A 53,147-nucleotide genomic window follows, 5' to 3' on the forward strand; every position below is an offset into this window, starting at 1 on the left:
GCTGTGTGAGTGAAGCCCCCCCACACGTGAGATGCAGACTCCGTACGAGGGCGGACAAGGCCTCTGTATATGGATAGCAACTGCGCGGGGGAAAAGAACTGGCGGAGACGATACAGAACGCCCAACCTCGAGGAAGCTGATTTAGCGAGAGAGGAGATATGGAGTTTCCAGTTGAGATTTTGAGTTAAGGATAGACCGAGGATGTTTAGTGTTGAAGAAGGTGACAGCTGAGTGTTGTCGCAGAATAGGGGATAGTTGTTTGGAAGATTGTGTCGAGTTGATAGGTGGAGAAATTGAGTTTTTGAGGGATTGAAGGACACAAGGTTCCTTCTGCCCCAATCGGAAATGATAGCAAGGTCTGAGGTTAAGCGTTCTGCAGCCTCCAGTCTGGAGTCGTGTACTTCCTGTTGTGATGGTCTTCAGTTGAAAGAAGTTGAATAACGCAGAGTGGAGTCGTCGGCGTATGAGTGGACAGGACAGTTTGTTATGGAAAGAAGATCATTGATGAATAACAGGAAGAGAGTGGGTGATAGGACAGAGCCCTGTGGAACCCCACTGTTGATAGGTTTAGGGGAAGAGCAGTGACCGTCTACCACCGCAGAGATGAACGGTCGGAAAGGAAACAGGAGATAAAGGAACAGAGAGAGGGATAGAATCCGAAAGAGGGCAATTTAGAAAGCAAAGACTGGTGCCAGACTCTATCGAAGGCTTTCGATATGTCTAGCGCAACAGAGAAAATTTCACCGAAACGGCCAAGTTAATTTGGAATGTATATGGTACTACTACTTTTGCTACTTTCACTATTGCTATTATCACTACTACTACTACTACTACTACTAATACTGCTACTGCTACTGCTACTACTGCTACTGCTACTACTGCTATTACTACTCGATTACTACTACTACTACCACTACTACTACTACTACTACTACTACTACTACTACTACTACTACTACTACTACTACTACTACTACTACTACTACTACTACTACTACTACTACTACTACTACTACTACTACTACTACTACTACTATTACTACTACTACTACTACTACTACTACTACTACTACTACTACTACTACTACTACTACTACATAAATGATACCTCCTCCCATGTTTATTTTCCCGACACATAATCATGAAGGGCTCCATAGCTTGGGGGTCATTAGCCCCAACTCTGTTCACTAATGAGTGTGGCATCCAACCATATCGCTAATACTACTTAGCACTAAATCTATACATAACACCCTATCATCTATTGCGTCTAGATATCCCTTTCCTTCCCCACTCATGTCACTCCTGACCCACCCTAATGTCACTCTCCACCACTGTCGCCTCATAGTCCATATTGGAGGTATTGGTGGCTTTTGAGCCAGAGTGTCTGGTGCCCCTGAGACATAGGGTGGCCGACCTGAGCAGGGAGAACGAGAGGCGACACCTCATCCAGGCTACAACGTGGCTCCTCCCCTATCATCTATTGCGTCTAGATCCCCCTTTCCTGCCCAACTCATGTCACTCCCGACACACCCTAATGTCACTCTCCACTACTGTGGCCTCATAGTCCATATTGGAGATGTTGGTGGCTTTTGGGTCAGAGTGTCTTGTGCCCATGAGATATAGGATGACCGACCAGAGCAGGGAGAACGAGAGGCGACACCTCATCCAGGCTACAACGTGGCTCCTTGGCTGATGCTTCTTTTCTGAGATCAGTTCCGCGAGTCGTGCGTAGAAGCATCGGGCTCTGGGTCCCACCCCGCCCGATGTGATGAAGACTAGGGGGGTGAAGCTGCCCTGATTCACATGCTGGAGTCTTTCACCGTATGCCCTTGTCTTCTCCTGCTCGTTCCTGTGGTGGGCGGCTTCCAGAGGCAGCTCACGGTGACGAATATGCGGATGTCCATGAACGCCCGCTGTCCGCGCACCCAGAATCCGCGGGCACTTACATCAACCCGTGCCTCATGTGAGGTATTGGCCGTCCTGTACCGAAGGTGTTCGCCGTCCAGGGGAAGCAGTGCCGGCTCGGTAGTGACGTCTTGGCATACCTCCCCGAGCATGCTGGCTGTCAGATCCCTCACTTCATCGTGTCGAATACAGACGAAGCCTCCCTTTTTACATGTCATGGTGTGGGTGACATCATTTGGTGATCCACATGCACAGAGATCAGGCAGCCCCTCAATCGGCCAGCCATATCTCAGAGCAACGGCGTCGACAAATTCTTGCTTGTTGAGGCTGAAGCCTTTTGCTCCGATTGATAGTGACGTTAGGCAGTTAGAGGCGCCGTGAGCCTGCCTCCTGTGTTGTGTGGATTTTTCTACCCATTTCAGTGGACAGGTGGTGTGTTGGACGGTCCAGCTCGTCTTTTTGGGCCTGTTGTGTTTCTTCTGAGATTCTTTTTTCTGATTTAACTTATTTCTGTTTTTTTTTTTTTTTTTTTTTTTTTTTTTTTTTTTTTTACAGCAAAGGAGACAGCTCAAGGGCACAAAAAAGTAAACATTAATAAAAAAAAAGCCCGCTACTCGCTGCTCCTAAAAAGAATCCAAAGAGGTGGCCGAAAGATAGGTCAGTTTCGGGAGGAGAGGTGTCCTGATACCCTCCTCTTGAAAGAGTTCAAGTCGTAGGCAGGAGGAAATACAGATGAAGGAAGATTGTTCTAGAGTTTACCAGCGTGAGGGATGAAAGAGTGAAGATGCTGGTTAACTCTTGCATAAGGGGTTTGGACAGTATAGGGATGAGCATGAGTAGAAAGTCGAGTGCAGCGGGGCCGCGGGAGGGGGGGAGGCATGCAGTTAGCAAGTTCAGAAGAGCAGTCAGCGTGGAAATATCGATAGAAAGAGAGGCAACATTGCGGCGGAATTTAAGAGGTAGAAGACTATCAGTATGAGGAGGAGAGCTGATGAGACGAAGAGCCTTTGCCTCCACTCTGTCCAGAAGAGCTGTGGTGGAGCCCCCACACATGAGATGCATACTCCATACGAGGGCGGACAAGGCCCTGTATATGGACAGCAACTGTGCAGGGGAGAAGAACTGGCGGAGACGGTACAGAACGCCCAGCCTCGAGGAAGCTGATTTAGTAAGAGATGAGATATGAAGTTTCCAGTTGAGATTTTGAGTTAAGGATAGACCGAGGATGTTTAGTGTTGAGGAAGGTGATAGCTGGGTGTTGTCAAAGAATAGGGGATAGTTGTTTGGAAGATTGTGTCGAGTGGATAGGTGGAGAAACTGTGTTTTTGAGGCGTTGAAGGACACCAGGTTCTTCTTGCCCCAATCGGAAATAATAGTAAGGTCTGAGGCTAAGCGTTCTGCAGCCTCCAGCCTTGAGTCGTTAAGTTCCTGTAGGGTGGGTCTTCTATTAAAGAAGTTGAATAATGCAGAGTGGAATCATCGGCGTAGGAATGGATAGGACAGTTCGTTTTGGAAAGAAGATCATCAATGAACAACAGAAAAAGAGTGGGAGATAGGACAGAACCCTGTGGGACACCATTGTTAATAGATTTAGGGGAAGAACAGTGACCGTCTACCACGGCAGAAATAGAACGGTCAGAAAGGAAACTGGAGATAAAGGTACAGAGAAGGATAGAAACCGTAGGACGGTAGTTTAGAAAGCAGATTAGTGCCAGACCCTATCAAAAGCTTTTGATATGTCCAGCGCAATAGCAAAAGTTTCACCGAAACGGCTAAGAGAGGATGACCAAGAGTCAGTTAAGAAGGCTAGGAGATCACCAGTAGAACGCCCCTTGCGGAACCCATACTGGCGATCAGATAGAAGGTCAGAAGTGGAAAGGTGCTTTTGAATCTTCCGGTTAAGGATTGATTCAAAAGCTTTAGATAGACAAGAAAGTAAAGCAATAGGACGGTAGTTTGAGGGATTGGAGCGGTCACCCTTCTTAGGTACAGGCTGTATGAAGGCATACTTCCAGCAAGAAGGAAAGGTAGATGTTGACAGGCAGAGGCGAAAGAGTTTGACCAGGCAGGGTGACAGCACGGAGGCACAGTTTTTAAGGACAATAGGAGGCACTCCATCAGGTCCATAAGCCTTCTGAGGATTGAGGCCAGAGAGGGCATAGAAAACATCATTTTGAAGAATCTTTATAACAGGCATAAAGGAGTCAGAGGGGGGATGAGTAGGATGAATATAACCAGAATCGTCCAGAGTGGAGTTTTTAGAAAAAGTTTGAGAGAAGAGTTCAGCCTTAGAGATAGATGAGACGGCAGTGTTGCCGTCAGGACTGAGGAGTGGAGGGAAAGATGAAGAAGTGAAGTTGGAGGAGATGTTTTGGCTAGATGCCAGAAGTCACGGGAAGAGTTAGAGAAAGCAAGGTTTTGACATTTTCTATTAATGAAAGAATTTTTGGTTAGTCGGAGAATAGATTTGGCACGATTTCGGGCAGAAATGTAAAGTTCATAATTAGCATTAGTTTGAAGGCTCTGGTATCTTTTGTGAGCTACCTCTCTATCATTGACAGCACGAGAACAAGCGTGATTAAACCAAGGCTTTTTAGCGTGAGGAGTAGAGAAAGAACGAGGAATGTATGCCTCCATTCCAGAGACAATCACCTCTGTGATGCGCTGAGCACACACAGAGGGGTCTCTATCCTGGAAGCAATAATCATTCCACGGGAAATCGGAAAAGTACATCCTCAGGTCGTCCCACAAAGCTGAAGCAAAATGCCAGAAGCATCGCCTCTTCGGTGGGTCCAGAGGGTGTACAGGAGCGATAGGACAGGATGCAGAAATAAGATTGTGATCGGAGGAGCCCAACGGAGAGAACAGTTTGACAGAATAAGCAGAAGGGTTTGAGGTAAGGAAGAGGTCTAGAATGTTGGGCCGATCTCCAAGACGGTCAGGAATACGTGTAGGGTGCTGGACCAACTGCTTTAGGTCGTTGAGGATAGCAAAGTTGTAGGCTTGTTCACCAGGATGGTCAGTGAAAGAGGATGAAAGCCAAAGCTGGTGGTGAACATTGAAATCTCCTAGGATGGAGATTTCAGCGAAGGGAGAGTGGGTCAAGATGTGCTCCACTTTAGAATTCAAATAGTCAAAGAATTTTACATAGTTGGTAGAGTTAGGTGAGAGATAAACAGCACAGATGTATTTAGTAATAGAATGACAGTGAAGTCTTAACCAGATGGTGGAAAATTCAGAAGAGTCAAGGTCGTGGGCACGAGAGCAAGTGATGTCGTTGCGCACGTAGGCGCAACATCCAGCTTTGGATTGAAATTTAGGATAGAGATAGTAGGAGGGAACAGAGTAGAGATTGCTGTCAGTAGCCTCAGAAACCTGTGTTTCAGTAAGGAAGAGAAGGTGAGGTTTAGAGGAGAGATGATGTTCCACAGAATGAAAATTAGAGCGAAGACCGCGAATGTTGCAGAAATTGAGAAGAAAGGTTCGAGGAGTTATCAAGACACCTCTCGGGTCGGCAGCCAGAAGGGGAGTCCTCCCTGGGGGAATTTGTGGTCCCCCCCCCAGGCGGGGACTCCGAGGCTTAGTGTATGTGCGCCATTTTGAAATTTTAATTTTGGGAAAAGGTGTATATGTTGTGAGAATGTAGTGTGGTGTGGATAAAGAGAGGATCTGTCTTTAGAGAGCATGCTGAACTACTCTCCGGTGTTGGTGAGACAATAGGGAAACGGTTAGTGAGGACATGGGAAGGGTCTTTGGAGGGCTTCAGCTCCCTTCTCACCTCCCATATATACCTCACCGGGAGTGGCTTGCGCCCGTTCGGTAGGTGTCTTCCTACCTACTCCAGCCACTAGATGGTGGGATATTTTTATCTACGTTAGGGGCAACATTAATATAATAGTCATCAAATGTTTCAGCTGTTTCTAAGGTATTTTTTTAATATTCTGTTGTTATGGGATATATAGTTTAGGTAATTATTTTTATGGTCGTTTTTTCAATTGATTTATGGTGTTCCATATTTTTCTTGTGTCATCTTTAAAGTTCGTAAATATACCCATATAATGAGCTTGTTTAGCATTTTTAATTACTCTGTTTAAGGTACTTTTCTGATATAGGACCAATTTTATAGTCTTTGTATAAGTTATTTTTAACCTTATAGAATTTAGAAAAGCTTGTGTTATCCAAGGATTGTTTAATCTTTTGTCAGTTAGATACTTAGTTTATTAGTCTATTTCGCCCTCTGCCTCCTGAGCGATGATCCTGTTGATGATGTTTTGTGGGATCTGGTAAGGCTGATGAAGTTTTGGTTCTCCTTATATGCCAGCTTCTCAGGGTTGGTGATCCCCACTCCGCCCAGTCTTGGAGGAAGTGCTTGCATTTCCCTCTCCTCCCCCAAAGCATGATATTTTGCCAGCGCCGGCAAGAATACGTTCTTGACGGCATTCTCCAGTGGTTGGAGGAGTGGACTGATGCCGGGGATGGTGCACATCAGGAACGTCCACCGATGTTGGATGCCGTGGGTGTATCATTTTGTAATTTTAGAAGATTTTAACATAAACTTGTTAGAACACACAACACATATCCCTACAAACAATTTCCTTGTGAATGTCCAATCTCTCAATTTCACTCTTCATATTGCCAGACCTACAAGATTTTCTGACAGCATTAATCTACGAGAGCCATCCCTACTCGACCATATTCATACAAATTTTAACAGAAACTTTACCTCGGGAATTATATATTTCCCTATCTCAGACCATCTCCCAATATTTTTGAATATAGCTATTCCCCCAGTAAACCATAAAGTGCATAAGATTACTTCCAGAAATATAGGGCAAGAAGGAAAACAACTCTTTTCCGACAAATTAAACTCATTAAACTGGAATAATCTCCTCTCAGCAGACGTTAATTACAACTTTGATATATTTATTACCAAAATCCAAAAAATGAATACCCTTTGTTTTCCTTTAAAAAAAACTAAGTATCTAACTGACAAAAGATTAAACAATCCTTGGATAACACAAGCTTTTCTAAATTCTATAAGGTTAAAAATAACTTATACAAAGACTATAAAATTGGTCCTATATCAGAAAAGTACCTTAAACAGAGTAATTAAAAATGCTAAACAAGCTCATTATATGGGTATATTTACGAACTTTAAAGATGACACAAGAAAAATATGGAACACCATAAATCAATTGAAAAAACGACCATAAAAATAATTACCTAAACTATATATCCCATAACAACAGAATATTAAAAAAATACCTTAGAAACAGCTGAAACATTTGATGACTATTATATTAATGTTGCCCCTAACGTAGATAAAAATATCCCACCATCTAGTGAGAACCCGTTAAGACAAAATAAAAAAGGCAGTACACATGAGATCTCTATATCTCTTATTAAAACAAATAAACATCAAATGGCCATACCATTATACTGTTTAACCAATCTATTGCCAATGGTAAATTTCCACAATGCTTGAAACATGCCACTGTTATACCCATTTACAAAAAAGGATCCTAAGGATGTTATAGGAAATTATAGGCCAACATCTCTGCTAAATATTTACTCTAAAATTTTTGAGAAAATAATGAAAAAGTTTTTGATGTAATTTCTTGAAGCTAAATCCATATTGAACCCAGAACAGTTTGGCTTCCGACAAGGCCTGAGCACCTTCAGTGCTTTGAGTTCCTTCACTGAGGAAATCTACTCTACTTTGGATTCTAAACTTTCATTACTTAGCGTTTTTATTGACTTTGCAAGAGCATTCGATACAGTAAGACATGATATTTTACTTAAAAAACTAGAATATTATGGAATACGGAGTATTACACATGGCTGGTGTAAAGATTATCTAACAAATAGAACTCAATCTGTCAAAATTCAAAACTATTTATCCACACCAAAACTTATTAAATATGGAGTCCCTCATGGGAGTGTTCTTGGCCCGATACTATTTCTTCTTTACATTAACGATCTAGCTAAAATATTTTCCAATTTTAAAGCAATACTCTTTGCTGACGACTCCACTTTATAGATTATTGGTAAAGACCCAACGGACAGCATTAACAGAGCCAACACTGACCTCAAAACTTTCCATGGTTGATGTGTAGATAACAGACTAACTGTTAATTTAAGTAAAACATATTATATGTTGTTCACAAACAAAATATTAGAAAACTTGCCCCCCTTACGGTATCAAAATGATGTCAAAAAAACAACCCAACATACATTACTATATATATATATATATATATATATATATATATATATATATATATATATATATATATATATATATATATATATATATATATATATATATATATATATATATATATATATAGGTGTGACCACTGACCAAGCCTTGACATTCAAACAACATATATCTGGACTTTGTCTCAAATTATCACGGTTGGTTTATCTCCTCCACCAAGTTAAAGATCTCATGCCTATACATGTGCTCAAAATTCTTTACCATGCCCAGGTTCTGCCCCACCTCAGTTACTGCATAGCCATATGGTGCAATACCTACCCTACTCACATACTGCCATTATCCAGACTCCAGAAGAAAATTGTAAGGATTATAACAGAGTGACCAACTAGAACACACACAACCACTTTTCAAAGAGGCCAACATTTTAAAACTTTTGACCTAAATAAAATACATATTGGAATTTACATGTTTAAAATTCTAAGAAATAACCTCAACTCAGCATTACAACTACAATACAGTTATCCAACACGCACGAGTGACAATCAAACAACACAACACAGTCTAACGTTATTCAAACATTCCCTATAATACTCAGGCCCAAAGCTATGGAATTCGATACCTAATCACATTAAACTTTTGCCAACAACAAGTTCTTTTAAAAGGCATTATGCAAAATATGCAATATCTAAGTACTAGAAATGTTAAGTATCTTTATTATAAATAGCGCCTATCGTGATTCAACTCTCTATAAATGAACTATTGTCTTTTTAATTCTTCGTCTTTTCCCTTTGCCTCTCCCATACATGGATTGTACAATGTACCTACTGTTGTGTTCATGGCTAACAAGGCATAAATTGGTTCTTAGTAGGCTGATGCATATAAATATATATATATATATATATATATATATATATATATATATATATATATATATATATATATATATATATATATATATATATATATATATGTGTGTGTGTGTGTGTGTGTATAGGTATGTATATATTTTTTCTTTTGTCTTTGTCTTGTTTGGGGTATTTAATGTAAAAAGTTATTTCGTATTTTGCCCCCCCCCCAAAAAATTAGTGTTTTATATGAGCTACTTGCTCATATATTAATATTACATTATAGTGCTACATTTTTCTTCTGCAAGTATAATAAAGAGTTTCAAAGAGTTTACTACTACTGCTACTACTACTACTACTACTACTACTACTACTACTACTACTACTACACTACTATTATTATTATTATTACCACTATAACTACTACTACTACTACTACTACTACTACTACTACTACTACTACTACTAGTACTACTACTACTACTACTACTACTACTACTAGTACTAGTACAGCTACTACTACTACTACTACTACTACTACTACTACTACTACTACTACTACCACCATCACCACTACTGCAACTATTACTTTTACCGCTGCTGTTGGTGCTACTATTACTACTACTATGTGAATCTCTCTCTCTCTCTCTCTCTCTCTCTCTCTCTCTCTCTCTCTCTCTCTCTCTCTCTCTCTCTCTCTCTCTCTCTCTCTCAAAAGTAAATAAATATACAAATAAATAAAAAAATAAATAAATAAAACCTTTGGCATCCTCATTATCTTTGTTATCTTATCATTTTGTCTGCTGATATAGGGGACATCTGCATAAACTGCCACCAGTGACAATGTGAACAGTAAACAGTGGGAAATGAAGCACGTCTTAGTTGAAGAGTTGCTAAGTGAAGATGACATTCCATTTCTCAAACTTTTTGACGACCCATATCCCTCTCCTCTTTCTGATAGAAGGTACAGTAACATCTTTCCTTGTTAGCGCTTCGATCAATGGAACACAACTGCTATTGCATTTCCTTTTACGTTTTGACCTGGAGCACCGGTAAGCTTCCTTGATGGTGCCTGTTTTCTAGCCCTCACCCGTTAGTGGGTCAGTTTTTTTTTTTTTTTTTTTAGTTGCACCAGTCTTGCTTAGCTCATGCTGACCCCGGTGCTCCACATCTTTCTTTTCAGAAAGTTTCTGTAGAGTCCGTTTCGACAGGTGTTTATCAGTAGAGCATGTGGGTAGTAGTGGCTAAAAACTGTCAGCTTGTAGCGTTGGCTAGGACTTACACAGGTCCTCCAGGATACTGCTCCCATACGCACGCTGATCACTCTGTCACAGCCTCCCAGTAGTCACCGCTTCCATATAGCTGAAAACATTTTGTTTACAACAAGGGAGGCAGTTCAGTAGCAAAACACAAGAAGAGCAACAAAAACGCCCGCTCCACGCTGCTCAGAGAAAAGAAAATGGACGAGAGGCCAGAATATTGGTCAGTTTAGGGTGGAGAGGTTTCTTGATTCTCTCCTCTTGAAAGAGTTTAAGTCGTGGGCAGGAGGAAAAACTGAAGAAGGAAGGCTTTCTTATTTATTGTCTTATTATAAGGCAGGCAGCTCAAGAGAAACAAAAACAGGAAGAAAAAGGCCCGTTAAAGGCTGCTTCAGTGAAAGAAAACAGTAAGAGTGGCCAAAAGAAATGTCAACTACGGGTGGAGAGGTGTCCTGATCCTCTCTTCCTGAAAGAGTTCAAGTCGTGGGCAGAAGTAAATACGGACAAAGGAAGGCTGTTCCAGGATTTACCGGCGGAAGGGATAAAAGAATGTAGATGCTGGAGTAGGAAGGAAGACACCTACCGAACGGGCACAAGCCACTCCCGGTGAGGTATATATGGGAGGTGAGAAGGGAGCTGAAGCCCTCCAAAGATCCTTCCTATGTCCTAACTAACCGTTTCCCTATTGAATCACCAACACCGGAGAGTAGTTCAGCATGCTCTCTAAAGACAGATCCTCTCTCTATCCACACCACACAGGGCCGGATTAAGCTGGTGGGAGGCCTGGGGCCTACTCTGGTGGGAGGCCCCCTTTCCAACTCCCATTGCATACACCACAAACTATAGTCTAATTAATCTAATGGCCAAAATAGTGCAATACTAATTAGGTCGGTTTTATTTAGGAAACACTACAATGGGACTATTCTTCCGATTATCAATATCCATAAATTCAAAATAAAATACAATGGGACTATTCTTCCGATTATCAATATCCAAAAATTCAAAATAAAATACAACGGGACTATTCTTCCGATTATCAATATGCATAAATTCAAAATAAAATACAATGGGACTATTCTTCCGATTATCAATATGCATAAATTCAAAATAAAATAAGCACAAGTTATTCTTACTTTTTTTTTTTTTTTACATACATACATGGCTCTATGTTAGTAAATCGTAATCTGAAAATACATGAATTGACCACTCAGCAAAAAATTGAAAATTTAACCTGTGGTGCCCTCACGTATGTTTAAGCGAGTGTCCCTTTGAATAGGTATACCCACAACTGTATTAGCTCATAGAAAACGGAAGAGACACATAACTAAAGAATTAAGTACTATTATGCAGGATTGAATCCTATATCCAAAGAGTATTGAGTGTTCATATCAATTATATTACTTGTTTAATGATTTTGGCGTCAAGAGATTTCATGTAATTGTAATTATATTAGTTTAGAAGTATTGTACATTATTGTTTGTCACTAGTTAAAATGTAAAGCATTAGACAGGGATGACGTTAGTTATGTGTCTCTTCTTTTCCGTTTTCTATGAGCTAATACAGTTGTGGGTATACCTATTCAAAGGGACACTCGCTTAAACATACGTGAGGGCACCACAAACCAAATTAACAAAAAACTTTCGAAAGTTCCAGTAATATATTGATTACTTATTGCCTATATCAGTAATAATAAAAAAAGGAAAAGAAAACTCATAATTTCTCAACATTTCGTAAATTTCGTAATTCGTTCATGTCTCTTCTCCCCATCCTTCCTTCAAGCTCCTTGCCTCATATGACTTCCTGGCTAGTAATAGGTTTGGAATGCCTAGTTAAACTAAAATGTGACTAAATAGTGAATGAGTCTAAAAAAATGCAAGAAACAAAAATACGAAAAGGAACACACACTCTGTGAACCAGGGCCCTCACATACCTAACTGCCGCCCCAGGGCTAAGTTCCTAGTGCCGCCCCCCCCTCCCACCCAAAAACTCAACACGTGTATTCTGAAATACTCAATTGTTGAACCTCTCAAACGGAGTAAAAAACGCGAGACACACTCCCCCTCTACCACGCAAATTCCACCACACCTGCATAACGCTGTTCACAACCAGCCAATGAGACACAGCTTCACACGACGCCATCACACACAAACACACAGATATGCATGTGAACAAACTCATCGCTGCCTAAAGTACTAGATACCCTAAAATCAAACTGTGTATACTACATCATTCTAAACTAAATACAAAATTCGCCATTGTACCAATGGCGGCCCTTCCGTAACATCACCATGAATGCTTAATGATAGAGCTGGCGAGAGGCGTGGCAGTGACGTATGCCAGTGCCACTCTCTAACACTGGCACACATCACTGCCTTACACCTGACAACAACGAAGGTCAGAAGCGGCAGGCCAAACATTGTACCGTACTTACAAACTGTGTCATTACTGTCTATACCTGACTGTACAGAGGAGTGTTAGGCATGAAAACAGTGAAATATGGTGTTACTGTGCTCATTTATGCCCGTGGGTGCCAAGGTGCCAGGCCCATAGGCGTAGGTACGGGGGGCTTGGTGGTACGTACCCGGGGGGCCCCTCCATTAAAGCTATGTCCATTAAAGCTATGTCCCTGGACTGTCCAGGGAAGCAAAAGAAAAAAAAATCGGGGAAATATTTTATTTTTTGTTGGTTTTAATGGTTTAATTAACATTAACATCACACAGCTGGGCCAATTCTCTCTTATTGTCGTAAGAGAAAATGGACCATCCAAATTGCATGGATTACCATGGTAACAAAAGAAAGGAAAACGTGCAGGCACTTGACTACATGGTACTGACACTCGTTTAGTTATGATTACAATACTAACCTTATTAAATCAAAATGTATTGTTTAAATTGGTGGGAGGCCACCTCTTGGTGGGTGGCCCGGGGCCCTGGCCCCTTGGCCCCCCCCCTTGATCCGGCCCTGACACCACACTACATTCACACAACATATACACCTTTTCCCAAAATTCAAATTTCAAAATGGCACACCTACATCATGCCTCGGAGTCCCCGCCTGGGGGGGGGGAGGGGGGGGGGCACAAATTCCCCCAGGAAGGACTCCCCTTCTGGTTGCCGACCTGAGAGGTGTCCTGATAACTCCTCGAACCTCTTTCTTCTCAATTTCTGCAACATTCGCGGTCTTCGTTCTAATTTTCATTCAATGGAACACCATCTCTCTTCCTCTAAACCTCGCCTTCTCTTCCTTACCGAAACACAGGTTTCTAAGGCTACTGACAGCAATCTCTACTCTGTTCCCTCCTACTATCTCTATCCTAAATTTCAATCCAAAGCTGAATGTTGCGCCTACGTGCGCAACATCACTTGCTCTCGTGCCCACATCCTTGATTCTTCAGAATTTTCCACCATCTGGCTAAGACTTCATTGTCATTCTATTACTAAATACATCTGTGCTGTTTATCTCTAACCTAACTCTACTAACTATGTAAAATTCTTTGACTATTTGAACTCTAAAGTGGAGCACATCTTGACCCGCTCTCCTTTCGCTGAAATCTCCATCCTAGGAGATTTCAATGTTCACCACCAGCTTTGGCTTTCATCCTCTTTTACTGACCAGCCTGGTGAACGAGCCTACAACTTTGCTATCCTCAACGATCCAGCACTCTACACGTATTCCCGACCGTCTTGGAGACAGGCCCAACATTCTAGACCTCTTCCTTACCTCAAACCCTTCTGCTTATTCTGACAAACTGTTCTCTCCGTTGGGCTCCTCCGATCACAATCTTATTTCTGTATCCTGTCCTATCGCTCCTGTACATTACTCTGGACCCACCGAAGAGGCGATGCTTCTGGCATTTTGCTTCAGCTCGGTGGGACGACCTGAGGATGTACTTTTCCGATTTCCCGTGGAATGATTATTGCTTCCAGGATAGAGACCCCTCTGTGTGTGCTCAGCGCATCACAGAGGTGATTGTCTCTGGAATGGAGGCATACATTCCACGTACTTTCTCTACTCCTCACGCTAAAAAAGACTTGGTTTAATCACGCTTGTTCTCGTGCTGTCAATGATAGAGAGGCAGCTCACAAAAGGTACCAGAGCCTTCAAACTAATGCTAACTATAAACTTTACATTTCTGCCCGGAATCGTGCCAAATCTATTCTCCGAATAACCAACAACGCTTTCATTAATAGAAAATGCCAAAATCTTGATTTCTCTACCTCTTCCCGTGACTTCTGGCATCTAGCCAAAAACATCTCCTCCAACTTCACTTCTTCATCTCTCCCTCCATTCCTCAGTCCTGACGGCAACACTGCCGTCTCATCTATCTCTAAGGCTGAACTCTTCTGTCAAACTTTTTCTAAAAACTCCACTCTGGACGATTCTGGGAATATTCCTCCTACTCATCCCCCCCTCTGACTCTTTTTTGCCTGTTATAAAGATTCTTCAAAATTATGTTTTCTATGGCCTCTCTGGCCTCAATCCTCAGAAGGCTTATGGACCTGATGGAGTACCTCCTATTGTCCTTAAAAACTGTATCTCCGTGCTGTCTCCCTGCCTGGTCAAACTTTCGCCTCTGCCCGTCAACATCTACCTTTCCTTTCTGCTGGAAGTATGCCTTCATACAGCCTGTGCCTAAGAAGGGTGACCGTTCCAATCCGTCAAACTACCGTCCTATAGCTTTACTTTCTTGTCTATCTAAAGCTTTTGAATCAATCCTTAACCGGAAGATTCAAAAGCACCTTTCCACTTCTGACCTTTTATCTGATCGCCAGTATGGGTTCCGCAAGGGGCGTTCTACTGGTGATCTCCTTGCCTTCCTAACTGACTCTTGGTCATCCTCTCTTAGCCGTTTCGGTGAACCCTTTGCTATTGCGCTGGACCTATCAAATGCTTATGATAGGGTCTGGCACAAATCTTTGCTTTCTAAACTACCCTCCTACGGTTTCTATCTTACTCTCTGTACCTTTATCTCCAGTTTCCTTTCTGACCGTTCTATTTCTGCCGTGGTAGACGGTCACTGCTCTTCCCCTAAATCTATTAACAGTGGTGTCCCACAGGGTTCTGTCCTATTTCCCACTCTCTTTCTGTTGTTCATTGATGATCTTTTTTCCAAAACGAACTGTTCTATCCATTCCTACGCCGATGACCCCACTCTGCATTACTCAACTTCTTTTAATAGAAGACCCACCCTACAGGAACTTAACGATTCAAGGCTGGAGGCAACAGAACGCTTAGCCTCAGACCTTACTATTATTTCCGATTGGGGCAAGAGGAACCTGGTGTCCTTCAGCGTCTCAAAAACAGTTTCTCCACCTATCCACTCGACACAATCTTCCAAATAACTATCCCCTATTCTTTGACAACACTCAGCTATCACCTTTCTCAACACTAAACATCCTCGGTCTATCCTTAACTCAAAATCTCAACTGGAAATTTCATATCTCATCTCTTACTAAATCAGCTTCCTCGAGGCTGGGCGTTCTGTACCGTCTCGGCCAGTTCTTTTCCCCCGCACAGTTGCTATCCATTTACAGGGGCCTTGTCCGCCCTCGTATAGAGTATGCATCTCATGTGTGTGTGTGTGTGTGTGTGTGGGTGGGTGGGTGGGGGGGGGGGTCCACTCACACAGCTCTCCTTGATAGAGTGGAGTCAAAGGCTCTTCGTCTCATCAGCTCTCCTCCTTATACTGATAGTCTTCTACCTCTCAAATTCCGCCGCCATGTTGCCTCTCTTTTTATCTTCTTTCGATATTTTCATGCTGACTGCTCTTCTGAACTTGCTAACTGCATGCCTCCCCTCCTCCCGCGGCCCCGCTGCACACAACTTTCTACTCATGCTCATCCCTATACTGTGCAAACCCCTTATGCTAGAGTCAACCAGCATCTTCACTATTTCATCCCTCACGCTGGTAAACTCTGGAACACTCTTCCTTCATCTGTATTTCCTCCTGCCTACGACTTAAACTCTTTCAAGAGGAGGGTATCAGGACACCTCTCCTCCCGAAATTGACCTCTGTTTTTGGACACTTATTTGACCTCTGTTCGGGAGCAGTGAGTAGCGGGCTTTTTTTTCTTTTTTTTCTTTACGCCCTTGAACTGTCTCCTAAGCTGTAAAAAAATAACTCTTTCATAAGGGATTAGGACAGAATAGGGATGATCAAGAGTAGAAAGTCGTGTGCAGCGGGACTGCAGGAGGGGGAAAAGCAGGCAGTTAGTCAGTTTAGAAGAGTAGTCAGCATGAAAATATCGACAGAAAATGGAAAGTGATACAACAGTGCGGCGGGAAACAAGAGGTATAGAAGACTGCTGGTAAGAGCAGGAGAGGTGATGAGACGTAGAGCCTTTAACTCTGTTCTGTTCAAGCGTGTGTGTGTTAACTTTCCCCCCCAAAAAAAACCATGAGATGCATACTCCATACGACAGCGGGCAAGACCCTTGTATATTTACAGGATTTGTGAGGGAGAGAAAAACTGGCGGAGGCGATACATGGAGCCTGATCTCGAGGAAGCTGATTTAGCGAAAGAGGAGATATGAAGTTTCCTGTAAAATTTTTGAGTTAAGGATAGACCGAAAAGGTTTATTGTTGAAGAAGGTGACTGCTGTGTGTTATCGAAGAAAAGAGAATAGGTGTTCTGTTCGGAAGAGTGTGTCAAGTTGACGTGTGAAGAAACTGAGTTTTTGAGGCATTAAAGGACACCAGGTTCCTCCTGCCCCATTCAGAAATGATGCCAAGGTCTGAGGTCAAGCTTTGTGCAGCGTCCAGCCTAGACTCATATAATTCCTGTCAAGTGGGTCTTTCTTAAAAGAGGTTGAGTAATGTAGAGACATCAATATAGGAGTGCATAAGACAGTTTGTTTTAAAAAGATCATTAACGAACAACAAAAAAGAGTGGGGGATAGAACAGAGCCCTGCGGGACACCAGTGTTAATAGATCTAGGGGAAGAACAGTAACCGTCTACCGCAGCAGAGATAGAAAGACCAGAAAGGAAAGTGGAGATAAAAGTACATAGAGAGGGATTCCGTAGGAAGATAGTTTAAAAAAGTAAAGATTTGTGCCAGACTCAGTCGAGAGCTTTCGACTTGTCTCAGGCAACAACAAAAGTTTTACCGAAACGACTAAGAGTAGATGACCGGAAGTCAGTTAGGAAAGCAAGGTCACCAGTAAAACGCCCCCTGCGGAACCCATACTGGTGATCAGATAGAAGGTCAGAAGTTATTAGATGCTTAGAAATCCTCTGGTTAAAGATTAATTCAAAAGCTTTAGAAAGATAGGAAAGTACAATCATGAGACGGTAGTTTGAGGGATTAGAATTGTCACCCTCCTTTGGCACAGGCTGTGCAGGCGCACTTCCAGCAACAAAGAAAGATAGATGCTGAAAGGCAGAGACGAAAAAGTTTGATCAAGCAGGGTGTCAGCACGGAAGCACCGTGTTTAAAGACAATAGGATGCACTCCATCGGGTCTATAAGCCTTCTGAGGTTTGAAACCAGAAAGGGTATAGAAAATATCGTTCTTAAAAAATTTAATAACTGGCATAGTGAAGTAAGAGGGGGGGGGAGGAGGAGTGGGAGGAATATGCCCTGAATCGTCCAGAGTGGAGTTTTTAGAGAAAATTTGCGCGAAGTGTTTAGATTTAGAGACCGATGTAACAGCAGTTCTACCGTCAGGACTGAGGAGAGGTGGGAAAGACGAAAAAGTGAAATTTTTGGAGATATTTATGGCTAGGTACCAGAAGTCTCTGGAAGGATCAGAGCAAGCAAGATTTCGACATTTTCTATTGATGGTTTGGTTAGTCAGAGTGAATTTGTCACGATTCCGTACGAAAATGTAAAGTTCATGATTAGCAGGAGTGCGAAGGCTCTGTTACAGTTCTCTATTTTATATATCAAGAAAACAAACGTGATTCAAAAAAAGACTTTAACATGAGGTGTAGAGAAAGTACGTGGAATATGTACCTCCATTGCAAAGACAATCACCTCAGTGATGAGCAGGGTACATACAAAGGGATCTTTGTCTTGAAAGCAGTAATCATTCCACGGGAAATCGGAAATGTACATCCTCACCGAGGTGATGTAAAGTGCCAGAATCACCGCCTCTTTGAGTGCTTCCAGAGGAAGTACAGGAGCGATAGGACAAAATACAGAAATACGGTTGTGATCGGAGGAGCCCAACGGAGAGAACAGTTCAACAGAATAAAGGCCGGGTTAAACGAGCAGGTTTTAGGGCAATTTTACAGCCAGCAATATCCACCCAGGCCGAATTCTTGCCACTTTCTGGTCACACGAAGCCACACAGTGTTAGCCGATTTCTAACGCCAATTTCGTCTTTTCCTTTTAATCGGCGAGGGCGCCGAGCCGTAGCTGCTGCCTTCTAACAATAACAAAGGTTAAAGGTTCCGCTACGAAAGCCATTGTGAGCACACGCATGGAACTTTTTCTCCTCTTGTACCGGCTTCTAAGTGACTCTGGTCGAGCCCATAGCGCCAAGATAGTGGCAGTGCTGAACCACCATGGCGAGCGCATCGGACGGGCAACCAGAACCAGACATGGAGGCAGAACACCCAGGCACCAAGAGGAAGCGCACATCCTCGGAGTCGATCCGGAACCAGGGGGACCCGGACCCCAACACTGTCAACCTCCTTTCCACCATACAAACGAGCCTCCTTCATGCTACGGGTCAAGGCCCGGGACCCTGGTATTCAACAATCCCAGGAAAGTATCACACGCACTCTCCTCCTCCCCACTGGGCAAGTATGTTCTGGAGGGGGAGACACGCTCCCTAGGCAACGGCTCGGCCTTAGTCATCGCCGTACACGAGCACAACATCCTCAAGGTGCCGCAACTCTCTCAGCCCTCCTTCACCTTTGGGGACTGGGAGGTCACATGCCGAAGGGCCGAAAAAGACGATGGCGACTACCAGTACGCCAAGGTGGGACCGCTGGCAGCCGATACCAAATTGCAGGATGTCCTGGATGGCTTCAGGCCCTTAAACGGAGTTGAATGTGTAGACATCACCTGGATCCCGCCGCGCCTCCTTCCGAGAACCACCACAGGGAGGTGGCTCCGATTAAAAGTAAAAGGGGAACTACCAACGAGGGTTGGCATCTCCGGGCTTATGTTTTGGCCGCGACCCTTCCTCCTTCCTCTCCTGCGCTGCCCAGGGTGCATGAAGGTGGGACATAGCATCAACACTTGCAGGTTCCAAGCACGGTGTGCCCGGTGCACTGGCCCCCGCCCTTCCAAGCAGGGGGACATCGCCTGTACCCGTCAGTTTCACTGCTTTCAGTGTGGTGGACCCCACGGGCCCAGGTCAGTGAGGTGCCCCGTCAACCTTGAGGCCCAGCAGCTATACACCAGGCAGCTGAGTGAAGGGAAGCCACTCCATGAAGTCAACGAGCAGCTGCGGGGGCTACAGCTGGTCAGGCCCCGGCCCACCCCCAGACCTACACCACCACCTACCCACCAGCCAGCTAGATGGGTACAGGAAGGCATCTCATATGCCACCATTACCACCAACAACAGGTATGCTCCCCTGCAATCCCTGGTGGACGAGGACCTGGAGGAACCCGTTCATAACGGAAATCAAACACCAATGATCCCAACTCACCCTACACGACGCCGGCACCCCGGGCAGCAACGCCGAACGCCAGCCAGGCCCACTTCACTACCCCACACCGAGCTGATCCACTCCACAACAGAGGTGGAGGTCCACCACCACCCTCACCCCCCCCACCACCACACACAACCTCCACACCCTACAACAGTGCCAAAGGTCCCCCGATCCCCTCACACTCCCGGCACCCATGAAATGGAAAGCAGCCCTCATCATGATGCCCACCCGTCACCGCGCACCATGGAACCCAGGCCTGCAATCCTTCCTCAGGCTCCAGTCCAACCACTGTACCACTCTGCCACACCATATGGTAGGGAAGAGTTTATCCCCAGTATAACCGCCCTCCTCACAAGGGCCTACCACCTCTTCCAGCAGGGTGCTCCTCACATGGAGATTGTCAAAACTCTGTGGCCCACCGTCTCTACACTCATTTCAACACTACTCCAGTGATGGCATTAAGCTTCCTTCTCTGGAATGCTAGGTCTCTCCTCAGGAAGACGCAAGAGCTCAACACCTTCCTTAAGGACACACTTCCCTCGGTGGTCGGGTTGTGTGAGCCCTGGCTTCCCCAACACCTCACTCTCAACATACCTGGGTATGCCATCATTAGGGAGGACCGTCAGCAGGGACGGGGAGGCGGTGTTCTCCTCGCTCACCGGGAAGAACTCATCCACACAGAGCTTAGGATCCCCAAGTGGTCAGGGGGCTGCCTGGAGATAGCCGCTGCCAGGATCGGACTGCAGCGAGGCTGGCTAACAGTGGCAGTATGTTACAATCCAGGTGGAGCAGCCACTTACCAAGAACTAGACCACTACCTCTCCTTCCTCCCGCCTCCTATGTTAGTCATGGGGGACTTCAATGCACACCATCAGTGCTGGGCCCCAACCTGCCCCCACACCACCGACACACCCCAGGAGAAAACCTATTCCAAGTCCTCCAGAGTTCGCCACACCTGTGCCTCCTCAGCCCACCAGGTCTGGCAACCAGATACCATGCCCACACTGGAGCAGCCTCCGTCCTGGACTTGTTCCTGGGTGACCCAGCCCTCGACACCCAAGTCTTCACCACAGGACCTTATATGGGAAGTGACCACCTCCCCATCCTGGCCTCGCTCCCTCAGACCACCCCCAGGTCCCACCCGGGATGTTTACCCCGGTGGCGGATAACAAAAAATAATGTGGCCACAATTCCAGCCAGCCCTACAGTGCCCCCCCAACCCATCCAACTGCCCCCTGGGGAAAGCAGCACAAGCCCTCCAACAGACACTGGAGACAGCGAGGCACTCAGCCTTCCACCTCTCCACCCGCCGCATCCCCCGTCGTCCAGGAAAGGCCTGGTGGGACGACGACTGCCATCAGGCAGTGAGGGCCCGTCGCCAGGCCTGGAACCAGTGGCGCAGAACACCAACGCCACAGGCAGGCCAAGAATACCAGCGCCTAGATGCCATCTGCGCCAAGACCATTCTTCAGGCAAAGAGGCAGGCATGGGGGTCACACTACTCCTCCCTCTCCTTCTCTTCCTCCACCAAGAGGATGTGGGACTTCATACATGCCATGGAAGGCAAGAAAGTGCGCCCCTCAATCCCCATCACCGACAACACCCAAGCCCAGCTGGACGAAAACCAAAAAGCAGAGGTCCTGGCAACCCACTTTCAATCAATGATAGGCACGGCACCCACGTTCCATCCACCCCAAGACCTCCACAGTGCCGTCACCAAAGCCATCAGCTCCCCCTCCATTCCGGTGCTAGCACAACCCGTTATCCCAGCTGAAGCGGACCAAGCATTAAAGGCACTCACACCAGGGAAAGCAGCAGGCAATGATCTCATTCCCTATGAGTTCTTGAAACACCTCACCCCTGCTGTACAAGACAACCTCCTGCAGATATATAACACCAGTTGGCTGACAGGGGAATTTCCATCCTGCTGGAAGCAGTCCACCATAATCCCCATCCCAAAACCGGCAATGACCCGACGCTGCCATCAGCATATAGGCCAATAGCACTCCTCTCCTGCATTGGCAAGCTGATGGAGCGCCTGGTGGCAACCCGACTATCCTGGTGGGTGGAAGAGAGGCCTGCTGGGGGGAGAGCAGTGCGGCTTTCGTCCCCACCGCAGCACCCTGGATGTCCTGGCGCAGATAGAATACCACATCTGCGACACATACCGCCAGTGACAGGTTATGGCGGTCCTATTCATAGACCTGGAGGGGGCCTTCGACTCAGCACCACACGAGGGAGTCGCCCACAAGCTAGCCGGAATGGGGGTCACCGGCACCACCCTCGCCAGGGTCAAGGACTTCCTCTCGGGTCGCACATTCCAAGCTGCAGTTGGGGCCTCCAAATCCCCATCACACCCCATAAGAAGAGGAGTGCCACAGGGCTCCATCCTCAGCCCCCTGTTCTTTAACATCTTTATGGCAGACCTCCAGGTGCCCCCACTCACGCCTCCTCATATACGCTGACGATATCACTATCGTCAGCAGGGCACCAACACTGGCGGAGTCGCAGCAACACCTTCAGGAGGCAGCAGGACCGCTTGAGGGCTGGGTAACCACCTGGGGCCTCACCATCAGCCCACACAAAAGTGCCCTCATGTGCTTCACACTCAAGAGACTACCAGCACCACCTACAGTCTCCTTGAAAGGAACACCGGTCCCCTACACCCAGACACACACCCTCCTGGGGCTGCGACTGGAAGGGCCTGGGGGCCTGATGACGTCATGAAGGCTTTCGCCCAATCAGCTGCCTCTCTGATCCTACATCCTTTTTCTGAATTCAGATGTACCAAAGGATGTGAGGAGGGTGTAAGTCCCCGACCCTCACTTTGTTGTTTACTTGCAACAATAAACTATCAATCAATTAATCAATCACTGCCCCTGGTGCAGGACCGTCGTCGAGGAGACCATTGAGCACTTCCTGCTGCACTGCCTACGCCACCACTCCCAGCGAGTGCTGCTACGACACCAACTCCGCGCCCCTTTGACCTGCCCACGCTGCTGGCGGCGGCTTGCGTCCACCCCCCACGACAGGAAGCTGTCATCCGCCTCACCTGCGCCTTCCTCAGGAAGACGGGCAGCTGACGCGCCTGTGAGACCCTCACAGGACGACACCAGGGCTCATGTGAGCGACTAGATCGCCGCCAAAGCAAGTATAGAGAATGTATCGTCTTACAGGCGGGAGGAAATCACTCGTTGGCAACTCCTGTAGCTTTCACGCTTGCCCACGCCCCATCCTCGTTGTCTGCCCAAACCGATGACTTCACACACCTCACTCCCACCCTGTCTCCAGACCCCAACATTAATTTTTACGAAAAACTGAACCACCATCATCTTCCTGAGAAAAATTTGCATCACACTAGTATAAAATTGTAACAATAATGTAAAATTACACATACGAAAATCAGAGTTAAGTGAACTATGGAGTAAACATTTTCTTGCACTTATTTCCCTTCAACTCCTTAGTGTTCTCCATAGTTCACTTAACTCTGATTTTCGTACGTGTAATTTTACATTATTGTTACAATTTTATGCTAGTGTGATGCAGAACTTTCTCAGGAGTTTTTCGTAAAAATGAATGTTGGGGTCAGGAAACAGGGTGGGAGTGAGGTGTGTGAAGTCGTCGGTTTGGGCAGACAACGAGGATGGGGCGGGGCTTAATTAGGCTCGAGGAAGGGGCGGAGCTTATCGAGACGCCAGCCAATCATCGTCCAGAATGAGATGCCGTGAACATTTCTATTTATATTTTTTGTTCACCGACAATTGCTTCATAGGGTATATAACAAAAAATCCACTAAGATTTTTATTTATTGTAGTAGTTTATAACATAAAAAATATCCGAGAGGTCCTAATAAAAAAGCTCATTTCAAAATTTGGTTCTTCACGTTCTATGAGAGTGACGATACCTCTCTATACTTGCCTTGATCACCGCGGCCCAAAACAACAACAACAACAACAATAACAAAGGTTACACCCACTGGCCCAAGATGCCTACTAGAAGGTCGAAGAAGACATCGCACTGTATACAGCAATTGTCTCCCTACTGAAGAAAAGAAGCAGGAGGAAGAAGCTTTTCTGTAGCCGTCAGTAACTACAGAGGAGAGGAGTGTGGCTTTCATAACGATGAGGAAGCTTCTGAGAGGATTAAGCCGCTCAGGCAATGAACTCGATTTGACCAGCAGTAGTTCCAACATCTTTTGGCCCTTGTCACCCCTCGCACCAAGAAAACAAATACGTGCCATGCAATTACTCCTACAGAACGTCGTACTGTGACTTTATATAGAAACATGGATGTACTTTTGGTTGAACTTGTGGTAAATTTTCAGTGATATGTGGTATGGCGTTTCCTCTCAACTGATACCCAAAGCTGATGATGCATCCTTGTTTTCCACATTCCCTGATCCTCAAAGTTGATCTCATGGAGCCACTCATCTTCATTATATTTTCCCTTGGTTTTACTGCTTGGGCATGACATTAAGTCTTAAGACAACTAATATATCTTCAGTCCTTTTAGGGCTGTCCATCTTCCACATCCTGTTATCTTAACACCCAAGTAACCCGCTCATGCAATCCTTTAAAAATACTCTCAAGTCAGGTTTATTGACAGGTACTTTTGTTCAAGGGATAAGGAAAATAGGCTTCGAGTGTGCTTTCCCGGGGCAGGCATCCAGCACGTACCTGACAGAATGGAGGAAATTTTAGCAGGGGAGGGGACACAGCCAATCGTCTTTTGCAGTTTCGGTGGTAATGACATCAGTAAGGTGGGTAGCGAAGAGATATTTCGGCGCTTCAGGGAATCGTTTGCTAAAGTGAGGGACTTCGGGGGGGTGCCGGCTGTTTGTGGGGTTTTGCCGAGGAGGGGGGTGGGAGAGGGATGGCTTTCCAGAGCCTTAGCAGTAAACAGCAGGCTGGCGGCCCACTGTAAGCGAAATGGTTGGCTTTTCCTTGACAATTGGGACCTCTTCTACAATAAAGGCACCTTGTATGCCAAGGATGGCGTGCACCTGTCACTCCAGGGGGTGGAGGTTCTCGCAGACTCCCTCGAGCGATCACTTAGCACCCTACATAATTTTTTAGAGTAGGCGAGGGGGGAGGGCCTGTCAATGCATCGCAGACTGGGACTAGGGGGCGCAGGAGAAATCGAGAGGATATAAGAAAGGATGGGCTAACGGCTTATTACACCAACAGTAGGAGTCTCAGGAACAAGATAGATCTACTGAGGGGGAAAGCATGTGTCGAGAAATTCGACATTGTAGCTATCACGGAAACATGGGTGGATACTGCCAACAAAAACTTCATGTCTGAGTATGAAATATATAGTTACCAGATGTTTCACAAAGATAGAAAGGGAAGAAGGGGAGGGGGGGTGGCACTTTATGTTAAAGACACACTTAAATGTTCCGCTAACAACTCTATTCAAACAAATGGCGACTCAGAATCAGTTTGGGTGGACGTCCACAAAGGGAAATACAAACTAATTCTAGGGGTTCTTTACAGGCCACCCAACCTCAGCAGGCGGGACACTGATATAATATTACTACAAGAGGTAGGCAGGGCGAGCAGGAGCAAAAATGTCTGCATAATGGGGGATTTTAACTATAGGAATATAGATTGGGAAGGCGTGGTGGGTGATCTAGAGTCTGAGGATTTTCTGAAAGTAATACAAGATAATTTTCTCAAGCAGACAGTAACAGAGCCCACCAGGGGTAACAACATTCTGGACTTGGTCTTAACTAACACCGAGTATATGATCAGCGAGCTAGATGTTGGGGGAGAATTAGGTGGCAGTGATCACAAGGAAATTAGGTTTAAATTAGACTGGGCGGTGGCCCATGAACTCAACCCTGTTTTGGTGCCCGACTTTAGAAGAGCTGATTATGAGGGGCTCAGAAGACACCTTGAGGAGGTAAATTGGGAAACCTTAGGGCTGGATGAGGGCCAGATCTCAGGGCTGGAACCGGAAAGACAGGGGAACCATGTAGAAATGACCTACAATAATTTAGTTAGAGAAATTGCAGAGGGTCAGAGACAGCATATCCCTTACCAAGCACGTAGGAAGGAAAATAACGACCCCAAATGGATGACCCGCAGACTCAAGCATGAAATAGGCTTGAAGAGAGGAATTTATAGGAAAATAAAGAACGGAGAGATCCACCTCAGGGGTAGGTATGTTGAGCTAGCCAGGTCGGTGAAGAAGAACACCCGCCTTGCAAAAAGAAATTATGAGATTAGGGTAGCCAACGAGGCCAAGAGCGATCCCAAGGGCTTCTTCAAATTGTACAGGACGAAAACAAAGGACAGAATTGGACCGTTAAAAACAAACACGGGCGAGCTCGTTGAGAATGGAGAAGATATGAGCCAAATGATGAATGACTATTTCCTCTCAGTTTTCACGCAGGAAAATCTAACAACCATTCCGGAGAGAGTTCAGATATATGAGGGTGACGAGAACGACAAGTTGAGGGATTTGATCATCACTAGGCAAGTAGTCCAGGATGAGATTGGTAGGTTGAAGAAAAACAAATCGCCGGGCCCAGACGAAGTATTCCCAAGGGTTATGAAAGAGTGCAAGGAAATCCTTAGTAGCCCTCTTGCCGATATCTTTAAGATGTCGGTAAATTCTGGGTATGTGCCCAATCAATGGAAAGTAGCTAATGTGACGCCGATTTTCAAAAAGGGAGACAAGTCAGCCACCTCAAACTATCGCCCAATTAGCTTAACATCAGTTGTAGGAAAGATGTTAGAGTCAATTATAGCCCGGAGCATTCGGGACCATCTAGAAAAGCATAATTTAATTCATGATTCACAACATCAGTTCGCAAAGGGTAGGTCTTGCCTTACTAACCTGTTGTCCTTCTACACTTAAGTAATCGAAGCGGTTGACAGAGATGAAAACTATGACATATTATATCTAGATTTCAGTAAAGTGTTCGACAAAGTCCCTCATCACCGGCTATTACTAAAATTACAGGCTCACGGCGTAGATGGGAAAGTTTTGAACTGGATCAGGGCGTGGGTTAGTGGTAGGAAGCAGAGAGTGCAAATCAATGGTAGGAAATCTGAATGGGACAGTATTACGAGTGGAGTCCCACAGGGGTCGGTGCTGGGTCCTCTGCTTTTTATTATTTACATCAATGACTTGGACACAGGAATTAGTAGCGATGTCAGTAAGTTCGCAGATGATACCAAGATCGGTAGAGTAATCCAATCAGACAGCGACGCTACCGTTCTCCAGGATGAGCTTGACAGACTTTATGATTGGGCGAGGAAGTGGCAGATGGAATTCAATGTCGGGAAGTGTAGCATTTTGAGTGTAGGTAGGAATAACCCCTTACACAATTACTCCTTAAATGACACTCCTCTAAGCAGGTCTGGGCGTGAGAGAGACTTAGGAGTCCTAGTGAGCGCTGACCTCCGTCCTAGGGCTCACTGCATTCAGGCTAAAAATCGGGCAAACAGAGTATTAGGTTTCATCTCAAGGAGCGTGAGCAATAGGAGCGCTGAAGTCATCCTCAAACTTTACTTAGCACTAGTTAGACCTCATCTCGATTATGCAGTTCAGTTCTGGTCCCCCTTTTATAGAATGGATATCAAGATGTTAGAATCTGTACAGAGGAGGATGACAAAGATGATTCAGGGGGTGAGAAACTTGCCTTATGAAGACAGGCTGAAGCAGTTAAATCTACACTCTCTAGAAAGGCGAAGGTTGCGAGGAGACTTGATCGAAGTTTATAAATGGATGAAGGGATTTAATAAAGGGGATGTCAATAAAATTTAAGAGTGAAAGAGTCAGGTAGGACGTGTGGCAATGGTTTTAAGTTAGACAAATTCAGATTTAACAAAGACATAGGCAAGAATTGGTTCACCAATAGAGTGGTGGACGAATGGAACAGGCTTGGGAGCCATGTTGTGGGTGCCAATACCATAGATACATTCAAGAAGAGGTTAGATAAAGCCATGGATGGTGAGGTAAGGTGGGGATGAGTGTACATGAGCTGCCTTGTATAGGCCAACCGGCCTCTTGCAGACTCCTTACGTTCTTATGTTCTTATGTAACATTATATTCTAAACTAACACTGAGAACATAAGTTCGCCTGCTTATCTAATTTCCATGAGGGCTGTTCAGTTATGGAAATGGTCCATTTTAGTAATATTTTTTTCTCTTTGCCCGTTTCGGGGTACTGTTGTCCAATTTAGATGTCTGCTGCTGTCTCATCTCAAACGTTTTATCATTTTCAACCTAATAAAGTGGTATTATTTAGATAAACAGCATTCTCAAGCTACACAATTCTTACCTATCTCACACAGTAGAGCTTGTCAATCTGAATTTTGTAAACCCCATATATATACATATATATATATATATATATATATATATATATATATATATATATATATATATATATATATATATATATATATATATATATATATATGGGGTTTAACAAAATATATATATATATATATATATATATATATATATATATATATATATATATATATATATATATATATATATATATATATATATGGGGCAAATTGCTAGTAGCAAAGTTAAAATATATAATTCCATTAAATGGATTAGTGGTTAGAATCCTGGCCTGGGCAGTCAGTGCACGGCTCACCCAGCTGTTCATACTCCCTTTCGAGCTGGTTAATAAATAGGTACCAGAGGAAACCAAGATTAAGGTGAATTTTGGCAATCCTGGATTTCATATTAGTCTGTGTCATGGGGTAACTGCTTCTTACCTACCACGGGCTCGGAGATGAGCACCACAGCCATGCAAAGCTATAACGTATACACCCATCTTTACCTTTATTGTGGCAGCAGGCCACAAGTCAGATTAGGTCATATTTACTTGTTAGGTCAGGTCAGGACAAGTCAGGTCAAGTTAGGTTAGATATAGTTTGAGTTTGTGTTATTTTTTTTAGTTTCTGCTTTTCATAATAATGAAACTTTTTTTATTTGATTTTTTATTTGAGTTTTGATTTGTTTACCAGTAACTTGCATTAGTTTTGAAGAGGAAATATTTGAAGGGGGGAAGAGGTAAGAAATAAAAATAATAATAATGATTTGTCCCAGAGTCAGCAGATTCTTTTTCAGAACACATACAAAAGCATAAGTTTTGTCCATAAAATCAAAGCATGCTGTTTACCGATAATTTACCAATAAACTTTCTACTACCCAACCTTACATCCCAAATGATAATGTTTGAGTTTGACAATGATAAACTTGAAGGCAAAATCAATATCACCCTGTTCCCATTATAGGCATTGTTTTTGTCCGTTCCTTTTTGTTTAATGTTTATAATATTTTAATAGTGATTTCTTTTTGTGAATGTATACTAGGTGTTGATAATAAATATGTTATACTAGTATTGAGGCTACATTTATCGTGGAGGTAAAGAAAAAAGAAAAAAAAAGCATGCGTGATAACAATTTCTCTTTCATAGAACAGAAAAATAAACAATGAAATTTCTTGGTTAATATAAAACATGTATATTTTCACTATTCACTCAGGGCTACTTTTCCTGAGTTTGATGCTCCCCTGCAGCAATAGCGCAATTTATATCTTTAATAATGTCTAACATTTCTTTCTTTGCTTTTTACTATAAGTTGGGCTTTTATGGATGTGTTTCTTCTCTTGGAGGTTTCTCAGATGGAACACTGCTGGTAGATAGGAACAGTAGTTGCTAGGCTCAGAATATGGTTGACTGCTTGACACTGGAGATGGAAGACAGCCAGGCTCAATAGACAATACACTGCTGATTCCAAGAGACATAATTAATATCATGATGGCGCCACTATAAACACTCGCCTGTGCCAGAACGGGTTGAGCAAACCATCAGGCCCCACCGGGAACAAGCCTACCGGTACAATAGGCCGCGACGTAAAAAAAATAAAAAATAAAAATAAATCCTGAGCACCAGAGATGGTAAGCTATCAGATTACCATGATGCAAGGTTTCATCAAAACTGGCCATGTCAGGATGCAGTGAATGTTCTGTGATGCAGCCATCACCTCTCAAATATATCATCATACTCTGAAAAAAAATCACAAAAGTTAACATGTAACAGTAAGGAGGCATGCAGAAAATAAATGTGCTTGATTGTTGTGCTCATCTTTACAGTTTTGGCCTTGAGCCTTTTGCTGACTGCATCACATAGTTTAATTTCTGTTATCTTTCCCAAACTTCTCCAGTTAGCTTCCTATTATAATTATCAATCAACTCAGGAGTGACTATGTCCTGATAGTAGAGCTATGTGCTGACTACCCTCATGTTTGATAAAATTCTGACCAAACTATGTACTTGTGGCCAGCAATACACACATTTGTACAAAGGATATGTCAGGGTACCCCTCTAAATATCAAATGGTATCATTATCTACCTAAACCTAGTCCAATCTAAACTACACTTCTAGTGACTCTGATGGATGTAACGCATAAAGGAAAACACAAAACTATTAATAACAATATAATTATTATTATTTTTTACTATCATCATTATCATTATTAGTACTCGAGATCCATGTAATGACATCAAGGTATAATATTAAAAATGATATAGACCCAAAGTCCCCTAGATGAGCAGACTTGGATATTAAAAATAAAAATAAAATAAATAAATAAAAAAAAAAAAAACATATAGCCACAAGAGACGTAATTTGAAGATCAATAACTGGGCAGAATAAAGAAATGTCATTGGAATAGGTGAATGAAAAGAAATTCCTTGCTACATATCACAAGGATAAAGAATGAAAAGTGGACTAAGAACACTGTCCTGAGGAACAGCGGTCTTGATTTGAGCATATCTACTGAACCTACTACCACATGCATGCAAATTATCCTACATAGAAAAAATGTTGAACACTGTAAATATGTGTGGGAGGCAATATGAACCTGGTTTCTGTTGGTGTTTGCTGAACCGGTGAAACTATCAGGGATGTGGCACCGTCGAACAGTGGCCACTTTTCATGGACATCCCTCGGAACTGCTGCGAGTCTTCTTACTTTGTTGCATGAAGCTATGAAGCCTGTCCGCACATTCTTAAATTTACCTCGAGCGTTTCCTGTTAATAAGCAAAAACTGATAAGAACTCAAATAATTATACGGTAATATGCTAACATTGTTTATAAAAAGAGGAGGGTGTCTAAAAGAATTCTGTTAGTTTATATAAGATTGTGTTATGGTAGGTTAGTTAAGTTTTGTTGGGGTAAGTTAGCTTAGCGAGGTTAGGTTAGGTAAGTGACATTTGGTTAAGTTAATAATATTATTATCTTTTTTTGTTAGAATCTTTTCTCACTTTATTTGTTTTATGTGGTGCCTATAGTGCCACTAAGCACTCTTGAGGGACCTGGTGGGTGACCCCAGAATCAACACATTGTCCTCAACCGCAAATGGGTCTCGCCATTTCCTCCAGCAAATGCACAAGTATCGAGAAAAAGGAGTGTGAGTAATGTCAAACTAAAATTGGTATTATTCCAGAAGTACACCCGTCTCACAGCGAAAGTGCTGTGTGAAGTACTTGGTAAATTATGGTGTGTTTTGTATTAATCAGTTACTTAAAAAAAGAATAGTAATTTTTAAGAAGGGGACGGGAATTAGTGTTTAGCGACAGAAAGGTAACCGATTTGGTGTGTGTAAGATGGTTGAAATTTTGAAATTTTACCCTAAAATTTCATAAAAATCATGATTGTGGAAGAATTGCTTTTTATTATGATAAGAACATAAGAACATAAGAACATAGGAGTCTGCAGGAGGCCGGTAGGCCTGCACAAGGCAGCTCCTTTGAACCTAAGCTCCCGTGAATCTACCCTAACCTATTATCACTGTCCATGAATTTATCTAATCTATTTTTTAATGTGACAATTGTATTAACACTCACCACCTGACAGCTCAGCCTGTTCCACTCATTTACCACTCTGTTATTTTTGCCTATGTCCCTGTTGAATCTGAATTTATCCAGTTTAAACCCATTACTATGTGTCCTAACCGGTTCTCTTACCAACAAAACCTTATGAAGACCCCCCTTATTATCATCCATTTATAAACCTCGATCATGTCTCCACGCACCCTTCGGATCGCCTTTCTAGAGAATGCAAGTTTAACTGTTTGAGTCTTTCCTCGTATGGCAAGTTTCTTAACCCCTGAATCATCTTACTCATCCTCCTCTGCACCGATTCGAACATTTTTATATCCATTCTATTGTAAGGTGACCAGAACTGAACCGCATAATCAAGATGAGGTCTAACTAATGCTAAATATAGTTTGAGGAAGACTTCGGCGCTTCTGTGCTTATGCTCCATGAAATAAATCCCAGTACCCTGTCTGCTCGATTTCTAGCTTGAATGCATTGTGCCCTACAACACAACAGTGTCCAATACCGGCTCGACGTTACATTCACGTTACCAAATCGCTACTAAACGGAGCCTAAGCGCTGATCGGACAAGCCGAAAAGCACTGAGTGGCACAGATTGATATACAGTCGGACACAATCACAAGGCATTAAGCATGTCCCGGAATCAGTTCAGTCCACAGGCTCGCTTACAAGCAAGTCACCAGCGATGTGTTCGCCACGGTGGTTCCTAAAGAGACTGCCTTAAGCTGAGGCAAGGCAGGAGGTAAAGGAGGTTCGGGGCTCCGATTGTTTAGTAAACTGAAATGAAATGTGGAATGCGACGCAGGGCTAGTAAGACCACATCAGTATCTGGAGACTATATGTCAACCTCTGTTGCTCCTCGTCTGACAGCATCATTTGCATGCAAAATTAGTTTGGTGTCGGCTTCCTCATGGGAACTCCTCAAGTGATCAACTGGGACACTGGTGTTGTTGTTTGAGGAGACGCAGTCCCTGAAGGCTACCACTACAACTGTTGTTGTGTCTCGAAATGCTTCTATGACCTTTTGATTTACATAGATTTACATAGAAAATCAGACCACACAGACCCCATGGTCCAGACTTGGTGGTCTGTCCTTAAACCTAAGTGATTTTACATTAATCAGAAGACTCCAATACGTTGCATTTCTACTCTAGTTGATATTAAGTTGAAGGAAGTGACGGTCGAGCTTATTTTTGAAGGAGTCAATCGTGTTACACTGGACCACTGATGATGGGAGCTTATTCCATTCTCGCACTACAACGTTGGTGAAGAAAAATTTGGTGCAGTCTGAATTTACTTGTCTACATCTGAGTTTTACGCCATTGTTCCTCGTGCGCAAAGTGTCATCGATCATAAACAATGTTGATCTGTCTACATTCGTGAAACCATTAAGTATTTTAAAACATTCGATCAGTTTTCCTCGGAGGCGACGTTTCTCAAGAGAGAACATGTTAAGGGTAGAAAGCCTTTCTTCGTAGGATTTGTTGCGCAAGGAAGGGATAATTTTCGTTGCCCGACGCTGAACACCTTCTAATTTAGCAATATCCTTTGCATGGTGAGGAGACCAAAACTGTACCGCATATTCCAAGTGGGGTCTGACTAAACTGTTGTAGAGCGGGAGTATTACATCTTTATTCTTAAATAAAAGTTTCTTTTAATGAAGCCCAACATTCTGTTCGCTTTATTTGCTGCATCGATGCATTGCTGTGAGAATTTGAGGTTTGACGCGATTTTGACCCCCAAGTCCTTGACGCATTGAACGCTTTTGAGTTTAACGCCGCGCATTTCGTAATCAAACTTTTTATTCCTCGTTCCAACTTGAAGGACCTGGCACTTGTCTACGTTAAAGGGCATCTCCATCTATCCGACCAAGCTGAAATTTTGTGCAAATCCTCTTGGAGGCTTTGCCTGTCTTCGTCAGTGAGAACCGAGTTACCAATCTTTGTGTCGTCTGCAAATTTACTAATGCGGTTATTGAGTCCAACATCCACGTCGTTGATGTAAATAATGAAGAGCACTGGGCCAAGAACCGAGCCCTGAGGGACGCCACTAGTGACAGGCGCCCACTCTGAGTTAAATCCGTCAATCACTACTCTTTGTTGTCTGTTGCTCAACCAATTCGCGATCCATTGGTTTACCTGACCGTCAATACCTATTTGTTTTAATTTGTAAAGTAATTTATGATGCGGGACTTTATCAAACGCTATCTGAAATCAAGATAGACTACGTCCAGTGATTTGGTTACGTCATAAACAGTGAAGAGGTCGTTATAAAAGGTTAATAGATTTGATAGGCAGGATCTTTTGTTTCGGAAGCCATGTTGTGAGTCCCCAATTAATGAGTGGCTTTCAAGGTAACTCACAATTTTGTCTCTAATTATGCCCTCAAGTAGCTTACCTACAACCGAAGTTAGACTAATGGGCCTGTAATTACCTGGTACTTTTTGTCTCCTTTCTTAAAATCGGTGTCACGTTAGCCTTTTTCCAATCTGAAGGGACAATGCCTTGTCGCAAGGACATATTGAATACGGTTGTGAGGGAGGAGAGTATTTCGCTCTTTGTTTCTTTCAGCAGAGTTGGATATACTTTATCAGGTCCAGGACTTTATTTGTTTTAAGTGATTTGAGGGCTTTAAGGACTTCATCGGGTTTTATTTCAAAGTTAGACAATGCATGCTCGGGATTTACATTAGTACTGGTGTTGGTGGTGGTGGTGGAGGACTGTTATTATTAAACACCGAGGAAAAGTAATTATTTAATAGGTTTGCAACGTGTTGGCTGTCAGTCACTAGTGCACCGTCGCTGTTTATTAAAGGTCCAATTCCACTTCTGATCGCCTTTCTGTTGTTTATGTAACTGAAGAAGGATTTCGGATTATTTTTACAGTTGGCTGCAATATTTTCTTCATATCTACGCTTTGCCTGATGCACTAATCTTTTACTCGTCGCCTTGCATCATTGTAAAGTCTAATGTTTTCGGGCGTGCTTTGGTCTTTCTTTAACCTGTAAGACAATTTTCTCCTTGACTGAGTGTTTAATTTCGCTATTAAACCAAGGTGGACTTTATTAGTGTTAATTCGCTTCTCGCACAAGGGGACAAATGTGTCCTGCTGAGTGAGTAAGTGATTTTTAAAGTTTAGCCAGGCGTCCTCTGCATTGCCGTCATCTGATAGTTGCATATCTATTAGTTTTCGTCGGATTTCTACGAAGTTGGCTCTTTTGAAATTGGGCACCTTAACTTTATTTTCAGTCACCGATGTTTGAGCTCTAATGTCAACGCGCACTAGTTTATGATCGCAGGAACCGAGGTGTTCTCCTACCGTGACATTACTGACTAGGTTATCTTGGGTCGCTATAACAAGGTCAAGTATGTTATTTTGTCGAGTTGGTTCAGAAACCATTTGGCTTAGATAATTTTCCTCTAGAAATTCGATCATTCTAGTGGACTCACCTTCTGTACCCGACAGTGTCGCCCAGTCGATATGGGGAGGTTAAAGTCTCCTAGTATCAGTGAGTCGCTGTTATTAAGTGACTGCCTTAAGACGCTGTACATTTCAAGATCGCCATCAAGTGATTGCCCCGGAGGCCTGTAAGTGACAGATATATTTAAATTGACTTTTGCAATGTTTACTCGCACGCACAAATGTTCAACGTTACTGTTTCTTGGTGTTTTGTCAGTAGGTTGCAAGTAGCTTTTGACAAAAGGGCGACACCACCCCTCTACGGTTTACACGATCATTGTTGAAGAATCTGTAGCCATCTATGTTGTATTCGGAACTTAAATCAATATTAGTGGTGTCGATAAATGTTTCAATTATAGCAATTACGTCAAAGTTTTCTGTCAGAGCAAGACATCGCAGTTCATCAAATTTGTTTCTTAGGCTACGCGCATTGAAACTAAGGACTCTTAGGTTATCTTGAAGCTTGGTAATAGAGTTACTGGAGGGTTCAATGTTACGAGTCTGTTGCGGTGTGAGGTGTCTATTTACACGGGCGGGATGGAAGGACGTGGCTGAGAATCGTTTTTGTTGTTCGGGCGTTACGTACGGCGTTGTTGAGAGCCTTCCAAATCTGGCTGCCCCGATGGGGGACAGGTGTATGCCGTCCCTTTGAAAAGTCTACTCTGGCCGTAGAAATCGTTCCAGGCGTTAAAGAATTTGACGTCAAGCTCTCCGCAGAGAGTCTGCAGGCGGTTGTTGAGGCTGAAGGCCTTACTGTAGTCGCCCTCATCCCATGTCCGTGGTAGAATTCCTGAAATCAAAATATTAGGGATTTAGTCTTATACTGCTGGATGAGCCTACGGTACTTGTCCAGCAGTTCCTCAGACCAGGTCGTGGTGACGTCGTTTGTACCTGTGTGGAGAACAAAGAGTGAGTCATTAGAGGCCTCAGCGGAGACCTCGTCCAGGGCAGCTGTGATGTCGTCAACACCAGCTCCAGGATAACAGTAGTTACGCCTACGACGGGGACTCTGCCACAGAATTCAACCACCTGATGGCGAATCATAGAGTCACCGACCAAGAAGGTGCTCTGTTCCTCGTCCTCCTCCTCCAGTATGGCAAATCTGTTGTAGCAATGAGTAGGATAAATGGCTCTAGGGCGGGTCTGGCTCCTCCTCTCACGGGGTGAAGCATTCAGCGTCAGCTCTACCGGTTCCCTGTGACGTGCCTTCTTCGGAAGGTGGCTGGGCATCGAGTGCAGGTGAGGAGGGTGATGAGGCGTCAATTGCAGGAGGGCGACGATGTTGGACTGGATAAACTCCTGCAAGGTATCAACAGTACTTGTTAGTTCGGTGATCTTCTTCTCGCCAGCCGTTAGCCTTTCGTCCTGTTGAAGGAGTCTCGTTTCCATCTGCTGAGTCAACAGGCAGATCTTGCAGACAGTCGATCGTCCTGAGAAGAAATGACCAGAGAAGTTTCCTGTGCAAGTCGAACATTTCTTTAGCGCCATCTTGGTAAGGAGGAGGTATCTATATATTTGCTTTGCTTTTTCTTTTCGTAGGGCAGAGGGACGCGTGCGTGAATAAGCGAGAATAAGAGAGAGAGAGATGGGAAGGCGTAGGAGGAGATAGGGATGGAGGAGGAAGAGGGCGAAGGAAAGGGGAGAGAGAGAGGTGGGAACGAGATAGGGAGTGAGGAAGGAGAGACAGAGAGAGAGAGAGAGAGAGAGAGAGAGAGAGAGAGAGAGAGAGAGAGAGAGAGAGAGAGAGAGAGATGGGAAGGCGTAGGAGGGAGATAGGGATGGAGGGAGGAAGAGGGCGAAGGAAAGGGGGGAGAGAGAGGGTGGGGACGAGATCGGGGGGGAGGAAGGAGAGACAGAGAGGGCAAGTGGGGGTAGTAATGAGAGAGAGAGAGAGGGGAGGGGCAATGGAGAGGGAGGCGAGAGAAGAGGAGGAGCGAAACGCGAGAGGAGGAGGAGGATTACTGGTCTCTGGGAATAATCTGGTCAAGTCAGGTCAGGTAGGTCTGAACACCTGCGTAGGAAGCGGCGTCGGAGTGGAATCTGGAAATATATAAAGAATGTGGCGGAAAGAGTGTAACACTGTGTTTTGTGTATAGGTGTATATATGTTTTACAGGGCGCTACTGCGAGAGGGTAGATACAGGCGGAGAGAGGTAGTAAAAATAAGGGCAATACTTAATCCTGTCCAATGAAGCACGTGGTCGCACAGCAAACAGCACACCTCTGCGGGCAGCTAACTCGGTTGACAATAAGCAGTACGCAGCACGACGCGAAATAGCACACGGCACACAGCACAGCAAGATCTACAGTACAATTCAGTACAGCACACGAGGGTGGATTCGCAAGCGAGAGGTCACGGAAGTGGGAGCGCGTGCGGTTTGACCTCTCGGGGTGAGGGCAAGGCGCTGACTGTCAGTTGATCTTTTGTGCTGCATCGTGCAAGAAACTTCCGATGAGATACGTTTGCTATGTGAGTGGCATCTGTGACTTGATAGACCAATCCCAAATCTGTAGCAGATGAGATGGACTTCGTCATAGTGTCTCACCTTCTGTGCGACTATTGAGCAGAAATATCTTCCAATGTCCGCACATGTCTTGATCCATGTCGGTTTTCCAATTTCTTGCACAATGGCTATTCCATCCAAACATATGGCTCGTTTTTTGTGACTGGTTTCAACAACATCGGCAGTTGAGGCTTCATTTCCTAGTGCTTCAAGGACTGGCATCAGCTTGCTTTTGTCAGTGCATGGTAAAAGTTGTGCTGTGCTTGAGAAAAGTGCTCGTGGATTGGATGAAAGTTCGTACTCTCCAAGTGCTTGCTTTATGTCTATGTTTGTTCGAGCTCTTGCGCTGACAATAAGACGTGCAAAGAGTGCTCTTTCATCCTTCAGGTTAGTGACTTGAGTCACTGGCTTTTGAGGCAACTTTCCAGGATTTTAGGTTCACTTTTTTCAAAGGAGACCATATGTTTACGGATCCTGTGACTATACGATCTTGAACAAACTGCTCATAATGTTTTTGGCCGATGCTTGTTTGGTTGCAGAGATCATTTTTGACATCGTCTGGCATCACAGCCATAACTGATAACTCGAGTTCGTCTCCTTCATACACAAATGGACTGGTGCCAGACTTGATGATGTTCTTCAGCTTGGAGACATTAGCTTCTTCTCTTTCTACAACAGTGGGAGACAAATCGTGGTGATGCTTCCGAGCAGCAGTCTCCACACCTGCAAGATTACGAATTTCTTGAGACAAACGGGTCAGCTCAGGTGTTATGAGGAACCATCTCGATCTTGCGGCATCATTCAGTGTAATACCGACAAGTCCTCCAGATACTTTCATCCATCTGTTTTCGTGTTCTATCCCATGATCTGGGCCGATGGCACAGAATGGTACTTTGCATCACTTTGGTCTCCTAATTCATAACTGGAACAAGGCATCGCAGCATCTTGAGTTTTTGGACGTCCTTTTGTTTTTAGATGGAGAGTGCTTTTTCCTGATCGCAACGCTTTTTCACACCTTTGCTTAGCAGCATCTCGATGTTGTATGTGACAAGCTTCAAGGTAGCAAATTCTGCGCCAGCACCTTTTGTTGGTCATAAGAGATGATGCGCTAGCTCCACGCAATGTTTCACTGATGATCGGATAGTTGCCATCTCCGTAAGTTGCTCGGGTATGCACAAAGTCCAAGAGTCGCTCAAAAGAACTAGCTGCTGGGGTTTTAACCAATGCTCCTCCTGACTTTTGGCACACAATACATAAACTTGACTCAGGATCTTCCGATTCTACTCTAGGGATTTTGGCTGGTTTTTCATGTCATGTTTATCGGTTCACCAGTTCACCAGTCACACCTTTGATCTGACAAGAGAAAAATGACATCGTATGTAATAATACATAATCATCACAAACAATTACTATCATAAAGCAGACTAAAATTCAGGCAACACATAATTGGTATTAAAACAGTATGATGTGTAAACTGATTTTCGCGTGCGCTCTTACGAGTTAGTTAAATTGAGCGAAACAAGCCATGACTTTGAGCTGACCCACTGACCTCAATTACGAAAGAAAAAAAATGCATCATGTCTCGTGTTGTTCCTAAGATGATATAGAACAAATATATCTATGATGCAAAAAATAAACAGATAATTCCCACGGAACCTTTTCTGGTGACATAACACCCTCTACTAATCTGCTTTTCTGAAAGAAATGGAGACACCGGACAGTTGAATTTTTTTTATAAAAAAAAAGTAAGTTCACTTAAGCTAGATTCCTGGCGCCTAGACAGGTTGGTAAGCTTGCAGCTGATTGGCTGCTCCGCTCTCTCGCAGACACTCTTGTCGGACCACATTTTGCATGCTCGAGTGAGACATGTTTCATTATTATATGCTATAGCCTCACCTCATATACGAGATAGCCAGTTAAGGTTGACACCATCAGATTCAGCAATGACTGTAGAATCAAGGTGTATTGTAAAAACTCGACAAAACAAATAAGAAAATGGTATTACGATGAGTTGAACCATGAAGATGTTAAAAAATGTTTATAACATGTTTTACTTATGCTCGCTATTTTCAATAGTTGTTGATTGACTGCAGGAATATATTATTACATTACGTAGGAAAATCACTCATGAACACGATAGTGTGATCAGAATGCAGTTAAGGCTCCACGTATTGAAAACACAGTTATTTATAGCAACATGTCACTCGCCGCAACCATCACAGCGCGCGTGTTTATGTTAAAAAATAAATAGTGTCGCGCGCGCCGTGATGGTTGCGGCGAGTAACATGTTGCTATAAATAACCCTGTGTTTTCAATATGTGGAATTTTATCTGCATTCTGATCACACTATCGTGTTCACGAGATTTTCTGCTTTTCTGCCAGCGTAGAGGAATAGTGCGCATAAGTAACGTGGAAGGAAATGCTAAGGTGATTCGATGCAAAAAGTAAGCATTTTCATTAGTGAAGCCAGGATTTCAACACAGCAGTAAATCAAGTTAAATCACTCAAAGTTCGCATTTGATCAACATGACCGGTTAGACGCCAGGGGCAGTATTGATAAAGACTCCTAGAAGTGAAATTCAACTTTTAAAGTGAGTTTCCTCCTAACTTTGCTGCTAACTTCTAGAAGTCGCGAGATTACTGCTAGGAGTCGCCAAGGTTTAGAGGTGGTTGCATGTGGAGCGGAAGGAAACTGACCATTTGGCATCTCATCTCGGCGGCCGAAGCTCCACCCCTTCGCCTGCCTAAGCCACGCCCCATGTAGACAAACCGAGTTTACTGCTAGGAGTAGCGACTTTACTGCTAGGAGTCGCCGAAAATGTAAAAGTCCTCGTGGGGTACTTTTACCGACTTAAAAGCTATTTTTTCGGATGTCTCATTCAATATCATGACGGTAATAACAGCTGACTGATGGCCCGCGCGCACTAATTATCGTGTCTGACGTGTTGTGCCAATAAAAATACGGACAAACAGCTGTACCAGGGGAGAGGCGCCTCTCCAAAACAAGCAATATAGCATTGAAGGCGATTATAGTAGGCTATCTATTAAGTAATGCACACTTTCCGTCATTATTTCCTACATAGCTCATTCACATAGGCATACTAAATATAATCACATAAAAAATATCTTCTACAGTAACTTCATACAGGTAGGAATCATTGTATTAAGGAATAAGTTTCGTATCTGTGGCTTGGAGGGACGGGTGCGTCGTCTGCCGCGCTCACCGTCACCCGCTTTTCCGCGAGCGTACACACCCGTCCCTCCAAGCCAACGATTCCTACCTGTATGAAGTTACTGTAGAAGATATTTTTGATGTGATTATGTATTGAATGACGTAGAAATACTGCATTATATTATAGGTAGCCTACTATATCATCCCTTATTGCTTGTTTTGAAAACCGCCGTTATTATCCCTTGAAAACTGGCATGATTATTATTGTACTTTGTTTCTTAGGTGATGTCATTGATTGTTAAAATAGTGCCGCCATTCAATTAAATTACGAATATTTTTTAATCAGGAAACTATAGTCCGTTCAGTTGAAGCTTGCACCTGGAGCCTAGCAAAGGTTTGTAAGCTGCTCTGTGATTGGCTGCCGCTCCTCTTACTCACTTATCATTGACACACTCTTTGATGCGACACACCTCTGTATTATTTGCTTTAACTCGTCCCATATGCAAGATCAGTCGTTTTGGTTGGTACCATTACACTCAGCAATGATTGTAGATCTCACATATGTTTGTCAATTCTCTGTAAACCAAAAATTAAAGAAATTACCGAGTGGTGAAGTGAAAGATGGAGTCATAAATGTTCATGGACCTGCTAAACTACAGTTCATGAAAATGGTAACATCTGATGGGGAAAGTTATCCTGAACACGATGGTGTTGTCATATTTTAGATAAAGTGGAAACGAAGGGAGTTCGGCAGCTTTTTATAACAAGATGTAGCTGTGTCTCGGCAGCGGGGCGCTCGGCGTAACGGCCGCGGCGTCGGGGTCACTGGTGAGGCAGCGGCAGGGAGACTGGTTCAGCGCATAAATCTTGTCATTAAATGGTGTATATCTCCCTTATTTTCCATTTTAACACAACTCTGATAGTGTCATCGTCTTCAGAAAACATTTTTCTATCACATGACATGGTTTATATTAACATAAGCTTTTTAATTCCATGACATAACTAACACAGAATGAAGAGTGGTATAAACATTTACAACCCAGTATTTCACTTTTACTCGCATTATCTCGTATGTTTTTAGTCAAATGCAAATGCCTTTCATAATGAACCTAATCTACTATCATTCTACTGTTCAGTGGTGAAAGTAACAAATAAGTACTATGCGAAATAAATCAACTACTGAGTATACAAGTAAAACTTTTAGTGTGGCAAGTCCAGCGTTCTTGGCTAGGCGAGAGGCAGCCTGCCTCATGCCGCTATCCAATCAGCGACCAGCATCTTCCTGGTGGGGCCTGATGGTCGGCCCAAGGCTTCTTCCAGGTGGGGCCTGATGGTCGGCCCAGCCCGTTCTGGCGCAGGCGAATGTTTATAGTGGCGCCATCTTGCATTGTGAAATAAAAGATAAAGATAACAGAATTATTCAATAAAATTAGTATAGATTTGGAAAAGCCTATTCACAGAATATTTTTGCATGTAATGTTTATATAAAAGGTGTGTGATAAAAGAGCGTATAGAAAAAAAAGAAAAGAAAAAAAGAGGCGATGAAAATGACAATATATGTAGCGAGGAAGGAGTATTTCTGGAAGAGGAATATAAAACCGGTCACTTTATAGAAAATGCTGTGCGTTTAGGTCTATATTTCCTCCTGCCTATGACTTGACCTCTTTCAAGAAGAATGTATCAAGACACCTCTCCACCCGAAATTGACCTCTCTTTTGGCTACTCTTTACTCTTTTCTTTTATGGGAGTGGCGATAGCGGTCTTTTTTTTCTGTGCTCTTTTTGTTGCCCTTGAGGCGAGTCCTTCGATGTAAAAAAATACATGTTAATATTAAAAAAATGAAATAAAATAAATAAACGCAGTGAAATCTAGGATGTGATAACATATCTCTTTTTTTGACGTCGGTGTTTTGTCTTATTGAGATTACTTATATTTTTTTGCATCATTTCAACATATACAGGTGACATAAAATTAACTGGCTTTTCAGGTCGAGTACTACAACACCGCAACGTGATCAAGATGTCGACTGTTTACCTTTCACGAGATTCGTCCTCGACGTGGTTTCTACTACGGGTCGTCAATACCAAGAGCAATTGGAAGCGTTACAAGATGAAGTAAAATTATGCATCGAACTGCTGGTGGAGAGAACTGCAAACATCTTGGTGAAGCTACACTCTAATTCTACTCTCTTGTCTGACTGGTGTCCGTGTGTGGATTAGTACCCAAAGATGAAGGAAAAATCTTGGGCACCAAATTCCAGTTTGAAACTAATAGTATTGAAACGGTAAAGGAAAAGTAGAAAAGTATTAGGAGTTAATTTGTGACTACGATTATTAATAGAAACTTTTAAAGATGCTAAAGCCTATACCCTGATTGTCATGCAAATTAACCCAGTAGCAGCGGGGATCATGTTTCTTAATGGTCCCTCTATGCGAGAAAAATGAGAAAAAATCACCCCTCACACAAACCATTGGGTAATATATATCAAAGCATTTGTGATCAATTTATGTATCATCTAATTTTGGGGGGGCTAAAATCATGGCACAAATTTGGCCCGTCGCTGCTACACGGTAAAGCCACAAATTTGGCCCGTCGCTGCTACACTGATTTAATTTTGCTCCTATTTTACCTTATTTTTGGAGTTTTCTATAAATTTATAAATGTTATGTACATGCCATATAAACATACAGGTTAGTGAACAATATATAAAACAATAAACATTCAGCAAAATTTGATTATATCATCCCATTAGTACATTATCAGTACTTCAGTTGAAAATACCTAATATTGTATCAGAAATAAACAGCTTCATAATTTCGTTAAAATATATAGTAATACAATATTATATCATTATTATTATTATTGTTATTATTATTATTATTATTATTATTATTATTATTATTATTATTATTATTATTATTATTATTATTATTATTATTATTATTATTATTATTATTATTATTATTATTATTATCATTATCATTATTATTATTATTATCATTATTATTATTACTATTATTATTTTCAGGAGCAGTAGTAGTAGTAGTAAAAGTAGTAGTAGTAGAAGTAGTAGAGATAGTAGTAGTAGTAATAGTAGTAGTAGTAGTAGTAGTAGTAGTAGTAGTAGTAGTAGTAGTACACAAAAGATCACAAAGGAAGAACAAACAACAGCAGACCTGCTGGTCCTTACGAGGCTGTTTGTGACAAGCTACACTAACTATCTAATCACAGGTGGAAGATGAAGGACAGCAAAGGCGAAGGTTCCTCCCCACCCCCCATCCCTCCAGCCAAAGCTGGCAGGAAAGGAAAAAGAACCATGCAGCATGGAAAAACTGCATGGAAATTATGTAGGGAAGATAAAAGAACTACCATTACTGCTACCACTAACCGGGCGATAAAAGCGGACAAGGACACCAGTATTCGAAAGAACTTAACGTTATTACGACAATGAGTAATATCTTAGTTGCTGGTTGGATTCAAAATAATTGTCTTATCTATTCTTGAAGGCCGTAACTGTTGTTCTATCAACGACATCACAGGGTAGAGAGTTCCAAACATTAACAACTCGATTGAAGAAGAAGTGTTTAGCTTTGTGTGACGAGAATCTTTTACCACTTATCTTCAAATTGTGATTTCTTCTTGTTCTATTTGATCGATCAATTGCAAAGTAATCTTCCGCATTAATATCACTGAATCCTTTAAACACTTTAAACACTTCTATTAGATCGCCTCGCATTCTTCGTTTTGATAGGCTGAATAAATTTACTTTTTAAGCCTTTGTTCATATGATAAATTTCTCAACCTAGGAATCATCTTTGTTACTCTTCGTTGAACCCGTTCCAACTTTTATGTCTTTTCTGTAATAGGGAGACCAAAACTGTACACATTACTCTAGACGGGGCGAACCAACGAATTATACAGTTTTAATATTACTTTTTTTCCGATTTATTATTAAAGACTCGTCTGATGAAGCCAACCAATTTGTTTGCAGTTTTAACTACCTCTGAACAATGTTGACCGTGCTTTAAATCGCTTGATATAGTCATTCCAAGATCCTTTTCTTTACTTACTGCAGAAAGTTGTTGGTCATTCATTACGTACTGAACGCGATTGTTATTTTTCCCGATGTGTAACACTTTACATTTGTCAACTTTAAATTTCATTTGCCATTGATTGGCCCAACGTGCAAGTCGATCTATATCTGATTGTAAAGCTTCTTCGTCGAGTGTCGCAGTTACTTTACTAGCAATTTTTGTGTCACCAGCAAATTTTGATATTTTGCAAGTGAGCCCATCATCGATATCATTGACATAAATAAAGAAGAGCATGGGGCCAAACACTGATCCTTGAGGTACGCCGCTTCTGACATCGAGCCAGTTAGATGTAACACCGTTTAGAACTACTCTCTGTTTCCGCTCAGAGAGCCAGTCCGCAAGCCAATTGTGAATGTTACCCGAGATACCGTGCGCCAATAGTTTGCTGAGCAATCGTTGGTAGGGGACCTTATCAAATGCCTTTTGAAAATCCAGATATATGATATTTACTGATCTGCTTTCATCGAACACCTCAAAAATATAATGAAAAAAATCAAGTAAGTTAGTTAAACACGAACGTTTACTACGTAAGCCATGTTGCGAATTATTTATTATATTATTTTCTTTGAAGAATTTCACCATATTGTCGCGAATGATAGTCTCCATTAACTTACAAACAATCGATGTCAGGCTAATTGGTTGATAGTTTCCTGGATAAGACTTGTCCCCCTTTTTGAAAAATGGTGTGACATTTGCAAGTTTCCAATCCGACGGAACTTTTCCAGCTGTTAAAGATTTATTGAATATGATGGAGAGCGGTTTACAAATTTGATGTTTGATTTCTTTTAAGACCCTAGGGGTAATTTTGTCTGAACCAGGAGCTTTGCTTACTTTAATCTTTTCAATTGTGCGTAAAATGTCACTTTCTACGATGAGCACGCCACTTAACATCTTTTCGGTCCTTCTAACCTCCGGCGGTTGAGGTGATAAACAATCTTCGTCGGTAAATACGGATGCGAAAAAGTTATTTAGGATTGTAGCCATTTAATTTTCATCGGTCGTGTGGTTACCATTATCATTAGCAAGCGGTCCGATACCACAAGTGAGTGACTTTTTATTATTTACATATCTAAAAAATTCTTTAGGATTAGATTTACTCGTTTCCGCTATATATTCTTCAAGATTTTTCTTGCTTCGTTTTATTAATTTCTTGTTTTCGCGGCAAATTCTGTCCAACTCTAGTTTGTCAGCCTCACTCTGAGTTGATTATTATGTATCTACTGTATACGCGTTTTTTGAAAGATAGGCCATTTTGATTTTCGTTATTCCACCATTTGGGTTTCTTCTTAAAAGCTGAACGTCTGTTACGATAGGGTACGCATATGTTTATGGCATTGTTCAATATTGTGGTGAAGGCCCCCCAAGATTTATCAATATCTGTTTCCGCCGAGATTTCAGTCCAGTCAGAATTATTTAGAATTGATCGGAGTCTTACGAAATTCGCTCTCTGATAATCAGGCACCTTTTCTTTATTAGGAGTTACTTTACTTTCTTTCATATTGATGCTGAATGTGATTGTTCGGTGATCGCTAGAACTAAAAATTGGACCAATATTTACTTCGTTAACTAGATCAGCTGTCGTTGAAATGATAAGGTCAAGTATATTATTTTCCCGAGTCGGTTCTTGAACGTAAATTTGTGTACAGGTCAAGCCCTGTATGACAGTTCAACAGCTCACCCCATCTTTCCACTGGCAAGTTAAAGTCCCCAACAATTACTGCCTCGCAACTGCTACTTGTTTCTAATAATAATTCACTTAATGCGTGGTCGATATCAAGAGTCTGCCCTGGCGGTCTGTAGGTAAGTCCATGTACTATTTTACGAGATTTATTTTTAATTTCAATGAAGACCGTGTCTACATTGGTTATAATATCTGTTTTCACGGATACTGGATGGAGAGAGTTGCAGATATAAAAGATAACGCCTCCACCCCGTCTGTTCTCTCTTTCATGACTAAAGATGGTATAACCCGGTAAACTATATTTCGCAATGAAATCTCTATTTGAAGTGTCTATCCAGGATTCTGTGACTCCGATGATGTGATAATGATTTGTAGCAGCGAGGACTTCTACGTCTTCAAATTTGTTACGTAGGCTACGAGCGTTTATATAGCACGCTTTAATGTGATTCGAGTCGGGGGTTTCGCGGGTTGAGTGCTCCCTTACGGTGGAGCTGCTGGTGTTCTCGCCTCCGCATTTTTTGGCTTTCGAAGAGCCATTTGGTCACAGAGCAGCCTCCCGAAACGGGCTGCTCCAACAGGGTTTAAGTGGATGCCATCAGCAAGGAACAAGTCTGAATCGTAGTAAAAACTGTTACACAAGTTAGCGAACTGGACTTTTTCTTGTGAGCAAAGGGACTGAAGTCTGTTGTTTGTGCTGAAGGCCTTACTGTAAAAGCTAGATTCGGCACCGACCCTCGGGAGGATTCCTGAGATTATGATGTTACTGGCATCCGTTTTACGTTTATACTGCTTGATCATACGGCGGTATTTCTCAAGCAGTTCCTCAGAACGGGTTGTCTTTACGTCATTTGTCCCCGCGTGAATGACAAAGAGGGTGTTTCGGTCGGCATTTCTCGTGACATCATAGCACACTGCGGTGATGTCGTCCAGTCTGGCACCTGGATAGCAGTAACGTTTTCTGCGGCCGTTTAATGAACGACCACAGAACTCAACCAGCTGGCCACGCACCATGGAGTCCCCAACTAGGCGAGTCTCAAACTCATCCTCCATGGTGTCTGCCAGCACCTGGAACCTATTGAAGGTAGTGGGGGTCAGTAAATCCTTGGTTGCCTGCTTCAGTTTGGCTTCATTCCTTACAGGTTGGAACCCGACATCCTGTGAAGCAGGAAGATAAGCTTAAGTGGGGCAGGCTGGAAGTTTTCCTGTGAGGCAGGCTAGGAATTAGCCTGTGAAGCAGGCTGGGGGCTAGCCTGTGAGGCAGGCTGGGGGTCAGCCTGTGAAGCAGGCTGGCGGTTGTCCTGTGAGGCAGGCTGGGGGTTAGCCTGTGAGGCAGGCTGGGGGTTAGCCTGTGAGGCAGGCTGGGGGTTAGCCTGTGAGGCAGGCTGGGAGTCAACCTGTGAGGCAGGTAACACGTCCTCCCGTGAAGCAGGAGGTTCGTCTGCAGAGGGCACAGTCTCGGTGGAGGGCCTCTCCACCATCGATAGTGGAGTCACTGCCACATTACTTGCAACAAATTCCTGAAGCGCTTCGAATTTCTTTTCAAGATCATTATGTTTGACTTTCCATTCAGTCACAGCCTTCTGAAGTTGTAATCTTTGAACGCAGAGGCGGCAAGTTCTACTCAGCTGGAAGTACTGAGCTGCAAATCGTCCGGGATGGACGTCACACCTAAGATTCGAAGGCATTGTTAGAAATTTAAACGAGTTAACAGTTTGGGCAAATATTAAAAGCGCTAACGAAATAACTTAAAGTGTGACCATAAATTGAATTAGATAAAAATTGTGCATGGAAATTAGATACTGCTGTGTTAGATGCCTCCAACACTGGGAGTTCGCTCCCACAGGGTCTTGAAAACGCCTCAAAGACCAATCGCTTGTCCTGAGCCTCGATCACGAGAGAGACTATCACAACCCAGCTATTGTCCACGAAGTTTTGTTCCATAGAACGGGGCCGGCGTAGTCACACAGAGCAGAGCTGGCAAGGGAGCAGAGGAACCAGCAATTCGTTCCCACTTTCCGAAACGTCTAACCCAACTCTGCGACCCTTTGCTGAAATATTCCTTGAGTATAAGAAAAACCCTTAGAAACTTCACCTAGAAGCCAGAACGTACAACCTTAAATGTCCCACGGAAGACATCTCTTTCAGGAGAAAACAAGAACCAGCTGTTATGCAGAATAGGGATGGGAGTACCGTCGATAGAGGGGAGGGACGAGGAGCTCACACCGACAACTGGTTCCCAGGGAGGCTTTTTAGTGTAGAGGTTGCCACACTCCTCTACACCGCAGGCCTAAATAATCAGGCACGGTCCAGCTGACCAGGACCCTGGAACTACAGCCATTGTCTCATAAAGAGATCCTCTGCCTGCAGTCCAATCCACCACTGCTGCTACCCAGAGGCTTCACCGTGACCCTGGCACGGGAGATAGATCAGCATTACATCTTGTCCAAGGGTGACCTGAGACTATGCAGGGCAGGGACGTCTAGTTCCCTGAGGTGAAAACACTTCACCCGCATACCGAGTAGTAGTAGAAGTAGTAGTAGTAATAGTAGTAGTAGTAGTAGTAGTAATAGTAGTAGTAGTAGTAGTAGTAGTAGTAGTAGTAGTAGTAGTAGTAGTAGTAGTAGTAGGTTAGCCTTGGTAGGGATAGGATGTGTGTGGGTCGGTGTTTATGTACTGTTTTTATCTGGTGCAAACACCTTGTGACTAAAAATAGACATAGTGATTAAGGAAGTGAATCTCAGTGCAGCAAGGGAAAGCTCGATGGACGTGTAGGTTTGTGTCTATAGTGTTGTGTGAATTAGAAATATCGTGAAACACACGGGCTGAGCAACTTCAGATGGCCTGGCGGGTGGCGACTGTCGCCGCACCGCCCTGACCTCTGATCGAGCTGTTAATGAGCTGGGACGGAGGGTTGCCAGCTACCCACAAGAAGAACGTGTGAAGCGACAAGGGTGTCAAGGCTCATTTCACACCTCCCAAACTGACGGTTCTGTAGCTATTTATAATATAATTATTGCATGTATTTAATGCAGATTAGGCTTGAAAGAGAGTGAAGAACCGGTGCTGGCAGTCGACCCGCAGACAGCTGCTTACGGTGGTGCGGTGTTGTTGTTGGTTATGGTCGAATCATTGTTATCAATATTTTTATTTCTAATTCATATACACACACACACACACAAACACAAATATATATATATATATATATATATATATATATATATATATATATATATATATATATATATATATATATATATATATATATATATATATCTCTCTCTCTCTCTCTCTCTCTCTCTCTCTCTCTCTCTCTCTCTCTCTCTCTCTCTCTCTCTCTCTCTCTCTCTCTCTCTCTCTCTCTCTCTCTCTCTCTCTCTCTCTCTCTCTATATATATATATATATATATATATATATATATATACCCCACTGATATGAGACATAAGTAACGTAAAAGGAAAGAAACAGGGGCCAGCTAACGCCTACTTTTTTGCATAAAATAACTGATATGAAACATAGTTAACATAACGGGAAAGGAAAACAGGAGCCCACAACGCCTTTGCAGCCTAAATTTTGTCATATGAATTAATTAATAATTTCATACACCTTGGAATACAACATTTTTAGTGACATTATTATTATTGTTATTCTTATCATTATCATTATTATTACTATACTATTCTTGTCGTTATTATTACCCATATTGCTTGTGTTCATATTATCACTGCTTTTATTACTACTGCTTGCAATATAATTAGCACTGTTGGGGGCGTTGGTGAAGTCTCTGGTGAGGCATTTTAGGTCATCTGGTTGCGTGTAGTTGAGCCACCATCGTGCCATCTCAGCGTGAAGGGAGGGCCAGTCGGCCTTCTCCACGAGCCACTTGCATGGCGGGGCCTCCCTGGGTGAGAGGGGAATGGTGAACAGTGTCAGCGTGGCGAAATGATCACTTGTTAGTGTGGAGGTCGCCCCGTCCGCCAAGGCAGTAGCTAGAGAATAGAGTCAGGTCCAGGATGTTGCCCTGGATGTGTGTTGGCTCTCCGTTGTTGAGAAGCTTGACCCCTACTAGCCCCTCAAGCAGGGTCGCGAGGTGTCGCCCCGCCCTGTTGGTTTCGCTTCTGGAGCTGAGGATGTGGTGGGCGTTAAAATCACCTCCCACTATAACGCTTTCCTCCTCTGCCAGAGAGAGGATCTCGGTGAGATCCAGGTCGCTTCTGGCGCTGCTGTAAACATTGTATATTGTCAGCTCTGTCACGTTGAGGTAGAGTTTGATAGCTTGGGTCTCGACACCCTCGCCGTAGTGGACCGGTCGTTCAATCGCTTTGTGGGGAATCGAGCTTCTGACCAAGATCAGACAACCCCTCCCTTCTGCCTTTTCCGTGATGGGGAGATGGTGATCGGTGAAGCCAGGGAAGCGAAGGCGGCACTGTCTCATTACGAGTGTTTCCTGTAGGATGCAGACGCTAATCTTGTCCTCGGTAAGAGCAGCCTGTGGTAGGGCCCTGTTGGCGTTGAGGCCTCTAATGTACCACTGAAGGAGCCTTAGAGCCGGGAAGTCTCGAGATTTATTATCACCTCCCTCCTCTCGGCGGCGACTGGCCCCGGTTGGTGCGTCCTCCTCGATGGGCTGAATGTATGGCTGATGCTCTCCGTCTCTAGGTGTTCTATTGCGCCCAGGTCCCTGTATGCCGTCAGGAATATGGTGTCGGTTGCCTCCGTCCTAGGCACTTGCAGGGCGTTGAGGAGGTTTTTGTCCATCTGCACAAGCACGTTCTTCATCCTGTAGGTCAGGCTCAGCGGTTCCCAAAGTGTGGTGCGCGCACCCCTGGGGGTGCGTGTGGAAAAAAAAATGTAATGGCGGATTTTATGTTTCATTAAAATTTGAAACACATCATCAATTGCCGTTGTTTTACAACTAATGTACGTGTATGTTGTACGCTTCAGCGGAGTTGTCTTGAAACTTACCCAGACCCTGAGCACATTCATCCACCCCCCTCATGTACATTTTCGTTCAGTTTCTATATATCTATATATCTATATATTTATATCTATCTATCTATCTATCTATCTATCTATCTTCCGTGCTGACACCCTGCCTGGTCAAACTTTTTCGCCTCTGCCTGTCAACATATACCTTTCCTTCCTGCTGGAAGTACGCCTTCATACAGCCTGTGTCTAAGAAGGGTGACCGTTCCAATCCCTCAAACTATCGTCTTATAGCTTTATTTTCTTGTCTATCTAAAGCTTTTGAATCCTTAACCGGAAGATTCAAAAGCACCTTTCCACTTCTGATCTTCTATCTGATCGTCAGTACACTCAGAAATGGAAGATATATAAAGTTTTTTTTTTTGCAATGCGAGGTGATATTTTTTTATACAAATACCCTTTTTCTACCTTAGCCTTCTGAAAAAGGGTATAAGTGAGTGCAATATATCCTTTTTAGGGGTAGAGAAAGGGTTTATTCGTTCCTAATAAGAAACTATTATAATCCAAATGGCAATTAAAGGGAAAACGTTTCTTTATTGTTCGGGGTATTTTTCTGAGTATAAAACAATATTATTAGGCTGGGTTCACACGAGACACTTTTAGTGGTCAGTGGCCGCCACAAAAAGTGGCCACCACAAAAAATGGTCGTCACGAAAAATGGTGGGTAGGTGCACCATGCACACGAGCCACTCGGTGGCGACCACTAATGAGGTCAGTACGTGGCGTTATGGATCTCGTAGAGGCAGCAACTGTCTGTGCTCTCTTGGCAAAAAGCGCTGAAGAAAGTACTGCCATGGTTTCACCTCATATATACTTCGCAACAGACTACTGCGTGTAGCATTCCACACATTATTTACAGAGCTAAAAGAACACGATAATTTTTTTACTACTTCAGGAGGTCACAGGATAGGTTTAATCATCTTATGACAATAATTGGTCCACGTATAACACGGCAGGACATCAACATGAAGATTTATGTCCCAGTAAAAGAGAGACTTGCGGTAATTTTAATATAAGACTGAACATGAAGAATATTAAGTCACATTTATTGACATAGTTCAGCAGTCTTTGCGGTTACCTAACATTTTTCCCTTTCTACTTCCGGGTAAATAAAACTACCACATTCAGTAATTAATCCATACCAGAATCAATTAATATGCAAAACTGTGAAACGAAATGAAACATTAGTTCTGAAAGCATATAAGAGCGTATCCATTATATCCTGAACACAAGTTATGCGTGAAGGTCATACTTATACATCATTATGACAGTTAAAATTCAGGTGTTCAAGTGTCAAGACAGAGGGAAAGCGGCGGGTGGCAGGGTGGTGGCCACCGATAGTGGCTCGTGTGCACGATGCCATTAGAAACAACGGTATCTATCGCTGGCCACTGTGGCCGCCACAGTGGCGTGGTCGGAAAATGGCTCCGCCGGCCACTACTCGCCACTGTTTTGTGGCGACCACAAAAAAGTGGCCCGTGTGCATGCACCCATAGAGATGTGTGTGTTCTATTTTGACCATTATTTTGTGGCGGCCACT

At 43.3% G+C, this 53,147-nt stretch overlaps 1 long non-coding RNA gene across 1 annotated transcript; it reads left to right on the forward strand.

The window, feature by feature from the left end:
• Positions 1-9,782: 9,782 nt before the first annotated feature.
• On the forward strand, positions 9,783-43,569 carry LOC126986800 (uncharacterized). The gene is made up of 2 exons (XR_007739974.1): positions 9,783-9,934; positions 42,836-43,569. It is a non-coding gene; the product is annotated as an uncharacterized LOC126986800 (long non-coding RNA).
• The last annotated feature ends 9,578 nt before the right edge of the window (positions 43,570-53,147 follow it).

Source organism: Eriocheir sinensis, chromosome 63 (assembly GCF_024679095.1).
Source record: "Eriocheir sinensis breed Jianghai 21 chromosome 63, ASM2467909v1, whole genome shotgun sequence".
In the NCBI taxonomy this organism is placed as follows: Eukaryota; Metazoa; Arthropoda; class Malacostraca; order Decapoda; family Varunidae; genus Eriocheir; species Eriocheir sinensis.